This window comes from Pteropus medius, unplaced genomic scaffold (assembly GCF_902729225.1).
Source record: "Pteropus medius unplaced genomic scaffold, Ma_sr-lr_union100, whole genome shotgun sequence".
Lineage (NCBI taxonomy): Eukaryota > Metazoa > Chordata > Mammalia > Chiroptera > Pteropodidae > Pteropus > Pteropus medius.
In genome coordinates, this window is record NW_024356249.1 from 20139024 (window position 1) to 20211112 (window position 72089).

At 33.4% G+C, this 72089-nt stretch overlaps 1 pseudogene; it reads left to right on the forward strand.

The window, feature by feature from the left end:
- Nucleotides 1-37424: 37424 nt before the first annotated feature.
- On the forward strand, nt 37425-39056 carry LOC120601069 (T-complex protein 1 subunit theta-like; annotated as a pseudogene).
- Nucleotides 39057-72089: the final 33033 nt, after the last annotated feature.

Consider the following 72089-nt stretch of genomic DNA (forward strand, 5'->3'; position numbering starts at 1 on the left):
CAGACCAGGACCAGAGAAGAAGCATTGGCTATTTCTGGTGAAAGATTCACCAGTACCAGAAACATATACATATATTTATTGTTTTCTATACATCATTTATAAACACATTGACTATTAGTAACAATATATAATTTATTTTACAGTGAAAACTAAATTCTTCTCAGTTCACTGTCTTTATAAAATGTAAATTCAAAGAACCTCTTCAGATACTGAAAAGGAAAGTTTTTATAATATTTTCTTCCTAAGGAATAGAGTTAGTCTATTGGTATCTCAGTTGGGTAGGTTCGTGGAGTCATTGCCACAGATTACTGCCTGGAAAAGGACTAGTCCTATTTAGATTAATCAGTTTTTACAATAATCTTCTGAATACGCCTACAGAAATCTGTTGTTAGAAAAAAATTTCTGACTTGAAAATACAAAATTACCCAAACTAAAAGCTATAGCTTTTAGTAACTATATGCCTAATTATATTATAACTGTACATTATATGGCATTTCTTAAAATGCAATTAGGCATATAGTTACCAAGTGTAAATATATCCCCCAGAAGAAACCAGATTGTGATGAAAATCGAAAGCTCACAGGAGAGCAGTGAATTTTTAGAAAAATTTTGAGTTACTATACCTTTTTTTAACAATACACCTTTCTGACATGCAGGAATTCTCAGTTTAATGCAGAACATAAACACCTGCTCATTAGATAGGTTCTGTTTTGTTTTTTGTTTATTTCCCACATAGAAAAGCCTCACAGGCTCTTTCTAGGCACAGCTTCTGGTCTCAATGATGGCAGAGATCCCTTTTCTGTCTTGTGAGGGATAGTGATAGCCGAGATACCAGTAAATCAATGAATAATCCATCATAATGTTTATATTATGGTTTAATTATCATCCCTTATATATATACAAAATGATTTACATTTTCTAAAGTTAAATATAAAGAGAATTCTGACTGTCATATCAATTTTACTGATTGTCAAATTCATATATTTGAACTGATTCCAACTGATGAATTGATGAAACTTGATTTCCCTTCCATCGGCATCTCTTTCAGAGCGATTGCTTAAAGATATTTCCAGACAGAAAAGGACCATGCTTTGGTCAAGAATATTTCAGTAGACAACATACAGTATGGAATAGCTGAAGCTTTGGATAAGCTTCTAGGTTTTCTAAGAGTTTTTTATCATCTCCAAATAAGAACAATCAGAGTTCACTAAATGAGATTGTTTACTGACATTTATGCAACTGAGGTCCCAATATTCAAACTGAAATTCTAAAGTCAAGTCTCTTCCTTTAAAGTACAGTTATATATTATGACAAGATCCAGAGAATTCTTTAAGTAACTCAGAAATCTGGGGAGAGACAATATAGTAGATAAGATTGACTAGACCCTACAATGAAATCTGTGTACATTTATTATACAATAAATTATATATGTTATATAATTTATATATATTTTATACACATACACACTATATACATATATACATATGTATGTATATATGTATATAGTGTGTATGTGTTTAAAATATACATATACACATATACATATGCAGAAAAATGAGAAATGTTTTATTTTTGATATGATTTTCTTTCAAATTCACTGATTCTCACCACCACAATTATGTTCTTTTTCCTTATGTATCGAGGATTATTTTTTTTATTCAGTTCTTGACATTTATTATCTCAATCCCTTTTGTTGTCATTGTCCACAGTTTACTTCCAGCACACATTCTTTTTTAAGTTGATTTCTATGGCAGTTTATTCCTTCCCATCTATACTGGATTATGTCTGCTGTATTAATTTAATGCTTCAGGCGCGGTGTTTCTTTTTTGCTCCAGTCGGGAGAAAAGGTGCTCTGTGTTATGTCTGTATTCCATCTCTTATCCACTGTGTTCTCTCTACCACACTGAAGCATGAGGAGGACTTTTTTTGTACTCTCTTGGACTAAAAAGTAACTTTCCTTTTGAAGTTTAAATTGAAAACCGATTCCTCTTTATGTAGCACTGTGACACTCCTGTGCGATGCTGTTAAACACTATCCCTGGTTGCGGTAGCTCAGAGGACAGCCTTTTGACCATTCCATGCCTACTTTTGGGTGGAATAGACAATCATAGACATTACCCCATTTTATCCCCACAAGAGGTATGAACAGCAAGAAACACATTCAGCTAGATTAAATCAATCACCTGAGGTCACATACCTAGTAAATTTCAGATCAGGGATTCAAGCAAAGGTCTTTTGACTTTAAATCCCTTGGTACTTCCATTATACCACATTGCTGTCTATTGACTTAGCATCATCATGATACATAAATTGTAGTAGAAATAAAATTGAACAGAATTATTGTTTACATGTCTGTTTTTGAAAGAGAAGATAGCCTACATTGATGCTGATTTAAAAAGCCAGTCCCTTCTGATCAATTCTTTAGTGTAGCAGAGTGGAATAATTTTTATATTTAAATATTCCCATCTTGTACAAACAGAATTAGACTTCATGGCAAAGTAATAGTGTGAGGGGTGTGGTAGAATTGAATCTGTTAATATTTAAAAAATTCTTTTATTTTTGATTTAAAAATTACTTTCACCATAAAAATAACATTACAATTTTATAATTTATAGTTCAGTAAACTTTAAAAATTTATTTCACAAACTGAAACACCTTCCTGCCTGCTATTGTAAATAAAGTATATAAAGTCATCTGAATAAAATGTTACTTATGAGAAGAATCAGTTATTCTTTAAGCCAATGATTGTTTTTCTGCTTAATAGAAAACTTCATTGCTGCTGAAAAGAAAATGGACCTTGACCCTTCAAATTAATTTTTGTATTTTTGTTACAATTAGTATTTGTATTGAAACAATATAAGTGATCAAATAGGAGACTCCTGAGAGATTGATTATTTTGGCTCTTTTTTTTGTTCTTTTGGCCCTTTTAATGATTGACTATCAGCCTACAAAAGCAGAATTCCTACCTCTTCCTATATAAGGCTATTATTTTCTTCTCTTTTCTTCTCTCTCATTTCTTCTGTCTCACCCCACCCTTCCTACCTTCCCTCCCTCCTTCCTTTCTTTCACTCATTATAAAAATAGTATTCACTAGAATCTATTAGAATCAAAACAATCTTATTTTGTGCACTCCCTGCATCCATCACACGCACTATTGAGAACTTGGATTTCTAGAGAGCAGAAATAATACATTACCTCAGTGGACCATCTAAGCAATTTATGACTCTAGCATTCTGGTAAGAAAATATTTAATACTCAAGCTGTTACTGAGTTAGATGTCGATACTTCTCATACAATGTGCAGCCAAAGGCTTCTTGCTAAGTGCCCATCTAGGAAAGCCAACAAGATATATTGTGGGAAACAGGCTTTCACAGAGAATTTTCATTTGGGAATAATGTGATAAAGCCTCTTTCTCTCTTTGTGTTATTTCCAACTGGAAACACCATGAGAAAATATGTTTCTTATTATATTTCCTATCTGTTCAATTGTGTATATGGGCCAAGAGACCAGTTGAATGTAAAGAAAAGACTCAAAGTTAAGAGTTACCAGCAAAACAATGAGAGAAAATCCTTTTACTTCTCCAGGTTGATCAGATATTTCGAAATATTTGAATCCAATTTCAAGTAAAGACAAACACTACGTCTTAGAAATATCATATTGGCATTCCTGGTAAAGCCATTTTAAGTTACCAGGAAATTCTATGTTGTATTCTTTATTTACATTACATTCAGGATTTTAAATCTGAATGAGGATTAAGGAGAACTATGATTATTTTTTTTTTCCTTTTGCTTGGTTCACTTTCTGTTTTGATATTCTTCACATTTCCATTTTGTGAAGAAAGATAATCTTTTTCAAATCCCAGTGGCTCTATTCCTTCTGCTGTGTGTAAATGCCTATTCATACCAATATTGCTTATAAAAGTCTTCTATTTGAAAGCTCAACCAACAGTCTAAATTTTAGTCCCCATCCACCCAACCCTTTTCCAACTGCCCCGCCTCCCCGGCCCCTGGTAACATTGTTCCTGTTTTTGTTTCTCTGAGGGGTGATTTTAACAAGCAAATTCTGTGAATTGTCTCTCCCTTCTCCGCATCCCGACTTTATCACATTGGGCAGTGTCTATATGGAAACAGCCTTTGCCTCTTAAGCTCAAGTATTTTATGTTGGCACTAATAGAAAAGTATAAAAAATTACAGATAGACCTGTGGTTCAAATTTGGCATCGCTGTCCCAAACTTAGAACATCCTGCCAATAAGATTGAACTGATAACCACCTGCTGGCTGACCAGTTATGTGTGCTTTCCTTGGCAATTGGCTGCCAATAAGTTATGTACTGATGGAAAATAAGATATAATGAAATATTTGCCCTACCTATCTACATTAGAACATAAAAATGGCCACCCTGAGCTTTGGGACAGATTTATATATTAGTCATTATGGTCATCACCAGCATTAAAAAAAAAAAAAGACAGAAAGATGTTTTTGTTTTTCTTACATTGCAGTGAAAGATCCCCTTCATCTGAGACCACAGAGCATTATTTAAACATTATTTGATTCATTCCTATAATATTCTCACAAGGACAAAGACAAACATTGCCAATTTTATTTTACAAGTGAGGGGTTCTTGGCAAGGAGGAAGTTTGGTAAATAGAGAGAAGATTATGCCAGGTTCTATTAGAAATATAGTTGGGTATGTCTCAATGCAGAAAATGCTACTCTATCACTAAAACTTTTACCAGAAATGTATGCAGATTTTAATAACTGATTTGGATGGAGCTACAATTTTACATCAAATAAACAAATACATACTCTTTGCCTATTATGTACAAGGTTCTATAATAAGTGGTTGAAAGATTTAATTTCCAAGCATAGAGAGGCTAGCACTTTTCTGGTTTGCACTTCGCAGTTAAGTATTTTTTCTATATGGTTCTTATTGGGCAATACTTTTAGAGCTTGTGTTTTTTGTCCCTTTGGAATCATTGACAATATTCCATTTAAATTTCTTAAACAAAAATATTTTAAAGGAAGTATTGTACATATATATGTATATTAATGAATCTATTCACGTCTTATTTTCAATTTCCTTCCAAATGAAAATAAGTAATGACTCTTGTGACAATAAAAATATAAATAATGAGACTATGTTCCGCTACACACTTTCTAACAAAAAATTTTATTTTGTATCACTTTTAGATTAAAAGGTGTAAACAGAGAAAGAAAAATATTATATATATATATATATATATGAATATATGAATCAGGAATCTAAAAAAAGCAAAACAAATAAACAAAAAAAACAAAGACAGACTCACAGAAACAGAGATCAAATTGATGGTTGCCAGAGGGAAGTGGGGTGGGAGGATGAATAAAAAAGACGAAGAGGAATATAGACAATTATATTGTGATAAGTTGCATGGTAACAGATTACTAAACCCTGGTGATCACGTTGAATGTAAATATCGAATCACTATATTGTACATCTGAAATTAATATAATATTGTATACTAACTATAATTAAATTTTAAAAAGTTGTAAACATAGTATACAGACAGTTCCCATATACCCATCACCCAGCTTCCTTCAATGTTAACATCTTATATAACCATGGCGCCTAAATTGACAAATGCACAAGCACTATTAACTCAATTATAGACTATTTGGATTTTACCAGTTTTCTATTTCAGAATCAAATCCAAGATACCACATTACATTTGTCATGTCTCCTCTTCTACAAACTTTGACATTCTATCATTCTTTCCTTATTTTTCATGACTTTGATATTTTTTGAAGCATATACAGTCTTTGATGAATCTAGTAAATAGCATGGTTTATATCTATGGGCTAAAAGATGAAATGTATGTAAATTACATAAAAACTTTTTTTTTTTTAACTTTATTCCCTCTCATCAATTTGTATAACCCATTTCAACTCTATTTCATTCACTTTTATTATGGTAAGTGCATAAGAAAAATTTTAAGGTAAAAAAAATGTCAGAATTACTCAGTCAAAATTTTTACACTAGAAGGGACTTTAGCTTCCAACTTCCACCCCGCCACAGCCCCGCAAAAAAAATAAAAAAAGAAATAATAGAACCAAGACTTGCCCAAGGAGCTATAGTTATTCAGTGACAGAGCAGGGACAGAGCAAAACTAATATGATACCATCTACATTAATACATTACTTCCCAGCTGACAAGTTGCCCACATAGACATGATTTCCTTTGGTTTTCACAAAATTCTTTGTTCCTGGAACATATTAGGCAAGTTTCTACTAGAGATTTTGTTTCACTTGTTTCCACTATCTAGAATACTATTCCAACAGATACACAATTGATTAATTCTATCTTTTTAAAATATTTGGTTCAATCTCAGTTTCCCCTTGATACTTACCTTGATGACCTACTTAGTGTTCAGTTTGTGGAGCTCCTACCCATAGTTCTCCCATCCAGTCTTTCCCTAATTGAATTTTTATAAGAATATTTTATGTTCTAACATACTATATGCTTTATTAAATTTATTAAATTTATTTTATATTGTCTGGTCATTGCTCTAAATAAGATCCAAGAAGGCAGGGCTCTTTGTGCACTTATGAGTTCAAGCTAATTAGTACAAAGCCAGACATGTAGTAGATACTCAATAAATATTTGCTATATAAATAAGTGATGGTATGATGCAATAATAATTTTCATATTACAAATGAGGTCTAGAGAATGTAGAGCTTTGTCCACTCTCATACAGCCAGTATCTTGTGTGTTTTGAAACAGAACAATTCTTATCACTTTAAAATACAGAATGCAGATTGGTCAGTCTTCCTGTAGAGCCTAAAAGCAATCAGCAGGGGTTAGCATAGGTACTCTCTGTGGAAACAAACTAGGACATAAGGAAGCTTATTATTTTTTCTAAAATTCATAAATAATGTACTTAACTTTCTGATGTGTTGCTAATATGTTAGTAACTACAGTCAGCTTCCTTCTATGTATTTATACATCCTCTTTAAAGAAAAAAATGCATAAATACACACTTCGTATGCAAACACACACATAAGCACAATTGGATACTTGTAAAAGGCCATTTGAGTGAACATATTCCATGAACGTTTCTATGAAGTGAAAAAAGCTTGGAAGAAATAATAATAGTAGCAATCATTTCTTGAATATCTAGAATTAATAAGATCATATTAGGCATTTTAAATATATTATCTAATTTAATGTGTCTGACAGTCGATAAATATTATCAATTGAATAACCTGCTGCTTACAGAGGGTAAATAGTTCATCTAAGTTTATCCAGGAATCTACAGAGCCAAGATCTAACCATTAATCTAACAGGGAGAGGAAGCCTAATATTAGGTACTTTGAATCTACATTTTTATGGCCTTCGCTTCCCCTTTATTTATGCTTGTTTATTCTTCAAAGGAATCAAACTAATTCTAATGATAATCTCTGTACAACATTTGGATGTTTTCAACGTGTTTCTCACATATACTATTCAATCTAATTGTTTCAATGATCCTAGATAGCACATATATTATCACAGTTTGTAGGTCAAAAAATAATCAGCAAAGAGGTTTTAGGATAATAATGCAGCAAGGAACAAAAGATAAAATCCCCACTATCATAGAGTAAATGCAGAGAAAGACAATAAACAAATAAACAGACCAAAAAGTTAATTTTATATATTGATAAGTGCTAATAAAACAATAAAACAGGTTAATGAGATAGAGAATGGCTAAGATATATTGGCCAAGGGTAGCCTCTCCCAATGTGATTTTTAAATCAAGACTTATGGTTCAAGTGTTCTCAGGCTTAATTCAGCATGAATAATTGCCTGATGGGATTTGTCTTCTCTCACTACAACTTTAGTTTACATTTTACTTTTTCTTCACTTCTTGTACATATCATATTAAGGGAGTAAATTTCATTCTAACTCAAGTAATTGGATATCTTATACACTGGGGAAAAAATTGTTTCCTAAACTACCACATCATTTCCTATGAGACACATTTTGATTCTTTGCTTGGATTCAGAATAGACAGAGATTTCCAGGGATTTCTTGATGATTCATACCCTCCTAGAAAAGGAAGGTGTCTGGACAGATCTTAGTAGGCTACTCTAGGCTTATACGAATTGATTTAGTTCTTGCCTAGACTCTCTCAGTAAAATGTTATTGTAGCATTCCACATTTGTTTTCTAAACCTTATTGAGTTAAAAAGGTAAAGACCCTAAACGACAATGAGGACTAGAGAGAAAGGGAAGGCAATGATATTAGACTAAGTTATGGCATTTAGGCTATTTTGCGTAAGGCTGAACTCATAACCAACCTCCGAAGGACTGAAGTACTTACCTAAGACACTTGCCTATAATCTAATATTGCTTTCGAAGGAAATATGAGAAATGTCAGAATAAATGTGTTTTTAATCATGTTTGAAGAAGTTAGGTGATGATCGAATAGGAATAAACACAAAGTAATATAACATTTGAGTTATATACTTTTAATAATATATGTGCATAAAATAATTCATAACTAAAGTGACCTTCTATTAATAGAGAAATAGCATAAGTAAATAACCAATATACTTTTGGCTACTTTATGTCATATAAATATGCCGACAATCCCTATATCAATTTCAAATTCTACTGAACATTTATTTAGCACATAATATGTGATAGGCACTGTGGTAAGTGTTGAAGATACAAAGATAAATAAGACATGATAACAGAACAATACAGTCTAGTAGTAGAAATATGTATAAATACATAATATCACTACAATGTGGTAAGAAGTATAATTAATGTACATAGGGAGCTTTAGAAGCAAATAACCTGGGAGTTTATAGAAGATTTTCTGAGTGTAATGATGTCCGATTTAATTATTTCAGACACCATATCATTTCCCCTGCCTCTGTCTTTTCCAGTATCTCATAACTAGATCCACTGATGCCCTTCTCTATTTCAACTATCTCTGAGTTATTGATAATGTATTAACTATATTCAGGAACACCTAAGTTGTTCCAGTTTATTCCATGACATGCATTTTAAGGCTAAAGTCAACACCATGGAGTTTAACATGATGTCTTCTTCCAGGTAGACTACACAAGCAATGAGCCTGCGGCTCTCTTTTTGTATTGGGATAAAGTGTTTACATTCTAAATCCTGAATTCTTGTACTGAAATGGCTCCATTTGGATAACTGGAAGTCAGAACCCATTTCTTGTCTCTATGAGCCCTTGGTGTGTAGCCTGGTTTACAGAGGCATACATTAAAAGAGAAAGATAATCAGATTTAGAATAGACAAATATGAATGCGAATTGTCTTTGCCATATGTTAACTGACATTTTTTCATCCAGTGATAGTTTTTTTGAGATCTCAGTAAATTCCAGTCACTTTGCCAGGCACTGGAAATAAGGAGTCCTGAGATTTAATTTTCTAGAAGTGGGGTTATAGAAAATAAATCAATGACAATGATAATGTGTTAGTTTGCTCAGGCTACCATAAAAAAGTACAACAGATTGGGTGGCTTAAACAACAGAAGTCTATTTCCTCATAGATTTGGAGTCTAGAAGTCCAAGATCAAGGCGTCAGCAGAGTTGGTTCTTCTGAGAGCCTCCTTCTTGTCTTATAGACGGTTGTCCTCTTCTGGGGTCTTCTTGTGGTCTCACTTCAGTGTATATTTGTGTTCTAATCATCTATTTTTATAAGGGCATTAGTCATATTGGATTAGAGCCTACTCATATGACCTAATTTTACATTAATTGCTTCTTTAAAAGCCTCATTTAACAATGGAATATTACTCAGCCATAAGAAGAGATGAAATACTGCCATTTACAACAACATGGATGGACCTCGAGATAATCATCCTAAGCAAAATAAGCCAGACAGAAAAAGTCGAAAACACATGATATCACTTATATGTGGGATATAAACCTAAAAGCAGCAAACGAACAGGACAAACAAGCAGAGACTCATGGGCATAGACAATAGACTAGTGGTTACCAGAGGGTAGGGGGGCGGAGGTAAGAGGGAGGTAAATAGAATAAAAGGGGTCAAATATGTGGTGACAGAAAGAAATCTAACTATGGGAGAGGAATACACACACACACACACATATATATATATATGTATGTGTATATATAAATATATATATATGTATGTGTATATATGTATGTATGCTATATTTAACTGTAAGGAGCATATATGTGTGTGTGTGTGTGTATGTGTGTGTGTGTATGTACTATGTGTGTATATATATATATATATATATATATATATATATGCACCTTACTGTTAAATTGTACACTTGAAACTTACTGGATTTTGTTAACCAATGCCACCAAAAAATAAATAAATTAAAAAAAAACTTAAAAAGTTGCATTTAAAACATAATCACATTCTGAGGTACTGGGAATTAGGACTTCAATATATAGATTCTGGGAGTGGGGGACACAATTCAGTCTATAACAGAGTAAGAGCTGTCTCTAAAGGCAGTATTCAGAGTGATATTATAAGAAAATGGAGTGGGCTTGTGGGCTGATTCAAGGTCAAAGGAGGCCTCTCTGAGAAGATGAGAGCTGAGATAAGACCTTAAAGCTAAGAATGAACCTATTGTATTGTTATCCAAGGGAAGGGTAAGCCAAGCAGAGGAAACTATAAAGCCCATGAAAGAACACTTTAAGTATTTGGAGAACTGAATGTCAGGGTGTTAAGAACTTGGTGAACCAGGGAAAATGATCCTAGAAAATGAGGTCTGTAATTTGGGTAAATTTCTAAATTTTTTGTTTGAGTTTGCATAGCTATAAAACTCATGCTATTATAACCAACTACAACAAATTGTTGAAAGAATTACACCATGTAATAATGAACAGTACTAGTATCTAATTGATGCTCCATTATTTCTTTAAAAGGCTTAAAAAGAGAAAAAGAAACATTTTCTTTTTTTTTACATATAATTCATTACATTTGAAATTATACTGTAGAACATTCAATAATATAACTAATTCTGACCTAACACTAGCAAAATGGAGGTGGTATAGTCACACATTTTCTATCACGTGACCAGCCTCAATCACTTTACAGCTGCCATCAAAATCTGACAAGTCCATGATCACTGTTCTTAAATACTTACATTAAAAATATCCTTATCAAATATACTGTCAAAAAACCAGGATTTGATTTTGCTATGTAGTTAACCTCCAATTAGTTTTGGAAAAGAAGATACATTATAATCACTTTTCAACTAGTAAAACAATTTCAAATTTGGTAAATTTCTACACGTAATTATATAAAACAATGGCAAGTGTCTTTTTAGATAATTATATCTAATCAATTATAATATAACCTATTTTAAATCCTCTAAGAGATATTTCAAAATACCAAATATACCATTCACTCACTTATATCACATGTATTAGGAAGTAAAATGAAGATGTAACATTCTCTGCAAATTGAAACTTTATTAATAAGGTGATAAATTAATGATGTTTAAGAAGATGTAATTTTTGTTTCAAAAGAGAGGGTAGACAGGTTAAACTGGATTCAGATATTTTTTATTTATTTCAAATTGAGATACCTCAAATTGCCCTTATTTCATTCAATTATGATGCTTTTTTATTCTAGTTGTGTTTTACCTTTCCGAAGATGTCTTCAAGGGAACGTTCTTATACCATACTCAATTGTCAGCATTGTTCCTTGGGTTGTTCAGATAAAAGCAAGATGCTGAAATACGCAAACATAAAATATCTTCAGTCTTGTTCATATTGATACTGAGTCAGCATTTCTGAAGCCATATTTCTTCTTTCTTTTTTTTCTGCAAAATGATATCCAGAATTCCGAGAGTTACTTCCATGAAGTATATTGAAAATTTTCTTTTTAAAACCACAATGCCTTGTACAAAATAGATGTTCAATAAGTTTTTCTTTTGATCAATAAATATGCTCCAGAATGTTGTATAGTTTGATTTGCAGTGTTATTTTAAGAATGGTTTTGCAACTAATTCTTAATTATCTAGTGACAAAAGAATGCTAGAGATTCAATAATAAAGCAGGACAGTCAATTATAGTAACTATGGCTGACTTAAATTTAACTTTTAAATTTATTTTGCGAGCTTTTTCTTCCGTATATGCACATTCTTCATCCAGATTTTTTTTTAATCCTCTAGGCTAATAATAGACCTGGACCAGAGATGGCAAATTAGATTTTGTCTTAAGTGCTGTATGAATCAATGGGTAGTGCCTATCTGAATATCCAGATTAAGAGGATTCTGAAGTTATGCTGAAGCTCATTAAGGCTATGATAATTAGTAATGTCCACCATGGAGGCTGGAAGAAAGTGTTTACATGGCATTTACTATCCTTGATTTAGGAAATATCTTGTAGCAGATTAAATTTTTCACATTTTACAATTGCTTTGTTCTTTGAGAGCACCTTTTCTCTATCATCTAGCACTCATATATATACTCCCTATTTTCTTTTCAAACTCTGCTTTCAGGAAGGAGTAAAAAATTCAATAGTAAAATCAATAATAACAATTTTCATTTTGAATCTACATTTTATGTCATATGCTGTGCTAGATGCTCTACATATGTTTATGTAATACCCAGTAAAATGACTATGGAGTAGGATTTTTTTTTTTTTAAATTTATAGGAAAGGCTTAGATAGTTATATACTCAGAGCTACCAAGTACCAAGTTCAAATTTCAAGCCCAAAATTTTTGACTCCAATGCCTGTGGTCATAGTCATATTTACCAAGACAGTTTAAATGACATTGAACCTCAGGCACATTAGCATTAATGTGGATCAAGGCTATCAGTAGAGAGGACAATGCTAATGATGAGATCTCATTTATTTTCTAGTAAATGAATAGTTATGTTTTCTACAGTTTTTGACATTTTTCCAAATCAAAGCTAACCAATACAAAACAGCAGTACTTGGGTTAATAGAATCCAATGGAGATTTAGCACATGGAGAGATGTTAGGGATCATTCTTTCCAACATCTTCATTTTTGAATGAGGCAATAGGACTTGGAAAGTGATACAATGATTTCTCTGGTTCATGAGAACAATTAATGAAAGAAATAGACTAGTACCCAAGCAATCTGACTCTAGATCCTGGATTCTTTCTATCACTTCAGTCTACTTTTCCTTAGTATATATCAAATAATGCCAGAAAGAAATCCCATGATGAGGGCAGGACAACAAACCCAGTATTAAAATTATGTCATGGGTTAAAAAAAGTTAAGAAAGGAAAGTAAAGGAAAAAAAAGGAAACAAAAAAATAGAATGAAATAAAAGAAGACAAGACTAAGTAGTAGCTTAAAAAACTATAGTCTGACTATAGTCTTAGCAAATGAAAAAAAAATTCTTACGGTACTCACCATCTAAAACTACAACTATCTTCAAAATATAGGATTTTATTATTCACTGCCAAATACTTAACATTTTAAAGAAAGAAACAATATAAATTATAACCATTCTCCTTCAAGAATAGACCTATTATAATTTGCTTCAGTTGTCTCTTCACTCTGATAGCAAACATCCTAAAAGTTTATTGCAATGCAACTTGAGATCACTGAATGTGCTTGCAGAAATAGTGTGTGTGTGTGTGTGTGTGTGTGTGTGTTGGGGAGGTGTGTTTTGACTGTCTAAAGGTAACAGGCACTTGTAAAATTTAATTGTCATCAGTTAGGAGGGGCTGAACCAATAATAGAGCCTCAGTCTTCAGATTTCTTTTTCAGTCAGAAACTGTAAACGAGAAAATCTTCACTTCTCACACAACCATAGAATAAAGATTTTTCTCTTAGAGTTAAAACAACTACTTCCAGTTTTAGTCAAAAGCTATAAATCTCAAGAAGTAAAGTGCCAAGTTAGAAAAAGCATCTCCTCAGGTGAAAAATTCTCTATATTAAGTTAATATTCAGTGATGTTTATGTAACCATTTTGGTAAAACTGCTTCTCAACTGAGAAATTAAGAGTTAAGTGAATAGAAGAAAGCATTTATAAATACAATTGAGATTTTTTTCAGAAGATGAAACAATTAACATGTTTAGCAATTTTTATAACATGGTAATGTTAAAGCATATTATATTGTGATTTCTCAATTAGTCAGTATTTAAAAATTTATTATAGTATGCAAATAAACTTATAAATAAATGAACTTTCAAAAGAAGGTAAAAGATCAATTTGGAAATCAGAAAAATTATGTTTTTTATGGGGTCTCATCAATCTCACCTTCTGGAAAGCAAACTAGCTTACCCTACCTTTCAAGTAATTTGACATTTTCCTATGAATCTCAATATTGTGGTAAATTTTTAGAAAATTAAAGTACAAATTGATTATGGTTTTACAAATTAAACATTACCTTGGCATGAGATCATTATTTGATGGCTGAAATAACAAGAGAATTCATGTACTTTCTACATAAGTTTGACTACAATGGAACCATTTTCAGTTCACGTATTTTAACATGTAAAATATTTCATAAACAGTATATAAGTAGTGAATTGAAAAATAAGAGACAGGAAAGATTTTATAGCTTATAAAAAGTATTCCTGGATCTGACCAGTTAGCTCCATCTACAAGGAACACAGCAGGAAGTATTCCTGGATCTGACCAGTTAGCTCCAGCCTGACATAAGGCTGTCTCTTATGTCAGGAAAAGTTTACAGATGAATTCAGTTATAAGTAGGTTAGACTTGATTTTATCTTTTTTTCTTGACCACTGTTAATGAAGAAAGTCTTACCTCAATGACTGCTATTCATTGACATATTTAAAAAACACAAATAGATCTTTTAGGCTCTTCCTTCCTTAAAATAAAAATGAAGCTCTTCCTTTATTAAATTCTGTATTTATCAAATGCTTTGACTACATAATGGTATAATTTCATTGAATCTTTCTGAAGACAAATAGATTCTCCCATCTTTGCCATAATTAATATAGATTTTCTCTCTCAACCTTATGCCCAATTGATGTTCATTTATCACAATGGGACTTGTACACATATATAATAACTAAGCTTCTAAATGTTACAAAGAATTTAATTCAAGTTTAAAAGTCTAACAGCAAATAGCAGAAACTTTCTTAAAGGACTTTGAGACTTAGTTAAAAAGTGAAGAAATGGTATTGGGATTTTGTTAGCTGATAGGAGAATAAGTCTTTTGGTTATCACGAGTGATGTCAGAAATATATTTCTGTGAACAAGGAACACAGCAGGATTTACTTACAGGTTGTCAGGGGCAGGGGTGGTTGAAGCGCTTCCCTGTGGTATCCATTCTCTTCTTGAGTGCTGTTACAATTATTTGCTTCAGCCAACATGATCTGAAATGCATACAAAAATGCATATAAGTATTAGAATTTTCAATGAAAATCTCAATCTTAATTAACTATAAATTAGTAAAGCCTAGTAGCCTGAGGTAGGTTAAAATGAGAACTTTGTACATGAAAGGCTTCATATGCCCCTAAATCTAAAGAATTTCCTAGTTGCAAACCTCCAAATTGCGACATGCAACAACTTTGACTTCAATTATTTCCTAAGTAAAGTGAAAGCAGATTAACCAAGCCAAATAGGAGTCTGTGTCATCAGAGGAGAAGTCTTTTTGTTGTTGTTGTTCATGTAGCAAAAGTCATAAGAAAGATCTCAGTGGGAGTAGACTTCTGGCTGTGTCATCTAAGAATATGGAGTGAAACAAAGTTAGAATTGAAGTACTCCTGATTAACTGAATTATATCCATGGGGCCTTAGACCTAGGAGTGGTGTGCCTTCAGAACTTTTTTTTTTGCCACTCTTAAGAGACTTAGCACGTACTGCTTCATCAAGTTATTAGTATGCTTATGTTATCTTCCTTTGTAAGATTTAACATTCTTTAAGGAGAATACTTCTTGCCATGAATAGCATGACTTAGGCTTTGTATGCATATTTACAATATCTCTAATTACTGGACATTGCAAATAGTATATGCTCAAAAATATACAATTGCTTTTAAAAAAGGAAAGATGTTATGCTACCAATTAAAAGACAGGAGGGAAGAGTTCTCAAACACTTTACCAGGATAGAATATTTCAAACATTCACAAAGATTCCTATATTGCTCTTCATGCCCTAAATGCATTTTCTATTAGATTAATTTCTTTCATTTGTTTTTGTTTTTGCTCATCTCAAGTCAAACGTAAGTTGACATTGGCAAATGAATAATCATACATACGTCCACTGCAAAGTTATATTTACCTCTCTTCAAATTGGGAGATCGTCATCAAGGCCATAATGTAAATAGCAGTTTCCCAAATGAGGACTGTGTGCACATTCAGGAAGACCATGGAACTCAGATGGGGACAGGCCAGACCTCACCTACCAGAACAATTAAAAATTGTTCATTTGCTGGAACAATTAAATTTTTTTTTAATCAAGCTAGATGTTTTATCTGAGCACTTTCCTGTTTTTAATAATTTTATTTAATTCTACATAGAATTTTGAATGTCTCATAATCTATATTATAATGTTTACATAAAATCTGTGGAGTTAAATAATACCACTGTGATTTGGCTCTGGACAATTTTAATATAAAATCTCCTTTTCTCAAAATAGAAAGCTCTTTTGGTATTTGATGAACACCAGACATAATAGTATCCTGTTCATCTGCCCATCTTTGAAAAATAACTCATTAAAAAGATTAACCATTTAGGATCTTTCTTTGTCTTTCTCTCTTTCCTTCTCCAGTGAATTGACTGTGTTGAGTTTGAAACAAAACTGCATACTACACACAAGTAATGAGGAAGTCTGCAAGTCTTAACTTTCTGACATCTTTTTGAGAGGAAAATATGATTTTTTAAAACTTTTTCCTTTTACATTGCAGTGTTACTTGTAGTTTCTGATCATTCAGCTATTAACATTATATTAGTAAAGATATTTATTATAATGTTTACAATATTACCTTCATTTTCCACTTGTTCTGAGAGTGGATTAGGGTATGTGGTTTAGTATCTTTAGTTTATTAAATGATACTTCAAATAAAATATGACTGGGAGAATAGATTATATTTAACTTGGAGTTAATATATTTATGAAGGACAACTTAATCATGTTTCTCAATAGTTTTACTTGTATAGTCTATAAATAAAAACAGCATTTTTTCTGAGCTTGTCTGATACGTTTGGTGATAAGATAACATAGATAAATTGATGGTATATTTGGAAAGAGTTTCCTTAGAATTACTTGTCATAACTATTTTATGCTATTTAATCTCAACTAAAAAAATCATCTGGTTTTCCTGGTTAACCTTTAATTTTTTAAAATTTATAACAAAAATTTTAATAAATTATTTTAATAAATTTGCCTTATAAGTCTTATTCATGAAATGATTTCTGAGGACTATATCAGAATGTTATTTTTGTTGTTGATGATTTATATTAAGTGAAAAAGACCTCAGGATATTTATGGTGTAACCTGCTCAGGCTGCCATAACAAAATACCATAGACTCTGTGATTTAAACAGCAAAAATTTATTTCTCACAGTTCTGGAGCCTGGAGATCCAAGATCAGGGTAACAGCCTGGATAAGAAATTTCTTTCTGGCTTGCAGATGGCCACATTGTCACTATGTGGTCTTTCCTCAGTGCATATGCATAGACAAAGAGAGAGAGCTCTCTTCCCTTCTCTTATAAGGCCACCAATCGTATTGAATTAGAACCTCACCATTATGACCTCATTTAACTTGCATTACCTCCTAAAAGCATTATGTTTAAATACAGTCATATTGGGTATTAGGGCTTCAACCCATCAATTTGTAGAGGGGGACACAATTCAATCTATAGCATTCTGATTTCTATACATTTCTAATTTGTACTCTACTAATGACAAAGCTTTTCATTATTGGTTGTTTAATTAATAGATCAATTAAATAATCTACGCACTCATTAAACACTTGTAGACAACGTCTTACATGTCAGGCAATATAGTAGTGCTGGAGCTGTGGAGATTAAAAGCCATTATTCTTGCTCACTGTGCTTTCAAATGTAGTGGGAAAATAGGTAAAAGAATAATTGTACAGTATGGTTAATTGCTAAAATCAGGAGACTTGATGAGAAGTAGTTAAATTAATTTAGTTAATGAAGAATTGGAAGAAGAAAAACAGGTAGTAAATGTGTAAGAATGTAGAATGCTTGAATAACACTATCAACTAACTTGAGACAATTGACATTTACAGACTATTCCAACCAACAATAGCATAATACACACTTTTTATAAGCTCAAATGTAATATTCACTGAAATATATCATATGCAGGGCTGAAAAGCAAATCAATAAATTTAAAAGAACTGGAAATTCTAAAGAGAATTTGTGTGACAAGACAGAAGTAAATTTTAAGTCTGTGACAGAAAAATACCCCCAAACCTCCAAATACTTGTAAATTAAATTATACATTTCTAACTAATTGATGACCCAAACAAGAAATCGTAATAGGTATTAAAAATATTTTGACCCAAATAAAGTATTTAAAAAATATGTCAAAATTTGTTTCATGCAGCTAAAGCAGTGATTAATTAGCCTCAGTCTCTTTCCTCAAGGGTTTTGTTAGTTAAAATCCTTGGATGATGAAGGGTCAGGAAGGAGCTGAAAGCTCATTCTGGTTTTCAGAAGGCCATTTTAATCAGAAGCATTTTGATCAATATATTGTATTGCAAGCAATTTGGGGGGATAAGAGGTAAAATGTAAGGTAGGTGGGTATCATTATTTTAACTGCTTTGAGAAGTAACTTTCATAACAATAAAAATGGATTCATTTAAACATACAGTTCGATGAGTCTTGGCAAATGACTAGGGTGGTGAAACCATCAGCACATCAGCATATGGAACATTTCCATCATTCTCCAAATTTCTCCTGTCCCTTTGAGGTTGATCTCCTGCTCCCACTGCCAGCCCCAAGCACCCACTGATCTGCATTCTGTTTCTGTAGTTTTGCCTTTTCTAGGCTTTCTTATAAATGCAGTCATATAGTATGTAGTCATGTGTTTGGCTTTTTTCACTTAGCATAATGTTGTAGATTTTCATTCATGTTCTATATATTCATATTTTGCCCTTTTTATTCTTGAATGATATTCATTTTTAAAGATAAACAATTTGTTTAGCTTGTTGGTAGACATTTGAGATGATTCTAGTCTTAGGCTCTTATGAATAAAGCTCCCATATACATTTGTTTACAAGTCTTTGTACCGACGTACATTTTCATGTCTTTTGAGTGGGTTGCTGGGTCGTATGGTAAGTGTAAATTTCTTTCTAGCCCTGAGTTCCAGTCTTGAACACCTCAAGTCAGTAAAGTATCCAGCAGCTGCCTTCAGGAGCCTTGAGTGGTTTGAGGAATGCATCAAAGGTGAGCTTACTCGTAAATCTCACTGAGCTGGTTTCTCTTTTAAAAATAGATCTCTTTTTAGTGTCTATCTGTTTTTGAACAGACTACCTGTGTGTTTCCATGCTCATGTGCAGTTTATAGAAAATCAGGATTTTGAGAAGAATTTTTATTTAGATTTTTAAATCTCAGTCCTTCTGTGGCTATTTTGCTTTCAGGATTGCTCCCTTAAATATTCAGCAGGTCTGCTGCCTTGAATTTTATCATCTGCCACCTTGAGCTGCTAACTCTGTGGTTCTCCACCTGGTTCGAGGATGTGGGATGGCTTAGGAAATAATCAAGGCAAGAAAACCACAAACTCACAGTTCTTACCTGGTACAGCAGCCATGTTTGAAATTGAAATATTCTCAAGGTTTATGTGACTTTTGTAATTACCAAAGCCTTCAAATAGTTATTTTTAATAATTTCGTCCAGGTCTATAATTGTTATCTCTAGGAAGGATTCTCCATTATTATTAGAAAGGTCTTATTTTTTTTGCAGTACTTAACAAAGAAATATCTAGCAAGATATTAACCAAAAGGTAAGTAGTAGTTATTTTACAGTGGAGGAATTTCAGATAATTTTTTCTACTTTTCTATATTTCTTGATTTTTTAATTATGTTATCTTTATAATCAGAAAAAAGAGCATTCCGTTTTATTACTTTCATTTTGTAATAATTTGCAAGAACAAGAACCAGGAAGTTGGAGCTGAGATGTAATTTTAGAGACTGTTAGAGTGTTTTAACAAACAAAAGAGAATTATTTTGTAATTAGTATAGTTTTATGTCGAATGTAAAACCTCCCATTACGGTGGTACTTGAAAAGATTTGTTGGAGTTTCAGTCTTAGTAGCTTAAAATTTTGTCTTATTTATGCTATTAATTTGTATAATACTTTTTTACAATATAAAATAATGTAAGTTCATGTTATATGATTAATTTAAATTATAATTAATATAATTTAGCTGCTTTTTTAAAGGCCACACTATTATTTTTATGGGGAAATCTTCTGATCTGAGTATAGAAACAAAGAGCTAATAGTAGCTGTTACTCATTGAGAACTGTCCAAATGCCAGCCACTTTTCTAAATGCTTTACACATTTTTGAACCTTTTAATCCTCTCAACGCCCCAATCAAGTGGGTTCAAATATGTCTTTCTTTTATAGATTAGGAAACTGAAGTTTAGAAAGATTGAGCAGTTTCTCTAGAGTCACTAAGTTGGTAAACAGAATTTCTTAGATTTGAACCCAGGCAGACTGGCTCTATGCCCATCATCTTTACTGTCACACTACACTATACAACAGAGAAAGGTGGGTTTGCGGGTGGGGAATGTTATCTTATAGCCCTTCTCTTTCAAAATTAAATGGTAGAAAATATTGTTAACACCCCCTCCCTCCAAAAAAAAAACCTAGAGCTCTTCTGGCTAAATTGAGTTAACATTTTCTTGGGGTGCTTTAGATATGGTCCAAATTAAAGGCAAGATGAAGTCTGAACATTTTCTTCCAGAGCTATAATTTAGTGTCTTGCTTCTCAGCTATTCCCGACTAAAGAATAATTAAGAAATAAATACCCTGCACCTCAAAAGCTGCATTTTTTTGTCAGGCTTGGCACTCAATTGTCCCTTAACTTAGGTTTGTAAAAGTCAGATTGTTACTTCTTCAGGTCAGTTTAGTGGAAAGAGCACTGTAGTAGTGTACAGAAGCCTCTTGTTTCTCTCATTAACCATTCTCTTCTTTCTTACTAATAAAGCCTTTTGAGTTTTAATTGCATGAATGACTGCTCGGTCAAACTCATTTTCCTGCCTTCTTTTTTAGTGAGATGTGACAACAAGACTAACTTCTGACCAAAATAATGTAAGCTAAAGTGAAATATTTAATCAAAGTCATATCTTTCAAAAGAAAAGTGCTTATTTTCAACTTCGTTTTTTTTTTCTTTTCTGCTAGCTGGAAAAATGAATATAAGTAGGACAGCTGTCTTGGATCTAGAGATCAAAACCATATATTCAGAATGGCAAGGTCAACCTATGTGCCATGGATTACTTTCTTCTGTGCAGCTAAATGAGAGAAAATTTGTCCATGTTTTTTAAATGATGTATTTTAAATCTATATTACTTAAATAATATATTTTTAAGTCTATATAATTTAAATTGTGTGTTTTAAAGCTATACTATTTAAACCATGTAATTTGCTGTCTCTGTTACAATGTAAACAGTATACTGATGTAAAAACTGGTATCTGAAATGGAGTATTGTCATAATAAAACCCAAAATATGTGGTACTGGCTTTGCAATCAGGTAGTGGGAGGTAAGGGGGCATAAATTATAGTCTTGTAAAGTGGCGATTCTTACTATACTGGGGCAAAACATTTAATAAGCAGTTACTTTTGTTAATTTTAGAGATAGGCCACATCTTTACTGGTACTACAGATCCAGGGTAAATGGCTAAAAAATTTCAAAATGCTGCTGTACTTTAACAGATCCTTTCGACTTTTAGTATGTAACTAAGACAGAATAGATTTAGTCAATTATTAACAAATTTGCAAGCAAAAATCAAAGGGAACAAAGCCTTTCAAATGAATACTATCTGCTCTATTAAATCTAAATAAGTACTGATCTTAAAATATAAAGAGGATATTTTTCCCCACAGGAAGTGGTTTTTGTTTTGCTTTGCTTTGTTTTGTTTTCTTTGTTGTTGTTGCTGTTGTTGTTGTCATTTTGTCATAAAACAAGTGTCAGGAGGCACAAGAGAACTCACATTAATGATCCTTTGAAGTCAAGATTTTATCTGGATTGGAAAAAGAGAGGCCATTTCAGGTCAAGAGTATGGCCTGATTGGAAACTTGATTTTTGTTCACTCTTATCACCTGCCAACTTTTGTGGTTATTTGATTGTTAAAAAGTGAATTTTTGGAAAGAAGAGGAGCAATATCAAAATTGTTAAAAAGAAGATTAATAAATGTTAATATCTATTATATGGTACTAATGTAATCAAAACATATGTCTTACATTACAAAAAGAAAATCAGTCTAAGTTGACTATGAGTTCAGTGATTTAGACCTTAGAAGGTTAGAAACAGTCTAATGTATCTGAACCCCAAACAACATAAGAAAAGATGGTTGCATTTCTGGAAACTGCCATATTAAATGTTCTTTATCTGAAAATTGAGGCGATCCAGCATTCATTAAAAGTCCGTTTAATGATATTGTCCTTTCATCCAAGCTACTGTTTCAGATGGCCTCAAGGTAACTGCCATTAAATTGAGGTAGGTGGGAGAGTAGTCTAAGACCAGAAACTAGTAGATAAATGAAAGTGTGAAGTCATAAAAACTAGAACTAGAGATTATTATACTTTGATTACTTCTAATGGAGCAGACTGGAATCAAAGTGATGAAAAGCAATCACTGTTAACCACAAGCCTGGCTTGTGAGAGCCTGTGGTTGCTGAACCTCTAAAACAATCTCTGTTTCCCAGAGTAGATGCCAGCAGTATAAGGCTACAAGGACATATTTTTCAGCCCTATTTTCACTTGTGGCCACAGAGAAAAAAATTACAGGAAGGCAAAGGAGAGGCTACAGAGGACATTGGACATAGGGGTTATTTTAAAAACTCATGGCAAACAGTGGGCTAATGAAGGAACTTACACAGCATGAAGACTTCAAAATTCACAATAAGCAGGATTCGATTATTTATTTCTCCTTCTTTTTTTGATCTGAGTTTTTATTGTTATGGTGTTTCTATCCCACCATTGTATATTGAAGATATATGCGGAAGGCACGTGTCTTTTAGTTTATAAGTCCCAGGATCACAGATAGCCACTTTCTGTGCTGGAAAGTACTGTGTTTCATCCAGATACATGGACTTTTCTTGGCTGTAACTCTGGATTCTCTTCCTTAGGGAAGGAATAAGAATGTCTTATATACACAATAAAGATGTGTATTGATATATAGGTGGCCAGAGGGTGATGCCATGGAAGTGATTGCTAGCTGTTCTCACTGTCCTTTCTGCTTACCTCTTTTATTAATAGAATCTTTACTGATACAGCCTGAATGATCAGGTAGAGACCACTTTTTATAAACATTGTTGAAAGTAGGTGAGAGCATAGGATTAAGATCTGGCCAATAAAATGTGAGTCATATAATATATGTGACTTCTGGTCACAACTTTTGGATACAAGTTGCTTGCTTTTTTCTTTTCTGTTCTGTCTGCTATATGGGAGACAAAGTCAAGTGGATTTTAAACATGTAGAGCTTGGCATAAGTAAATCTCTCTTATAGCAGCTTATCCTGTACCTTAAACATTAGTAACTTCTTCCCAAGTTTACTCTATTTTAATGGACCATGTGACTTGTGGGCAAGCAAACCTTACTCATTTTTAGTAAATTACCACTCACCACTTTAAAATTATATAAAGACACAAATTAGGGGAACAGGTATTCTACACATTAAACAATTTTTTTTCTTTTTTTTCTGAGAACCAATCATACAATTTTTGGTGTAATTTCTTATGAATTATGCCTAAGGAAAAAAATAATATATACCAAGATGTTTATAAAAGTGCTGCTAATTTATTTTTAACAGGAAAAATATACAAAGTTCTATAATAAAATGGTAATTAAGCAAAAAGATAATCATCTTTATAAAATATTATATAATCAGATGGAACTGAATATATTATATTTGCTTTCCAGATAGTCCTTGCTTTGTCTCACAAGAGGGTAACCTGTTTGGATTTTATCAGCAGGTTTTCCTTTTCTTCGGTCATGCCAATGACAAATACTAACAAGAAATCAGAACAAGAGCAAGGCATGGGTATATATTCTTCAAATTCTCTATTTATAGGACCACTACAAGTTATATGGATCCTTTAGCCCAAAGTGAGGATTCCTGTCACCAAGACCTCTGCACAGAGCACTTTCAATCTCTGGGTTCAGTAATTATTTCCAACCCTGTCTCCTCAGTCTTTGGGTTGGGAGCAACACCTTGATTATTAGTCCTGGGATACTGTACTGCTTCTTTGGTTTCCCTACACCCAGCCCACTTCTTTATAAATTGTCTCTTTATTAAATTATCCTTAAATTATCTAATTTCAGTATGCCATCTATTTTCTCCAGGGAAGGTGGCTGGTACACAGCACCACATAATATTTTGGCCAATGATGGACAATATACAGGACGGTGATCCCGTAAAATTATAATGGAGCTGAAAAATTCCTTTGTATAGTGACATCGTAGCTGTGGCAACCTTACAGAGCAAAGGTTACAAAAATTAACAAGGCTGTGGTTGAGAGAGCTAACAACTTTAACTGAGGTACAGATGAGGATGACATTGAAGAACTACTAGAGGTGGTTCTTGAGGAACTGACTAATGAAGAGTTGTTGGAACTGGAACAGGAAATCGTATCTGAAGAAGAGGCAAGAGAAAAAAAAACTGCAAAAGAAAAAGAACTGTCCAGAAAATTCACAGTGAAGGGATTAGCAGAAGTTTTTGTAGATCTCGACAAGCTCCTTAAAAAGTTTGAAAATATGGACTTTAATACTGAGAGGTTTTCGTCAATAGAGAGGAATATTCATGGTACATTATCCGCTTACGAGCAAATCTGTGATGAAAGAAAGAAAGAAAGAAAGAGAGAGAGAGAGAAAGCAAGGAAGGAGGAAGAAGGAAGGAAAGAAGGAAGGAAGGAAAGAAGGAAGGAAGGAAGGAAATAAGGAAGGAAGGAAGGAAGGAAGAAGGAAGGAAGGAAAGAAGGAAGGAAGGAAAGAAGGAAAGAAGAAACCAAGCAAATCACCAGAACCGTACTTCTGAAAAGAGTGACACCTCTTCAAGAAGAGACTCAGGTAGGTCCTTCAGGAAGTTTCCCAGAAGAAGGCATTATTATCATAGAGATGACAGCTTCTTGAGTGATTTGCACCTGAAGACCTTCCAATGAAACAAGATGTGGAGATAGTAGATGGTGATATTGATAATCCTGACCTTTATGGTTTAGGCTAATGTATATGTTTGTGTTTTAGTTTTTAACAGTAAAGTATAAAAGTTAAAATAATAAAATAAAAATAAGAAAAAAGCTTACAGAATGAGGATATAGAGAAACAAAATATTTTGTACAATCGTACAATGTCTTTGTGTTTTAAGCTATATGTTATTACAAGAGTCGAAAAGTTTAAAAATTTTATTAAGTTTATAAAGTAAAAAAGTTGCAATCAACTGAGATTAATGTAATATTGAAGAAATAAAAATATTTTTGTACAAATTTAAAGTAGCTTAAGTGTACAGTGTTTATAAAGTTTACAGCAGGGCACAGTAATATCCTAGGCCCATTCGCATTCTCTCAACACTCACTCACTGACACACAGAGCAACTTCCAGTCCTGCAAGCTCTATTCAGTCCTTTTCAAAAAATATAGTACATTTATGCCCTATATAAATGTACTATATTTTTTTACCTTTTATACCATATTTTGATTATATTCTTTTTATGTTTAAATGTGTTTAGATATATAAATACTTACCATTGTGTTATAATTACCTATGAAATAGAGCAAGAATGTAGCCTTGGAGCAATAGGCCATATCGTATAGCCTAGGTGTGTAGAAGGCTATACCATCTATGTTTGTGTAAGTGCACTCTATAATGTTTGCAAGATGAATCATCTAACAATGCACTTTTCAGAATGTAACTCCCATCATTATGTGACCCATGACTACAGTATAAAATGTAATTTATAAGGTAAAAGATTGAAAAGAAAGACAGAAACCAATAAAATATTACGTTATGATAGTAAGATTAAAGGTGAATATATTTTCTTCCATAGTTACATATATTGTTACATTAGAATAATTTTATTAGTTAAAAATATGTAAAATTGTTGCTAAGATATTTTGTCAGGTGGATTTTCTTAGCTTTGCTTTACTACTTAGATAAGAATGAATCATTAACATATTGAATTTATGTAAATCACCCTAATCATCTGCTTTCTCTTCTTGTGCTCCTAGGCCACAGAGAATTGATAGAGAAAGTTTTGGAAGAAGCCTGACTTGATTTTGTCAGAGTTCTTCATTTCAAGCAAAAGAAGCAGTTTCTGGCTGATTTACCAGAGACGTTTATTAAGTAGAAATCAGGAACTTACCGATTTGTTGGGGAAAAAAAACAAACTCAAGACTAAGCTTCCAGGAGAATGCTTAAAACTACAGAACTGTCCTAATAAGAAGCCTTTTATCATTACTGTCACTGACCTCTAGATTTTACAGCTTGCCTTGCTGATGTCCATATACCTGACTTTGCTACAAATTTACCTATTGCCTGAATCTTGCTGAGTCTGACTTCCCTGACACCCACATCTGCCTGGTAAAGCTGAATGGCTCTGTCATCATTTTTCACTGAAAAATGGACTTGAAGTACACTCCACACTCATGTGGCTCCCTCTTAAACCAAGATCTCAGACTTGCTCATATAATTAGTGAAGCTTTGTGATGCACTTTCATTTTAGACACAGTGGACAATGGGAAATTGAATTTTAACTTTTCTTTTAAGAAAATAGTACATAAGTACTTCTTTAAAATACAAAATATAATAGTTTGCTACAGCTGTCAGTACCTCAGACTGGGTAGGTTAAACAATAAAAATATATTTTATTACAATTCTTGGGGCTAGAGGTTCTAGGTCAAGGTGTTGGCTGGGTTGGTTTCTTCTGAGGACTTTTCTCCTTGGTTTATAGATGGCCATCTCTGTGTCTTGTCTTTGTGTGTTCTTTTGGCTCTATGTGTCTGTGTCCTAGTCAACTCTTTTTATAAGGACACCAGTCATTTTAGATTAGGGCCCAATGACCTCATTTTAACTTAATTGCCTCTTTACAGACCTTATCTTCAAAATAGCCATATGCTGAGGTCCTGAGGGTAAGGACTTAACATAGTGAATTTCAGGGTGACAAAATTCAGCCCATAACAGAAGTGTATTTGAGAAGCATGGTAACTAAATGCAATGTATGATCTTAGATTAGACTCTGAACAAGAAAAATAGTGCCCAAAGGACAGAATTGGGACTAAGAAATTTGAATATGGACTATATATTAGATTGCTATGTTTTATCAATTTTAAATTTATTAAATCTCATCATTGTACTGTGATTGTATAAAAGAAGGTTTTTGCTTTTAGGAGATGTGCACTAAAGTTTTTAGAAGGACATGGTCACAATGCTTCAAATGTATTCTCAAATGGTTCAGAGAATGAGAAAATACATTAAGTAAAATTCTGTACTATTCTTGTAACTTAACTGAAGGCTAACATATTTTCAAAACAAATGTGTTTTTAAAAAGTATTAGGAAGTTGCAAAAACATAGGATAATACAATAATCCAAACTCAACTGCCCATAACCAATATATACTATTCTACTATGCTTAAAATTTCAAAATAAATACCTCCTGCTAAATACAATGTAACTATCACTCTTCTGAATAAACACTGAAAGAGACAGAGGTTTATTTAAGAATGAGAAATTCCAGGGGAAGACAAGTTTCACAGAGATAGAAGATAGAAATGGAGTGAAGGTGCAGGTCGTTATTGTTGAAAAAGTCAAGAAAATGTGAGGCTGGGGTATTAAAAATATTTTCTACATGGATGCAAGATATTCTTCACAGGATTATAGGATGGATTTTGGTGGTTGAAAAACAATAAGACAGACTTCAAAAACCTGGATGAATGTGAACAAATGACCTGGAAGTTAGTAGAATTGAGTGGTGGAAAATGTATAGAAGAGTGAGCTAGTTATGTCACGTACTTCAAAAGAAGGATGTGAAAATGAAAGAGAAATGCCAACAATACCCTGTGTTTGCAATATGTTGGACATGAGAAAAAGAGGAGCCACCATTTTGAGAGCACTATAGAGAAGCAATGATCTTGAGGAAAGATCAGATTTCATTTAGAGCAAAAAAGTGAGGGGTAGATAGGTTATTTCAAGAACTTGTAGATTGTAGGAGAGTTTGTTATTGATGAGTCAGAGATTATAAGAAAACAAAACTAACAAGCCAAAAACAAAACAAAACAAACAAAAAACACTGAATAATGTTAAATGAAAATATGTATGCAAAGTGTCCTTATCATTAATTTTTTCTTTAATTGTCCAATGAGATATTTCAGCTATTTTTAAATATTTGAAGCTAATATTTGATACAGTGTTATTATGCAATGTCTAAAGTTACTCTCCAAAGCAATCAGAGAAATATTAGAATTTCTCTTTTCATTGTCGTTAGAGAGTATGTCTCAAAATTGTAGCATTCAAGGGTTTTCTTTATAAAAAGTACAACTTCATTTTTTTAATTTATTAAAGTTAATTTATTAAATTTATTAAAATTTTACAGAAAAAGAACAAAACACAACACAATATAAATTTAAAATATATGTAAGTTCATTGGCTGAAGATTATTTTTGCATCAGCAAAGAGATCAGAGAAGAAGATTTTAAGCAAAAGATAATGTGACCTTAAAGAATTTGCACTTTTTGTTCTTCTCACATGTTCAGTTATGAGAGTTCCCTACTAGTGTTTATTCACATCTGTCAGTTAAATCATAGATTCAAGTGTAAAACATAACCCAGGAACATTATGTGGATTCGTGACACTCTCTGGAGGACTTTGGATCCATAAAGCAATGAATGGATTATAAGAGGACATAAATATGGTATTTTCATCTATAATAGATGTACTCTTGCTCCAATGTTATTTATATTATATAAAAGAAAACACGACTTATTTTTCTCAGTCCAACTGAAAGAAGCCCCACTTAGAGATGAATATATAAATAGTTCTCTATTAATTTCCAATTCTTATGAATTTATCTTTGAAATTGTCAAGTTTTAGAGAATTTTTAAATGACCTGTGTTTATTTATTTATTTTACACATATGTATGTGTGTAAAAATGGAACCAAAAGGAAAAATGCAGGATGGAATTGTGATAACAGAATAGATTTTTAATTATTTGCCATTATCTTGAACCATGCAAAACTTACTTCTCTTTGGATTTTAATGACCAATTAGATACCCAAACTAGGTTTCTATAAAACCTGCTTTGAGCCTGTTAATATTTTTGCATCATCATTCCTAGCTACAGTTAAGGAAGTTTAATGTGGTGTTCTGGAAAAAGCAGTAATCTAGTGTTAATGCCACCTCACCTCTATTTTTATAAGTTTGAAGATTTGGGATTGAAATAAGAGATGCCTTAAAGTTCTCCAACTCCAAAATTTTGTACTTTGACCCAATCAAAAAATCTCATGTCTTTTTGTGTTCATGTTAGCCCTAAAATTTTGGAAAATAATCATCAGTGAAACAGCAGAAATTTACTCATTAAATAAATGCTATTTCACAACGTATAAAACTTGGGCCAGACATTGAAAAATATGCTTGAGTTAGTTTCCTGTATCAAAACTGTTTTCTTGTGCAAAATAGAAAAGAAAGAATAAATACTCTAATTCATAACTGTGAGTCAATAACTATAGCTCAGATTAAAATGATAGCTTTATATCTAACCAAGAGATTTATAAGAATATTCTCTTTCAATATTATGGTTATAAATGGCTAAATATTGATTAGATGGCATTAAGAACAATTTAATATTTTTATTTCAAAAATCAAAATCAATTAGGAAAATGATGTTTTCTGATGTGAAATTATTTAGTCTCAGATAATTCTCTGAGGATAGGAGGAAGCCATATTATGAACCCTGAAACATTAGTAAAATTGTTCAAAGGTGCTTAATTAAGCAAATACTAAAAAACTAAAGATACTAATTACTGATAGTAATTCCTTTAATCTCCAATCTCTACCCTCCACACTTAAAAGCACTGTTCTGAATAAAACTATTAAGAAAAAAGAGTCCTTAAATTAAATTTGATTCAACAAAATTACTGTATCTTTTCCAGACTATTCCAGTAATATCTTTAAATAATTTCTTCGTTGCTGTTGAGAAAGTAAAACATAGCACATATAAATAGCAGGGGTTTTCAAAATAAATTTAGTATAACTAATATAAATTTTATTTTAAAAATTGCCTAATCATTCTACTGTACATCTAAAGCAAACCAAAACCAAAAACAAAACAAAAAAAATGAAAAACAAACAAACAAAAAACTATCGAATGCCAAAGATTAAAAAAAAAATCAATTTTCAAAAGTTAGGTTCTCATGGTTAACTTTTGACTGGTGGTTTTAGCCATGAAATGGCCAGTGAGAAACATTTTATTGTTATCGCAAAATGTTATCAGAAACACCATTGGGCTGTTAAAACTTTTCAAATGCTGATATTCACATTTTTTCATGAATTGTTTATTGTGTTTATCTCTAGGTTTTATCTAATAGACACAAAGTAATTTTACATGGAAAATAAATGACTGACTTTAACCTTATTCCAGGTTTTTATTTTATTTTTAGTTTAAAAATTAAGCTGTTATTTTGTAAATCTTTAAAGTGATTTTAAGCTTTCATACCAATATTGATACCAATTTTCATTTTTATTAACAAAGAAAAGTTTAAGTTGTATATATTTAGTGAGCTAATTGTTCATTTATTGTCATATAAAGTTCAATGTCTCAAATAATATTGAATGTCAAACTAATTAAAAATTAAAATTAAAAAAATAAAGTATTTAGCCCCCTCCCCCCCAAAAAATTCAGTGTCTTTCCAATGATATATCAACTTAAAATAAAAATTTTGAACTTAATAAAAGTTTTAAGGGAAAAAGTGTAGCCCAAGACTGATTAATGTTTTAATTTATTATCTAGAACTGATTAAGATACAGTGAATTTATTTACTTTTAAATTGAGAGTTAATTGACATATAACACAGTTTCAAGTGTACAGCATAGTGCTTCAACATATATATATTTCCAGAACAGTGTGGCATAATAGGAAATACATTATTAGGAGACTTCCAGACAAGATGGCAGGACAGTAAACCCTGTGCTTGCCTCCTCCCATGACCACATTAAAAATACAACTAAATTATAGAACAATAAACCTGGAGAATTATCTAAAGATTAGGTGAACAGAATTCATTTAACTAAAATATAAAGAATTGGCCATATTGAGACTAGTAGGAGAAGCAGAGATTTGAAAGGCCTGGCCCTGCACCCACATCTGGTGGTTGAGCGTTGGGAAGGATGTCTCAGCAGGAGAGGTCCTTCTGGAGGAGCAGGGGTCCCCAGATCCACACCAGGACTCCCCAGCCCAGGATTTCAGTGCTAGGAAGAGAAGTCCCCCAAATACCTGGCTATGAAAATCAATAAGGATTCTGACCATGCAAGTGAGATAGAAAGCTGTTGGAAACCCAGACATCCCCTTAAAGTGCTCGTGTGCAGACTCACATCCTCACAGGTACTCACCCTGGCAGAAGGATGACAGCTTGGGAGGCTCCAGGGAAATATAGAAAAAGACTGAGTTGTGTGGCTTTGAGGCAGGGACTAGAGGGACAGCCACCATTGTTCCTGTGTTCAGTCCTCCTCTTGTACAGCATAGAGGTGGAAGCCATCTTCCCTATGTTGAGCCTTCCCCCAAACAGCAAAATCTGAATCTGCATTGACTTAGTGAACTCCACTCTCTCTACTCTGATGATTCCCTGGGATGCTGGCCCACCCAACTTGAGAATTGCTGGAGGCACATTCCTGGCTGGGAAGCCATCCCCACCTTGCCTTCTCAGCAGAAGACTCCTTTGGCAGCAATTGGCAAGCCTAGGTTCACACAATTCCAGGGATGTTTTGGTAGTGGATAACCAGGCCTGGAAAGAGCTGTAGTGTTTCTTAAACAAATCTTGGTGGTCTGCAGGCTGCAGATAGGTGGTGGCTTGCTTTGGTGTGATATGAGACTTTTGCAAATGGCCAAAGGATCATCACTGGCACCAAATCTGGGCCTGCACTAACCTTGGGAGCACTGGCCACCATATCCTGGTGACTTTCTGAGACCTTGCCTCACCCAACTCGTGTACCACCTAGGACTCCTGTAGCTACTAAGCTTTGTAGGCAGCCAGCAGATGGCCTCAGAATTTGGGATTCCTTGGACCCTTTGCTGAACTGCCTCGGGCCTGGTGCTGGTGGTAGCTGGCCTCAGTTCGCTACATGGCCTCTCACACTTGCCTCCAGGTTCAGCACAAGAAGTGACCAACCATGGATCATCTGTAACTCCTAGCAGGTAGCCCCCAATGATTACAGGCAATGGCTTACCTTCACCTGCACAGGAGCCACTTCCTTCCAAAGGGTCCCAAAACCAGCACTCTTGGAGGCTGACATCAGACCACAATAGAGCAATAGCTAATTAGCCCCATAAGTGGCACACTAAAAGGGTGGTCTCAACAGGCACAGGATCCATCTTGGGCAGATCCCACTCCATGAGGTCAGCCCCCACACAGCAGCTCATATGCTGTGGGCATGACCAATCTTCACAGTCAGTCATCCAAAGAGTCAATCACACTCACTGATGTGTCAACAGCAACCAAAGCTTAACTACAATAGGAGAGCACACACAATCCACACAAGGGACATTCCTGGGGCATCCGGCACAGATAACCAGGGAGACTGAGTTGCTGGGCCACACAAGACACCTACTACAGCAGCCAAGACTAGGAGATATAGCACATCTATCTAATACATAGAAACAAGCACAGAGAGGTAGCCACAATAAGAAAACAAAGAAACATGTCTCAAATGAAAGAATAGGAGAAAACTCCAGAAAAAGAACCAAATGAAATGGAGGCAAGCAACCTATGAGACACAGTTCAAAACACTGGTTATAAGGATACTCAATGAACTTAGGGAAAGAATACATGATCTCGATGAGAACTAGAACAAAAAGATAGAAAGCATGAAACAGGACATAGAAATCATAAAAAAGATCAGTCAGAAATGAAGAACACACTACTAGAATCAACAGTAGATTAGATGAAGCAGAGGATCGAATCAGTAATTTGTAAGACAAGGTAGCAGAAAACACCCAATTCAAACAGAAAAAAAGAAATTAAAAAGAGTAGAAAATTTAATAAATCTCTGAGACAACATCAAACACAACAGCATTCACATCATAGGGGTACCAGAAGAAGAAGAGAGAGAGCAAGGGATTAAGAACCTATTTGAAGAAATAATGACAAAAAACTTTCCTAACCTGACCAAAAAAATAGAGAGACAAGTCCAAGAAGCACAGAGAGTCCCAAACATGGTGAATCCAAACTGGTCTATACTAAGACACATCATAATTAAAATGCCAAAAATCAAAGACAAAGAGAAAATTCTAATAGCAGTAAGAGAAAAGTGGTTAGATACTTACAAAAGAGCTCCTGTAAGACTGTGAGCTGATTTCTCAACAGAAACATTGAAGGCCAGAAGGAATTGGCAAGAAATATTTAAAGTGATGAAAAACAAGGATCTACAACCAAGATTACTCTACCTAGCAAAGCTATCAATTAAAATTGAAGGTGAGATAAAGAGCTTCCCATACAAGAGAAAGCTACTAGAATTCATCACCAGCAAATCAGTGTTACAAGAAATGTTAAAGAGACTTCTTTAAGAAAAAGAAGGTGGAAAAACACATAAATAGGAATAACAAAATGGCAATAATTATGTACATATCAATAATCACTTTAACTGTAAATGAATTAAATGCTGTAATCAAAAGATGTAAGGTAGCTGAATGGAGATGAAAACTAGGTCCATACATATGCTGCCTAAAAGAGATCAACTTCAGATCAAAAGATGCACACAAACTGAAAAGAAGGGGATGGAAAAAGGTATTTCGTGCAAAAGGAAATAAAAAATCTTGGATGGCAATACTTATATCAGACAAAATAGACCTTAAAAGGGGGCTATCATAAGAGAAAAAGAAAGACATTACATAATAATAAAAAGAATCAGTCCAACAAGAGGATAAAATCTTAATAAATATTTATGTACCCAATATAAGGCACCTAAATATATAAAGCAAATATTAACCAACATAAAAGGAGAGATCAATAATAATATAGTTATAGTAGGGGACTTTGACATCCTATTGATAACAATGGACAGATCTTCCAGACAGAAAATCAACAAAGAAACAGCAGCTTTAAATGACACACTACAACAGATAAATTTATTTGATTTTTTTAGAGCATTTCACTCCAAAGAATCAGAATATATATTCTCTTCGAGGGCACATGGAACGTTTCCCAAGATAGACCCCATGTTAGGCTGCAAAACAAGTCTCAATAAATTTAAGAAGACTGAAATCATATCAAATGTCTTCTTAGACCGCAATGTTATGAAACTAGATATCAATTACAAGTATAAAACTGAAAAACACACAAACACATGGAGGCCAAATAACATGCTGCTAAACAATGAATAGGTTAACAATGAGATGAAGGAAAAAATCAAAAGATACCATGAGACTAATGAAAATGAAAACACAAAAACTCAAAATCTATGGGACGCAGTAAATGCAGTTCTGAGAGTGAAAGTCATAACAATATAAGCCTACTCAAGAAACAAGAAAAATCTCAAATAAAGTCTAACTTCACACATAAAGGAACTAGAAAAAGAACAGCAAACAAAGCCCAAAGTGATTAGAAAGAAGAAAATAGTAAAGATCAGAGAAAAAATAAATAAAATAGAGTCTAATAAAATACAAAAGATTAGTAAAATCAAGAGCTGGTTCTTTGAAAAGATAAACAAAATTGATAAAACTTTAACCAGTCTTATCAAGAAAAAAAGAGAGGACTGAAATTAATAAAATCAGAAATGAAAAAGGAAGAATGACAAATGACTCCACAGAAATACAAAGGAACATGAGAAAATAGTACAAACAATTGTTTGCCAATAATCTGGACAATCTAGAAGAAATGGATACATTTCTAGGAATGTACAATCTCCCAAAATTGAGTCAAGAAGAAATAAAAAAATCTGAACTGACCGATTACTACAAACAATATCAGATGAGTTACTAAAAAACTCCCAACAAACAAAATCCTGGACCAGATGGCTTCACAGATGAATTTTGCCAAACATTTAAAGAATAATTAACACTTATTGTTCTCAAACTATTCAAAACTTCAAGAGGAAGGAAGTCTCCCTAGTTCTTTTTTATGAGGCCATCATTACCCTGATTCCAAAGTCAGACAAAGACATTACAAACAAACAAAATAAGTCGATATCCTGTATAAATATAGATGCAAAAATCCTCAACAAAATACTAACAAACCAAATTCAGCAATACAATAGAAAGATCATACATAAAGTAAGATTAATTTCTAGGATGCAAGTTTGTTTCAATGTCCACAAATTAATTAATGTGATATACCACATTAACAAATTAAAAGGTAAAAATCATATGATTATATCAATAGATGTGGAAAAAACATTTGACAAAATCCAGCATCCATTTAAGATAAAAACCCTCAGGAAAGTAGAAATAGAGGGAACATACCTCAACATAATAAAGGCAATATATGACAGATCCACAGCTAAAATCATACTCCATGCGAAAAAGCCCACTTTTACCACCTTCATTCAACAATATTGGAAGTTTCAGCCATATTAATCAGACAAGAAAGAGAAATATAAGGCATTTAAATTGGAAAGGAAAAAGTAAAACTATCATTATTTGCAGGTGACATGATATTACATTTAGAGAACCCTAAAGATTTCACCAAAAGACTGTTAAAACTGATAAATAAATTTAGTAGTGGGGTACAAAATTAATATTCAGAAATTGGTTTTATTTTTATATACCAACAACAAACTATCAGGAAGAGAAATTTAAAAAAACAATCTCATTTACAATTTCATCAAAAAAAAAAACAAACAAACCTAGAAATAAATTTAATCAAAGGGGTAAAAGGACTGTACTCAAAAAAATCACAAGTCATTAAAAAATAAATTGAAGAAGATACAGGTAGATAAAAGCATGTATCGTGTCCATGGATAGGAAGAACTAACATTGTTAGAATGTCCATACTACCCCAAAACAATCTACAGATTTAATGCAATCCTTATCAAGATATCAATGGCATTTTTCAGAGAACTAGAATAAGTAATCAAAAAAAATTATTTGAAACCATAAAAGACCCCTAATAACCATGGCAATATTGAAAAAACGAAATAAGTTGGAGGTATCATACTACCTGATACCAAACTATACTACAAGACTATAATAATAAAAACTGCATGATACTAGCATAAAAATAGAAACATAGATCAATGGACCAGAGTAGAGATCCCAGAAATAAATCCATGCTTATATGGTCATCAAATCTATGCCAAAGGAGGCAAAAATATACAATGGGGTAAAGATGGTCTATTCAATAAATGGTGCTAGGAAAACCAGACAGATACATACAAAGAGCCATCTTATTACAACATATACAAGAATAAACTCAAAATATTTTAGACTTAAATGTAAGACCTGAAATCATAAAACTAGAAGAAAACATAGGCAGTAAACTCTCTGACACTGCTCTTAATCATATATATATTTTTTCCTACTATATCTCCTCGGGCAAAAGAAATAAAAGAAAAAATAAACAAATGGGAGTACTTCAAACTAAAAATTTTTTTGCAAAGCAAACAAAACCATCAACAAAATAAAAATACTACCTACTGAATGGAAGAAGATATTTACCTATGATACATCTGATAAGAGATTAATATCCACAATTTATAAAGAACTCATACAACTCAACACCAAAAAAAAAAAAATCAAATTGAAAAATGAGCAGAGGACCTAAATAAACATTTCTCCAAAGAGGGCATACAGATGGCCAAAAGACATATGCAAAAATGCTCAATATCATTAATCATCAGAAAAATGCAAATTACAATCATAACGAGATATTATGTCATACCTGTCAGAATGGCTATCAACAAGTGCAGGCAAGAATGCAGAGAAAAGGGAAACTTTGTGCACTTTTGCTGGATTGCAAATTGGTATAACCACTATGGAAAACAGTTTGGAGGTTCCTCAAAGATTAAAAATAGTACTACCTTATGACTTAACAATTATACTTCTAGATATTTATTTAAAGAAAACCAAAACAGTCTTTGGGATCTTACAATCTGCAGTCAAGTCATGGGCTTCATGTCCCCAAAGCCCCAGGCTTTGTCCAGATGCTCAAGGAGGGAGAGAAGCAGTTTTTAACATTAGAAGAAGCAGTGTACAGGAACATACCAGTTTGCAAGGAGCTTGCCCAAGTGACTCATACAGAGTATGGACCAAATGGAATGAACAAAATGGTTATCAAACACCTGGAGAAGTTGTTTGTGATGAATGATGTAGTGACTATTTTAAGAGAGCTAGAAGTACAGCATCCTGCTGCAAAAATAATCGCAATGGTCTCTCACATGCAGGAGTAGAGGTTGGAGATGGCACAAACTTTGTCCTTATGTTTGCTGGAGCTCTTCTGGAATTAGCTGGAGAACTTGTCAGAATTGGTCTGTCAGTTTCAGAGGTCATAGAAGGTTATGAAATAGCCTACAGAAAAGCCCATGAGATTCTTCCTGATTTGGTATGCTGTTCCGCAAAAAATCTTCGAGATGTGGATGAAGTGTCATCTCTACTTCATACCTCCATAATGAGTAAACAGTAGGGTAATACTGGCCAAACTTATTGCTCAAGCATGTGAATCAATTTTTCTTGATTCTAGCATTTCCATGTTGATAATATCAGAGTTTATAAGATTCTGGGCTCTAATATTTATTTCTCTTCAGTATTACATGGCATGGTTTTTAAGAAGGAAACTAAAAGATGATGTAACATCTGTCAAAGATACAAAAACAGCAGTGTACTCTTGTCCTTTTGATGGCATGATAACAAACACTAAGAGGATGATATTGATGAAGACTGCTGAAGAATTGATGAATTTTAGTAAAGGAGAAGAAAATCTTATGGATGCACAAGTCAAAGCTATTGTTGATATCGGTGCAAATGTCATCATTAATAAGTGGCTAAGTGGCAGACATAGCTCTTCATTATGCAAACAAATACAATATTATGTTGGTGAGGTTGAACTCAAAATGAGATCTCAGAAGGCTATGTAAAACAGTTGGTGCTACAGCTCTTCCTAGATTTACTCCTCCTGTGCTTGAAGAAATGGGACATTGCAACAGTGTTTACCTCAGAATTTGGAGAAACACAGGTGATTGTTTTCAAGCATGATAAGGAAGATGAGGCCATTTCCACCATAGTGCTTCGAGGTTCTACAGACAATCTGATGGATGATACAGAAAGGGCAGTAGATGATGGTGTTAATACTTTCAAAGTTCTCACAAGGGATAAACGTCTTATACCTGGAGGTGGAACAACAGAAATTGAGTTGGCCAAACAGGTCACAGCATATGGAGAGACATGTCCTGGACTGGAACTTTATGCCATTAAGAAATTTGCCAAGGCATTTGAAACTATTCTCTGGGCACTGGCAGGGAACTCTGGGGTTAAGGCCAATAAGTAATCTCTAAACTTTATGTAGTACATCAAGAAAGAGATAAAAATGTTGGATTAAATATTGAGATATGGAGGCTAAAGTTCCTGCTGTAAAGGACATGTTAGAGGCTGGTATTCTAGATATTTACCTAGAAAAATATCAGGCTATCAACCTGGCCACTAATGCTGACTTCACTGTACTTAGAGTGGATCAGATCATCATGGCAAAACCAGCCAGTGGACCCAAACTTCCAAGTGGGAAGAAAGACCGGGATGATTACCAAAATGATTGAATGATTTATTTTTTACTGTAGGCAAAGGCTGTAGGTATAGTAGTATTCTAGGAATTGCCTGATTTTTTCCTATTCTTAAATTAAGAAGTGTTTTGTGTTTATAACCTTGAGCGTTTGATACAATAAATGTGTTGTTACAAAAAAACCCCCACCAGAACTAATTTGAAAATATATATGCACCCCTATGCTAACTGCAGTATTGTTTATAATAACCAATATATGAAAACAACATAAGTGCCTATCAATAGACAACTGGATAAAGAAATTGTGATACACACACACACACACACACACACTGGAATATTACTCAGACATGAAAAATGAAACCTTACCATTTGTAAAAATGTGGATGGTATTATGCTAAGTGAAATAAGTCAGACAGAGAAAAACATACTACATGATTATGCTAAGTGAAATAAGTCAGACAGAGAAAAACATTACTACATGATTTCACTTATATATGGACTCTCAAAAACAAAATAAACAAAGAAACAAAAGGAAAACAGAATCATAGATGTAGAGAACAAACTGGTCATTGCCAAAAGAGAGGGGAGTTTGAAGTTGGATAAAAAAGGCGAAGGGATTAAGAAGTACAAATTGGTAGTTAAAAATAGTCATGAGATGTGAAGTACAACATAGAGAATATAATCAATAACATTGTAATTGGTATGTATAGTGCCAGATGGGCATTAGACTAACTGGAGGAATCACTTCGTAAATTATATAAATGTCTAATCTTATTCTATACAACTGAAACTCATATAAAATAATAAGGAACATCAAGTCTAATTGAAAAATTAAAATTGAAAACTAATTAACTAAATAAATAAATGTATACACACACAAAAGAAAATAGCTTATCAGTATATCTGAAATTCAATATTTCCTGTCAAATATGGCCAAAGGTGTCAAATCTTCTGAAGGACAAGAAATAATGCATATTGTGTAGGAAGTTATCAATATTAAAAATATTGAAAAAATTTTTTTAAGTTTTTTTCTGATTTTCTCCTACTAATTCATAATTTTTACATTATCCTAAATTTTATTTGAATATCTAATAGGTTCTTAAATAATTTGATATCTGACTTTGTCATATTATCCTACTCTTATTATCTTTTCTCTTCTTTTTTTAATTTATTTAAAATTCAAGTAAATAAATGGTGAGTTTTTTTACTGTCATATTTTAATGTCATCATCACAAGTTTTAACTATTATTAAATTATAGCATACTTTAATAATTTAGAGACCAACCCCTTCATTGATCTTTCTTTCTGAATATTTCATTAAATTAACATGCATTTCTGAATAATTATAGAATAAAAAATTTAGAGTGGATTATAATTATAAATACATTTTGGGAAAATTGATATGTTTATCATATTTATTTTTTCTACTCAGAAATATGGGAAGAGCTCTTAATTGTTTTGTGGCATTTCTATGCTTTGTAATTGAGTCTCTTGATTTTCTTAAACACATACAGATGTGTACACACTTTATAACCCTCTAAGTGCATCTTTAAATGCTTAGTTTTGTTTATTATTTTTACCATAATCACCTTTCACTTACATTTTAATGGGTGGCATAATGAAATGCTTTTGATTGAAATGTATGTATGAGAGTGTGTGTGTGCAAGTGTGTGTAAAATGCTAATTTATAGAGCATCAGGTTTATTATTCCTTATAGGTGTAGTTGATAATTCACAACCTCACAATTTCTCAAAGACACAGATTCCTCTGGATAAAGCTCAATAGCTTTAGAGAGTTGATATAGCTGTGGCCACTGTTTAAAGTGTTCTGTAAGATCCATGAAAACTGAAAATAGCATAAGATATATTTGGAGGAGACAAGAGAAGAACTCACTGAAAGGAAATGGAAATATCAGAGCAATATGAATTTGCCAGGAACTGGCAAGGACCTTGAAAGTTTGAGATGTTATCACAAGACAGGAGACATCTGAGAGAACGGAGAATGAAAGTGGTTTCTTCGCAATACATCCATGAATTTCTCAGTTATTTCTCATTGATTGTTTCTGTCTTTTCCCATTCCATTCCTTCTATTTGGATGCCTTTCTTCCTCCCTAATTAGAAAGTACGTCTATCTGTCATTCACCTTCTTTTACTGCTTGTGCACTCAGTGTGTCCAGTGGGTTCAAGGACTAATGCTGGTGATACCCTCAGTAAATAAGGAGCCTGTCCCTGCAGCTCTGCGTTCCTCATGGACTATGAGACCTTACTAATAAGTCTGAAGTTTCTTTAAATAGTGTCATGTTTTTCAAATTGCATTGTAGCTGCCTTGATATAGTAACAGAATAGTGTCAACGCTTCACTTGTAGTGATAATGTGCAGTAGTGTATGTGAGATTCAATTCTTAGCGTTTGATCTTTTTTTGAGAGGCATTTCTCCAACATCACAGGTTTAAATGTTTCTATTGATTTTCATGTCTAGATATATTGTGAACATATAACCTCCAGTTAGCCTAAAGCAGCTTTTCTGGTTTCTTAAGCAAAACAACAACCAGTTAGAAAGACTTAACGACAGCACTCTAAATGTACAAGACTGAGCTGTGAAAAATAATTGTATTTATATTGGAAATTGTCAACAGTTCAGTTTTCAGAATATATTATTATAATAAATGGCTTTTGGGAGGTCAGGTAAGCTTATATTAACTTGAAATTCCTTGAAATGATCTGTGAAGACCAATACTACACACACACACACACACACACACACATGTGTATTATACTATTCATATATATATTCATAATTGCACTATCTGTTAAATCCGTTGTTTGCCTCTTTGGGTCCACTCTTCACCTTACCCTATCTAATCCTGTGCAGAGTGTATATTCCTTCAGTGGACTCTCTTACCCTTTAGCTTTTGGCTATGTTCAACCGATACGAAAAATGTGTGGGAGATCGAAGAACAAGAGGAGAGTGAGGTTGGAGTATCTTCCCCTAAATCCCTCCCTGTTGATTGGTGTTGAAGATGGTGCCCTTTCACAAATGTCTTATTCCTGTCAGATAACTTTTTCTATGGGGCAGTTTCTCTAGGCTCTAGGCACTGCTCACTGCTTTTTCTCTAAAGTCCACTAATTCGTGGCTCTCAAGATTACTAGCCCAAAGTAAGAACTATAGCATTTCTTATTTTTCTTAAACATGGACCTCATTATTTAGCTGTTCTCAAATTGCTCATTTTAGTGCCCCATACATTTGTTTTATGCCAGGGTTCTAACTGATAGACAGGTTGATGTTTCCCCGAATTTTTTAAAATTTTAATTTCTGTTAATGGGGACTTTTTTTCAATGCTGATAATATATGTTAAAAAGTGATTTTTAATAATTTGACATCTCTGTACCATTATTATTATAGTTCTTAATTATTTAAGAAATATTTTATGATTTTCTACTCTATGCCAGATATTGTCTTAGACACTTAAAATACAAGATGTCCCATGAAATTGTAACATAATAGTCCCCCCTTTATCTGCGGAGATAAGTTCTAAGACCCCCCCTATTGGATGTCTGAAACAGAAGATAGTATGGAACCCTACACATATTATTTCTTTAAATTCATACATATCTTTTCACTTAAAGGAAGCATGTTAAGCCTTCTATTTGGCATATCCAAATTGCCTATATCACAACTTTTGCACTTTGAGGCCATTATTAAGTAAAACAAGAGTTACTTGAAAACTGTGATACCTTGACAATCGATCTGCTAACCAAGACTGCTACTAAGCGACTAATGTATGGGGGGTGTATATAGCATGGAAACACCAAAGGGATGATTCATATCCTAGGTGGGACAGAGAAAAATGGCATGAGATTTCATCACGAAACTCAAAATGGTGCATAATTTAAAACTTGTAGATTGTTTATTTCTAAAACATTTCATTTAATATTTTTAGATGCAGTTGGCCACAGATAATGGAAACCATGGAAAGTGAAACCACAGATAAGGAAGACTACTGTATATGAAACATTATCAGTGGTGATAAATGCAAATATAAATTATCTTGTTTATGATGTGGCTGTGATTTAAAAAGGTCGTGTCAGTGGGTGTTCCAAACATTCACCAAAGATGAGACATTCATATTCTTTGGAATTATAATAATCTTTTCTTTAATATTGCTAGAAGTTACTGTATAACTTTATATTGGTATGTTATACTGGTATATTTGTTCATAAATCTTAGAAAAAATATTTAAAAATTATAAAAGTTAACAAATTTTCTCATAAAATGTTTACAAAAATATGAAAGCACACTTAAGTCACTAACTTTCCAGAAAAGCATTAGTCTTTTTTTTTTAGAAATGGAGTTTCAAACACCTTTTGAAATTTGAATTCCAGTTGCAAGGAATCATCAAACTGCCTAAAAAGATTTTTTTTTCTGTCATTGACACAGAGGAGCTGTATAAAAATCCTAGCTTTTAAGTGGAAAAAGTAATTTCTTTTGCAATTGCAACAAAAAGAATAAAATATCTAGGAAGAAATTTAACAAAACATGTGAAGGACCTATATGATGAAAAGTATAAGGCCCTAATAAAAGAAATTGAAGAGGATACAAAGAAATGGAAAGATAGTCCATGTTCTTGGATTAGAAGAATCAACACAGTTAAAATGACCTTATTAAAGCATTATACAGATTTAATGCAATCCCCATCAAAATCCCATTGGCATTTTTTAAAGAAATGGAATAACAATTCATCAGACTTGTCTGGAAGCACAAAAGACCCCGAAATGCCAAAGCCACCTTGAGAAAAAAGAATGAGGTTGGAGGCATCACTCTGCCTGACTTCAAATTATACTACAAAGCGATAATAATCAAAACAGCATGGTATTGTCAAAACAAAAAACAAAAAACAGACATACACACCAGTGGAACAAAATTGAGAGCCCAGAAGTAAACCCATGTTTATATGGGCAAATAATTTTTGACAAAAGAGCACAAAACATATAGTGGAGTATGAAAAGCCTCTACAATAAATGGTGCTGGGAAAACTGGAAGGCCACCTGCAAAAGAATGAAACTAGACTGTTGTCTATCACCACACACCAAAATTAACTGAAAATGGATTAAGGACTAGAATATAACACCTGAAACAATAAAATGCATAGAAGAAAACATAGGAACTAAATTGAAGGACCTTGGACTTACCTTGGACTTAAAGAGGATTTTATGAATCTGACCTCAAAGGCAAGGGAAGTAAAATCAAAAATAAGTAAATGTGACTACATCAAACTAAAAAGAAAATGTCAACAGGGTAAAAAGACAACCATCTGAATGGGAGAAGATATTTGCAAGCAACGCCTCCAGTAAGGGCGTAATATCCAAAATATACAAAGAATTCATACAACTCAATAACAACAATGACAACAAAAAACCACAAATAGTCCAATCAAAAACTGGGCAGAGGACCTGAACAGACACTTCCCCCAAGAAGACATAGAAATAACCAACAAACATATGAAAGGATGCTCAACATCGCTAGCTGTTAGGAAAATGCAAATCAAAACTTCAATGAGGTATGATCTCTCACCTGTAAGAATGGCTATTATAAACAAGACAAGTAATAACAAGTGTTTGAGAGGTTGTGGGGGAAAAGGAACCCTCATACACTGCTGGTGGGACTACAAATTGGTACAGCTACTATGGAAAACAGTATGGAGGTTCCTCAAAAAACTAAGAATTGATCTACCATGTGATCCAGCAATGTCTCTACTGAGTATTTACCCCAAAGACTTGAAAACCCATATATGAAAAGATATTTGCACGCTAATGTCATAGTAGCATTATTCACAGTGGCCAGGACGTGGAAGCAACCTAACTGTCCTACAATAGGCTAAAGAAGCTGTGGTATATATATATATATACAATGGAATATTACTCAGCCTTAAAAAGAGATGAAATACTGCCATTTGCAACAACGCGGATGGACTTTGAGATAATCATACTAATCAAAATAAACCAGGCAGAAAAATTTGAAAGCCACAGATATCACTTATATGTGGGATATAAACCTAAAAGCAACAAACAAGCAGGGCAAACAAACAGCAACCCATGGACATGGACAATAGACTAGTAGTTACCAGAGGGTAAGGGAGGAGGGGGACAGGGAGAGGGTAGATAGGCGGGGTAAAGGGGTCAATTATATATATATATATATATAAATATATACACACACACACACGTGTGTGTGTGTGTGTGTGTGTGTGTGTGTGTGTGTGTGTATGCCGTACTGCTAAATTGCACACCCGAAACTTACTGGATTTTAACTTATGTCACCATAATAATACAAAAATTAAAAAATAAAAACATTCTTTGCAAAAAAAAACCCCAAATCCGAGCTTTTGACAGAATTTGCCTTTGTCGGTCATAGGCCTTAATGCATGTGAGTAGATTAGTTCACTATTGTGGGTCAATTTGATTCTGGGGTCAGATTATCACCATTCAAACTCCCACACATAATAGCTTGTGACCTAGTGCAAAATAATAATAGTATCTAACTTGTTAGATTATTTTAAAGCTTAGATGAGATAATATCTGTAAAATGATAAAAACAATATTGGAATATAATAAACATCACTGTATGTTAGTTATTTTTTCCTTAGTGCCACTAAAATTGTGGGAGCAAAGGCATCAAATATTTCTGAACCCATTAACACAATATCAAAACCACCATCCTCTGGGATGAAAGATTGTATTAACAGTGCTGTATATACTAGGAATACAGTATTATAATGCTAACTTTTCTAGCACTTTAGTTTTTCATTTTAGGCTAGCAGTGTTTAGACTTAATAAAATATTTCCTCCCTTCCTTTTTTCCTTCCTTCTTTCTTCAACCAGTTCTTCTGCTTCATAATTGCTACTGGTCCAGTTAGCCTATTATATGGGTATTTCGAATGTGTGTATAAATTTGAAACTGTATAAAAAAAAAATAGATATACTGAAAAGATTAATGAGGTATATCAACACAAACTAGTAATAAGGATGTGTTTTGTTTATGTAGAATGCTATAGCTATATGCTAAGTATATTATAAATTTATATTACCATAATAAGGTATCACCTTAGCTATTAATCTAAGTTACAGAATATCATATGTATATTTATCTTCTTTCAAAGGGATCTAAGCTTATTTACATCTTCTGTACATAAAATAGTTTTAAGGACATTTTAATATTGGCCACTAATTTTATACTGTCAGAATGTCTTAATGTAATTACAAAGGAATGTAGCTATAGTCTAAACTTATTTAATCTACATACTCTCTGTTTGACCTTTCCTGTAGGAGCATATGAAAAAAAAGAAAATATCCATACTATTCTACAAAAGTCCCAGTATAAGGAAAAGGGCAAAAATAACAAAAAATTTTAGCAAGAAAATTTTTTGTGTACCAACAACTTGCCGTCAAAACAAATGGCATGAAAAAAGAGACAATCACAAAGCTAAACAAAAAGCTTTCCTGTTGCTCATGTTCTTAATCTCTTTAATAAAATAAATAAGGCATTTCAATGAAATAAATTATATCCAAGGAGCACAGTACCTTCTGTACGATGACTGTATTTACTTTCAAGTAATACTGCTTAGAGATAGTATGTACAAAAGTCAACATAATTATTTTCTTTATTTGACTGTAGTGTCTGGATCTTAGTCAAAGGACAAAGTGCAATTGGTTTGTTTTTCAAGTTATTTCTTATCTCAGTTGCATGTCAGAAAGATCATAATGTTACTGTTTTAATTTTGATTGTTAACATAAAATTGGAATCCAAAGTAAAGGAAATTGTGAAAATTAACTTGTTACAAGTATCAAAGAACAAAGCATGGGCATTATGATAATGTAATCATTGAGAATCTGAAATAAAATGTATTTTTAAAGACACAAAGTTAATGCTTTCCTTTGAAATCTCCATGTAAAAATTGAAAACACAACTTAAACAGAAGATAGACACAGGTAGCATATGAAAAATTACAACTTGGGAAATTAATAAAAATAGTATCTAAAACAGTATTAGTGAGATATAAGCTCATTCATTAACAGTCTGTACGATAATATATCACTGAAAATGTTGCATGAAGGGAAGTCTTTTCATAGGATTATGTACAGTATAATAGCAAGATACCGGAATTAAAATTCACTGAGAAGATACATCTTGCGAACTGAAGGGTAAGAAGATAATAATGGTAACATTAATAATAGTAAATAACAAGAATAAAGTGATTCACATAAATAGAATTTTCATCAGCAACCATTATTGTAATTATGTGAAAGATAAGCTAGTAGTCTACACTAAATAGCTAATCTTTATTGATTCATTGTTAATTTCTTTTTATTTTAAAGGCTTTAGAGCTGCTGTTAATAATAATGGGTATATGAGAAAAAGTTACACAGAGAAAGAACAGGAAAACAATGTACTGGATTGTGCAATGTACAGAATTTCTAAAGAATCTTTTAAAAATACATTTATATTCTATTGTTAAGGAAAAAGAAAAACATTCAAAAGATTTCTCCCTTTTTAAATGATTGCTGTGTAACTTATTCTAACAGTTTATGGGGGGTTCCATAAACAAAATGAAAAAATGCAGGGATCTCAGCTCTGACTCTTTAATCACACGAATTTGAGGGTTATTCTTCATCAATAACACCTGGAAGAAAAAGGTAGGCTATCAGCAGAATGACCCTACAGCAGCCCTAGGGGCAGTTTCACTGCCATCATCAAAGTTAGCACTAAGGATAAGGGAACCGTATCCAAGGTCCAGAAAATAGCAGGAGCAGGGGAGAAAATAAATTTCATGTTTAGCTCATGATTTCTGGCAACCAAGTCTTCTACATCAATAGCATTGCAAGAAGAAAAGTTGCAAAGAGATGGTCTTTCTTTTACCTGCAACTGATACAAAATTGACAAGAAGAATTTAACTAGGCTCTAAAATTATAAAGTATATCGATTACAGAGGAGAAAAATATTTCATTTCTCTGAGCAATTAGTTTTTTAGCTAAAATCTGGATGGATTATTTAATCAATTAAATGCTTTATTACTGATCCTTAGCTATTTGTTAATTACTATATTTGAAAAGTCTTTAGAAGATTTAAACTATTTTCTTTTATCTCATTCTCCACACATTCCTCCCTGTCACTCTCTTTTCAGAAAAACCTGGGCTCTGTAATAAAAGAACAGTACTCAGTGTTGTAAAGTTTTAGCAGCCAAAATATCAATTTGAACCTGAGAGTTGGTTAGTTCTATGCATTCATTCAGTTATAGAATTTCTGATTTCTATCATTAAATACAAGACCCACAGGACCATTTCTCATCTCCTTTCCCTTTATTCCAGGAATATACCTGCCACATCTCAAGTCAACTATAGAGTTTCACATTCCCACCTTTATCCATTTTCAATTTATCTTTATCTAGAACTTATACGCATCTTACTCCCAGTCCTTCATAAACTTTCTTCTGTCTCTAGTGAACCACATTTTAGAGCTGAAAATTCATGTCATATCATTAAAATTTTCTCTCAAGTTTTCAGTTTATCATCAAAAACATAATTTCTCCAGAAATCAGCATACCATTCATAACTGTCTTCACTGGTAATATATCTTCCTGGTCTTGTAGTCTCATGGGTTAAGAAAGGAGAATCGTCGTTGTCCTTGGCTGACACTGTAGTTTCTAGATAATTGTTCAGTCACCTTGGAGCCAGCTCATTGCTCCTTTAAAGTTCATTAAAACTTCTCCTGTCACCTTTTTCTCTTCCTTGTCACCAACCTTCCAGTTCCTTCCCCAAGACTTTCCTTGGTGACTTCAACATATTCTCTATAACTTTATCTACTTGTTCGTTAAGTATTTCTTTTTTTTTTAATGTTAGTATTTTGTTTATGTTACATTGAAATAACTATTTAAAAAATGTTCTTATTTTCCAGCTTAATTGAGGTATAACTAACAAATAAAATTGTCAGACTTTTAAAGTGTACGTTATGATCTCATATATACATATAGATTATAAAAGCATTTCCCCATCTAGTTAATTAACACATCCATCACCTCACGTAGTTCTTCTTCTTTTTTCTTTTTTTTTTTTCTTGGTGAGAACATTTAAGCTTCACTCTCCCAACAAACCTTAAATATACAATAGTGTTTTCAACTCTAGTCACCATGCTGTATATCAGATCTTCAAACTTCATTCATCTTACAGCTAAAAGTTTGTATCCTCTTTTGAGGCCAGTTTTTCCAAGGCCAATTCTGAAAGAATGTGGGGTTTAAGCTAAAGAAAAGAGAATTCAGAATATAACAAGAGGCCACACTAAAAAATAAGGGTTATACAAGGATTCCAATTTATCATTACTCTACTTCAAACATTCACTCCAGTCATCTGGTCAACCAGTTTTCCTAATGATCCACTATGTAATCTATTAATTTAAAGGGAAATTGAATACATTATGTTTATCTACTTCAATAGACATGTGCACTGGATACAAAAACAGCACAATGAAAAGTAGGACCTACGTCTGCCTGAAGAAATGTCACGGGCATCAAGGAAGATTTAGCAGAGAAGACTTAGCGGAGAATAACAAGGAGAATATCAAACAGTAAAAGGAAGGAAGATATTTCAAAAACAGCAAACAAGTAGTTCAAATTTTATGACCAGATGAATAGACCAACATGAATGAAATATAGGCACATATGAGGAAGTAGCAGGAGGCGAATGACAAGATGTACGCCATTTCCTGCCATATTCTTTCCTTTGACTTGACTATGATCAGATATGATCATCTCATGTTGATTCTAAAATCTTTCAACAGTGGCCAAAGTTAGATCCATATTTTGAAAACATTAGGAGTAGGTGAATTACAACAGAAGAAGGGCAGTCTCCTGAATTTGAAGTTACATTATATTTTTATTTATTTTTTTTTATTTTCTTAATCTCTTTAATCTTTGTTCTCTGGGAACTGGTTCTAACCCTTGTCTTCTCTTTCCTGACCTAACAATAGTCTCTTTTCTGGTTTCCTGACTCTGGTTTTTTCCTTCTCCAAGTTATTATTTCTATTAATTCCTAAAGTTACAAACTTAATCATGTCACTCCTTAAATTTTTTAATGGCTACCTACTATAGGATAAAGTGCAAGCTCTTTAGCTTCACAAAAGGAACTATTGGTGATATGGTCCTGGCATTCAGTCTCAGACTCATCTCTTATCACTTGTAGTTTTATTCCATATGCTTTAAAATACCTGAAGTTTTCCAAATAGAGCATGCTCTTCCATGCTCCTGCACTTTTACAGGTGCTGTTCTTTCCATGTGGTATACCCTCCTCATCTTATGTGGTGATAAGGCAAACTCCTATTCAGTCTTCAAAACCTGGACCAGGTGGTTACATTTTTGTGACATAATCCTCATACTGTATTAATGTATAGAATATGTATATTAACAGAAGATATTTATAGAATCTCAGTTCCATTTCTGTGTTTTATGTATGCAATTACATAACTGATTTTCATACTTTATTATGATTATTTCTTAATGTCTGCTTCTCCTATTAGATCGTTATCTTCTTTTTTTAAAAAAAAATATTTTTTTTATTTTTCAATTAGAGCCGACATTCAGTATTATATTTGTTTCAGGTCTACAACACAGTGATTAGACATTTATATAACTTACAAAATGCTCACCCCAATAAGTCTAGTACCCACCTGACATCATACATAGTTGTTACAATATTATTGACTATATTCTCTGTATTGTACTTTACATCCTCATGACTGTTTCTTTAATATTATATTTTTAGTTTTTTCAATTATAGTTAACATATGGTATTATATTAGTTTCAGGTGTACAATACAGTTTGTATAACTTACATTTGTATAACTTACAAAATGATCACCCTGAAAAATCCAGTACACATCTGACACCATACCTAGTTATTACAATACTACTGACTATATTCCCTATGCTAAATTCTACATTCCCATGACTATTTTGTAATATTAATTCGTAACTCTTCATCCTCTCCCCGTTCTTCCATCCCCCTACCCATTAATGCAGTAACCATCAAAATGCTCTCTGTATCTAAGAGCATGTTTTTGTTTGTTCAATTATCCTTTTCTTTAGATAACACATATAAGTGAAATCATATAATTGTCATTCTCTCTTTGACTTACTTTACTCAACAAAACACCCTTTAGCTCCAATCATGTTGTTGCAAATGGCAAGTGGATTTTATTCTTTTTATGCCTGAGTAATATTCCATTGTATATTTGTACCACCTCTTCTTTAACCATTCTTCCGTTAGTGGAAACACAGGTTGCCTCCATATCTTGGCTATTGTAAATAGTGCTACAATAAACATAAATGCACATGGTCCTTTGAAGTAGTATTTTGAATTTCTTTGGACCAATACTCAAAAGTATGATTACTGAGTCCTCCTTTGTCTCTTCTTATAGTTTTTGTTTTAAAGTCTATTTTGTCTGGGTTTAGCATTGCAACCCCAACTTTCGTTTGTTTCCATTTTCATGAAATGTCTTTTCCCATTTATTTACTTCCAGTTCATGTATATCTTTTGATCTGAAACAAATCTCTTGCAGGCAGCAAATGTAAGACTGTTTTCATTATCTATTCAGCTACCCTACGTCTTTTAATTGGAACAGTTAATCCATTTACATTTAAACTAATTGTTACTATTTTATTATATATATATATATATATATATAATAAATATGTAACATATAATAAATCCATATAATAAAATAGCAACAATTAGTTTACATATTATATATATGTAAATATATACATTTTTTCTTTTTCTTCTTAAAGAAGTCCTTTTAACATTTCTTGTAAAATTGGTTCAGTGATAAAAAACTCCTTAACTTTTTCTTCTCTGGAAAGCTCTTTATGTGTCCTTCTACCCTAAAAGCCTTGCTGAGTAGAGTAATCTTGGTTGTAGGTCCTTGCTTTTTTATCACTTTAGGTATTTTGTGCCAAGGCCTTCTGGCCTGCAAAGTTTCTGTTGAGAAATCAGCTGACAGTTCTATGAGAGCTTCCTTGTAGGTAACTAACTGCTTTTCTCTTCATTTGCTCTTTGTCTTTAAACTTTGGCATTTTAATTATGACGTGTCTTGGTGTGAGCCTCTTTGGATTCATCTTGTTTGGGACTCTGTGTCCTTCCTGGCTTGTATGTCTATTTGCCATGCTAGGGATGTTTTCAGTCATTATTTCTTCAAATAGGTTTTTGATCTTTTGCTCCCTCTTTTGTCCTTTTGGTACCCCTATTATGTTAATGCTGGCATGCTTGATGTTGTCCCAGAGACTCCTTAAATTATACTCACATTTTTGGATTTTAATTTTTTTTTTACTTTTCTAATTGGATGTTTTCTGCTGTCTTATCTTGCAAATCACTAATTCAGTCTTCTGCTTCCTCTAATCTGCTGTTGATTCCATCTAATTTAATATTCATTTCAGTTATTGTATTATTTATTTCTGACTGGTCTTCTTCATGGTTTCTATCTCCTTGTGTTAGTTTTCACTGGGCTCATTTACTCTTTCTCTAAGTTCATTGAGCATTCTTATAACCAGTGTTCTGAACTCTGCATCTGGTAGATTGTTTGTCTCCATTTATTAGTTCTTTTCAGGAGTTTTGTCCTGTTCTTTCATTTGGAACATGCTTCTTTGTCTCCTCATTTTGGCTGCCTCCTTGTATTTGTTTATATGTATTATGTCACACTGCTATGTCTCCTAGGCTTGATAGAGTGGTCTTATGTAGAAGATGTCCTGTGGGGTCCAGTGGCACAGTCTTCCCTGGTCACCTGAGCCAGGTGCTTTTGGTGTGCGTCCTTTGTGTGGGTTGTCTGTGCCCTCCTGTTGTAGTTGAGCCTTGATTACCGTTGGTACGTCTATGAGAGGGATTGACCCATAGGCTGATTGGCTGTGAGGACCTTTCATAACTACCGTGGAGGAGCTGCTGTGCAGGAGCTAACCCCACAGAGTAGGATTTGCTTTAGTGGGGTTCTAGTGCCTGCCAAGTCTACTCTTTGTAAATGTCATTTGTATAGGTAGTTGGGTGGTGCTCCGGTGTGGTCTTAAGTCAACAACCAAGGTCAGCCACTACCTGTGCCCTGCCCACAGCCACTTGGTATAAGCTGCAAAGTGATCTGAAGATGTTTGTCACTTGTCCTGGGCTTAGAGTTGCCTAGTAGAGGCTAAGTTGTGAACCTAGGCTGGCTTCTACTAGTGCCCACTTAATAAGGGGACCACTTAATAAGAGGTACAGGGTACTCTGAGATCAGATGCTTCTTATTTAGGGTTTATAAACCCTTGAGAGAGTTTAGGAAGTTCCACAGCATGAGCTAAGACAGGCTGTTTGTATGGAGTCCCGGAATCATCTTGGGTAGGCCCACAAGTTGAGTGAGGCCAGTTCTCAGGAAATTACCAGGGTGGGATAAAAGGTGTTAACCAGGTTGTTGGAGACTTAGACTTGGTGTCAGCCTATGCCTTCAGGCAAGGTGGGCTCAATAAAAGAAGAAAGGATTCTGCCAGCACTTATGTCTGGGAGAAAGCTGACCCTCCAGCCCTCATCCTTAAGCCAGACAACTCAATTCCTCCCCGTATGTCCCTGGTGCTTTTCATACTGCTGCTTCAGTGCTGAGCACAGAGCAACTGAGTCTGTCAGCCAGTTGGTTCATGTGTGGGCCCTTTAAGAGGAATTTCTGGGACTCCAGCAGCGATCCGTCTCACTCAGCCAACATCCTCTTTGGTTTTCATAGCCAGAAATTATGGGTACTTCTCTTCCTGGCACTAGGACCTTGGGATGAGGAGCCTTGTGTGGGTCAAGGATCTCTCGCACCTCATGGGGTCCTCTGAAGCTGAGATATCCCTCCTGATTCTTAACCATCTCGTGTGGTATGGGACCAGCTTGTTCCTTGTCTCCTCCCCTCCTATCAGTCTCAGTTGGCCTCTTCTGTGTATCCCTAGTTATAGGACTTCTGTTCAGCTAGTCTTCAGGCAATTCTCAGTGTGGTTGTTGTGTAGTTTAGTTGTAATTTTGATGTGGTCATGGGATAAGGTGAGCACAGTCTACCTATTCCTCCATCTTGTACCAAAATCCAGACTTTGAACTTTTGAAAAAAGATGCACATGTGCCTGTATGCATGTTTGTGTGTGTGTATCTTGGTTTAACACTGTGCTGGCATATAAAATACTTCTAAATAAAATATTGAAACAAGTTGAATTGTATTGGATAAAAGAGAGAAAATTGCTCTAAAGAGGCTGGAGAAGGCTTACATTGCAGAAAACTACCTCCTTGGAGAATATAGTCTGTCTCCTTTCATTAATTCCACAATTCCTCCTTATCTGAACTTCTACCATTTTATAATACTAATTAGCATTTTAAAAATAATCCATCAAGACACAGCACAACTCTATTATTTGATTCTTATTTATTTGAATACCAGTTACCACATATGATACAAATTTACTTTGGAACAACCTACTGTTACTGGAGTACTGTGTTTTAGTAGAGTGATTAATAGTGTTTAATGTAACGCAAATATATATATATGTATGTATATATATGTATGTGTGTATATATATATGTATATATATATACTATAAAGTGTATATATAAACTATAAAGTTTGCTATATATATATATATATACATATGTACATATATATAGTACATATGTATATATATATAGTAAACTTTATAGTTGAGAAAATTTATTAAGAATTGAACACATTAAAAATTTTAAGGTCCCTAAAAGGTAGCTATAGGTCCAGAAGTTACACTACATTTTCTTATACAGCTACCAAATCCTATTTCTATTTCTTCATTTAGAAGGAAATAGAGTCTAGATGTGTTGTGTCTCTTTCAGGGGAAGATATAAACTTGTTTAATTTGAAGAGCTAACTTTCATATTCTTCTGATAATTATTTATAACATGACTATGAAGCTAAATATAACCCCTCCCCTGAACACGCAAACATGTGTATTTGACTTGCCCAATATTGTCTTTCATTTCGTTGTTTTCCATTTTTATGCTACTCAGTGGTATTTACTGGAAGGGCCACTAACATTCATCTTAATTTCTTAATGATGTGTATGCTTGTATGTGTGTGTGTGTAAGTGTTTTGTGTATAAACACAAATGTTTTTCTATTTTTCTCTTTCTCAGTAACACATGCCTAAAATGTGTAGAATAAGTGAGAATATTTAAGGGCAGGAAAGGAAGCACACATAAAAAAGGAATTGGTGTATTATAAAAGTACAAATAGAAGAGTTTGAATATGTAGGAAAGAATGATAACTTTAATGGCGCATACAATTTTTGAAAGAATAAAGCTCTAAAATTTGGTTGTTCAGTCTATTGTTAATTAGATAATTTAAATATAAAAAATAATTGCTGAATTTAAATTATTCATTTATTTTATATCTGTTGTTGGTTTCCTATAATAGCAAAATGATCTTAGATAGTTGATTGCTCTACACTTTAGTTTGGGTGCTTTGTATAAAATATAATACAGTACAGGTGTCAATTCAAGAACTAAATAGCACATATTTCTGAAAAACCATAAATATATTAACGTTCTAGAAACAATGGCTCTGTAATTACTTTTTGCTGTGGAGTAAGGTTAGTCATTTATCCTTATAGAGTCCTAATACACAAAGTCAGATCTACCCCTGTGGTCCTTTTCCTTTTGTTGATGAATGCATTGTACAGGTACCTTGTATGGCCCCTATAGTATATAAGGTCATCCTATACTGTTAGCACAAATAGTGTGAACAATAGTTTATATGCCACTTAACTCCATGGGAGAAACAGTTAACCTTGGTGGAGAGGATAGATCAGTCATGTATAGTTATTAAGGTCTAGAAGGTTTTGCTATGCTCTACAATACTTTTGTACAGTCACAGAATACTTCTGTATAGGACTATTTTAGCAGGAAAGCAAAGGAAGGAGAAATCACCTTTGGAATTTTTACAAAATGTATACAATGAAATAGGTGATGGAAGTTTATCAAAGATCCATTTCATTAATGACACCTCCACTGCATAGGTGGCAAACATTTTCCCATTTAGAAATAGACTTCTTAAAAATATGTTAATGAATTAAGAATAAAAGCTGTGCAGATGTAAAATAAAAGTTTTTGAAAATTATCAACTTGCTAAAAAGAATTTGATCTTATCATTTTGTTTAAAGATTTCAGAATCATCTTATTATGTTTTAAGTGACTGCTTTTGCTATGAAATGAAGGGCTCTTATAAAATTTATTCTAGGTCATTATCAGACTTCATTTAAAATTAACTTTCAACCAATGCCCTTAGTTACCATGTATTTTTAATCTTGAGGATCATCTGATGATGATAGTCTCAAAAAAATCAGCTGAGAGTACCTAGAATCTTTAGTTCTCTCCTATTTTTAATGAAACCATAAGGAGATTTTATCTCTTTTTTTCTGGTGAGTAAAGATATGTAGAAAAACTATCATGAATTTATTTTTAATATTTAATGATACCATATTTCATGCTTTTTTGCTGAAATAAGTTAAAATGTTTTTATAACACTTCATAGGTACTGAAGGTGTCTAAAAAATATTATGAGTGGAAAAGCATGAGATAAGCAACATTTTTTTTAAAAAGGTCATTGTACAGAATAGTAGATGATTTAAAAACCTTTGTTTCTTATAGTCTCAATAAAAACAGTTGAGTTATGTTTTTCTTGTATTTCACTGAACTATTAAGAAAAAGTACATTTTATGACTTTTTGAAACAGTAAGGAAAAAATCAGTTTACCACCACTGTTGTTTAAATATCTTCTAACTGGCAAAATTAAACCATGTCTCTTAATTTATTTATTGCACTTGTAAAAAGATTAATGGGAATGTGATTCCTTGAGGCTTTTACATATAACTCCTTCACAAAGAACAAAATTATACAGTTTGGCAAATGAACTAAATTAGCTACATTTATTTAAATAATCACTATAGAGGAAACAATAAATCAACAACATTCTGTACAAAAAAAAGTGTTTACAGAGTGTCTTGTAATTTGTTTTATCAAGGACACAGACTTTTTGCTCTTAGCTAATCTTGCTTCTAACAGTCTATTATCACATCAACCATTAATGAGTATTTGCAATAGAAATTTAGCTGAGGCTTAGAAATAGAAAAGTAAGAATAACTTCCACCTTCATCACCAGCACAGTTACTCTGAAACACATTCTTCTAAAAAACATTTTATCAAAGGTTTCTAATAACTTCAGAAACAATCAAAATTAAATGGCAGAGCTTTGTTAAATCAGGAAAAGAGATGATTTGAATGGTCATAATCATGCAATTATCTCAGCCTCTCTATATTTCAAAGAACTCTGTCCGTATCTCAGTCTATATCAGAAGTAAGTGAGTAGGGGGAGCTCTAATGCTGAACCTGTGATATATTCATAAATCAAGACTTTCAGAGCCTGTCACAGGGACCATAATGAGGGTCATTATTCAGGCAGAGTGTCAAAACTACTATCAAAGGACCTTCTCAGAATTACAATCATTCTGTTTCTTGTTAAATAAGCAATGTGGTACACAAAAATGGCAAACAAGAAGCAGGTCAATTTGATACAGTGTGAGGGCACAGAGATCTCTAGAGTAATTTACCCTCTGGGAATTCTGATGGCTGGTGAGATGAATTATACACACCCTCAAAAAAGATTAATGGTAATAAAACCCCTTGAACAGTTTTACCAAAAAGCCTACAAATTGCTCATAAGCAACTTTAGAAACAAAGCTGAAAAAAATTATTTTTGTTGTTGTTAGATCTAAAACTCTTTGAAAAAATAGAAAATATGTCTTAGAAAATTGTCAGTTTTCATTGTACTAATAAAATACTATAAGTTTGATTAACTTATAGTTTGGGGTCATTAAAAAAAGTAAAATTTTTAAACCAAAAATTTCTATTTATTTTATCTTAACTGAATCACTACATCCGCAAACATTCTTACAGACTTATATATACACAGGCATAAACCCACATCTCTTTCATATGCACATAAAACCCAAAATAGTAAAGAAACAATTTCCTGAAGTTCTTATTTTTCTGGCAAACACAGCAGTATACAAAGTAGGCTTATAAATAATTTCATTCTTTATATATCAAAAAGAAAGAAACCAGTCTTTAGAATTATATGGTTATTATGTATGTAAGTACATCTTTCCTCGATTTTCAGGTGAAATTTGCATGCCCTTTTCTTTATATGCCCTAATTAGTAAATGCTTCAAAATATAGCAGACAAGCATGTCATCAATTAGAGCTAACATAAAAATATAAAAGTCTATGTGGACGAGAGTCTGGAGAAATTTTCATATACTTGTTGAGGATAAAAATTCATACAATTTCGTAAAGGATAATTTGACAATGTGAATACAGTATCATAAATATATTAATTTAAATTTGAATCCAAAGTTCCACTTGTAGAAAATTATCTGAAGGACATAATTATGTACATCAATAACAACCAGAACAGCCTTTATATCTCAAAATAAAAGTTTGACGAAACCAGTTACATTTGATAAAAATAAAGAAATGCTATATATTCATTGAAAAGATGTAGAAAAATGCATACGATTATGAGAAAATGTTCATTAAACATTGCTAAGCAAATAGAGAAATTTGAAAATACGACAAGGCATTGGATGTTAACTTTTATATACAGTTGATCCTCAAATAATGCGAGGGTTAGGGGCACCAACTGGCCCTCCGTCGTAGTTGAATAAAAATATAATTTTTGTTTCTCTCAAAACTTCACTACAGTAGGCCCTTCACATCCACAGAATCAACCACACATGGATGGAAAATAGTTTTTTGATCTGTAGTTGGGAAACCACGAATGAAAATGTGAAAATACTGTTTCAGGTCTGAAGTTGGGTTGAATCTTCAGATATGAAACTTGTGACTTTGAAGGGCCAACTGTATTTAGTGGAAAAAAATCCACGTATAATTGAACCCATGCAGTCCAAACCCATATTGTTCACGAGTCAACTGTATAATTTTTTGTACTTTTTTATATGTTACAAATTTTATGTGATCAATATATATTACTTTTAGAATAAATAAACAAGTATATTACATGAGTAATTATTTATTGTATAGATGCATACTTATTTAAAAAGAAAGTTTTGAAAGCAAAACAGTATAATTTTAAAGGACAGCTATTGTCAGCACCCAGGTGATCGAGAAGGGAAGGTTTCAGTGGTGAGATGCCCAGTTGGAAGAACCTTGAGGGATCGTCATGAGAATGAAATAGCAGGCACCAACTTTATTGCGGGGAGTGTGCTTCTACTGCGGAGGCATGCTTCTGCTTCTGCTTCTGCTCTTCTTCTTCTCCCTAGGCGACCGCAGGGGCTCCACATTTATCAGAATACAGTAGTGGCATTCTGCCACACATGTGTGATACAATAAGCTGAATTATGTTTACATACATTAAGCACAGGTGCCCTACTACACTAATGTAACATTCTAAATCCGGGATCCTATTCCTAACCGTGAGCCTGGATTACAGCCAGACCTGGGACCAACTAGGCCAGGGACCCTCAGCTGTCTAAGTAGAAAACATTTATTAAAAATAAATAGTTTTATTTTACGGCTTTTTCAATGAAATAAACATTTTTTAGGAACATATAGATGCATTTAACACATTTTTCAGTCAGCGTCGTTTACAATCCATGGATCTTCAGTGATTCCAACTTTGGCGCTGGACAATAGTCTCTGCTTGAAATAAACATTTATATGAAGATTTGTATAAATTCTATGTAATTTTTGAAAACAATCTTAAGCGGGATGGAAAGTGAGATTTTTGAAATATGGTACTTGAAAATTATCTTAATTCTTATGTTTATGTCCATATCGTTTTATTAAATTTAAATGCAGTAACTCCTTTTAAAATCAAATGAATAAATGTAAAGACTTATTTTTTTAAAATCCTCCAATTTTTTTAGTTTTGTGCTTATTAACTATAAGATAGAATTAAGCACAATCAGATATAGTTGATTTTTAAAATGGTGACAAACTATAGTCTTAAGGATAGATACAAGCCATTAAAAATAGTAATGTTTAATGCCTTGGGCTAGATGGTTAACCACAAAATAAAAATAAAAATAAATAATTGAAATCTTCATCTGTAAGACAAAGCTACTTCAAGAGACTTTAAGAATCTTTGGGGCAAGAGCTGGCAGCATTGCTTTTGGAAAAGCACAGGCTTCACATTTAGACAAATAGGTTTAAATCCAGACTTCACTTTTGTTAACTCTGCAGCTTTGAACTTACTCTATTTCTTTGTTTTATTTTCTTATTTGTAAAATTGAGATGATGCCATTCTCTTCCCTATATATGTATATGCATATTTTGCTGACTTCCATCCTCTCTGAAATTTCAGTTTTTATTTAGGACATTAAAAAATCAAGATTATATAAAATACTGTAATGTAACCAAGACTTGGAAGTAAAGTTACTTCGTAAAAAAAAGCATAGATTTCACTTATACATGAAATGTAGTGAACAAAAAGAACAAACTAATCAAAAACAGATTCACAAACATAGAGGACAATCTGGTGATGGCCAGAGAGATGGGGATTAGGGAGCTGGGAGAATGGGGTGAAGGGTTAAAGAAGTACAAATTAGTAGTTGATAGATGGTCATGGGGATGGGGAGCATAGCATAGAGAATGCAGTTAGCATTAGTGTAATGGCTAGGTGGAGAGCCAGAGGAGAGAAAGAATAATTAGGGGGATCATTTTATAAACTATATAAATGTCTAACCAATGTACTGTATACTTGAAACTAATAATAAAATTAAATTTTAATAAGTCATCAATGATTTCTTTTTATTTCTTTTAAAATGATGTTCTCCAACTATTCCAAAAATTTGTAGTAGGTTGGTATCTATTGTGAAACCAAGAAATCCTTAAGATCTTAAGTAATGAGAAGATAGACTTCAGTTTTATGACATTTGTAGTGGACAACTCTAAGTGAAAATAAAGCTAAACATTTACTCAAGGTTTTATTTCTACCCAAGATTTCACGTGTGGAGGTTAAAAGAATCTCTTAATTCCTCTCTGTCAAACTGAATATTCTGTGACAATAAATCCTACCTTGTTCAGACTTACTCTTTAAGTAAATTGGTATCAATAAAATAATCAAAAGCAAACCAATTATGTTCTGGCATCTTTTATCCATCTGTTTGGATTTAACTATCTTTTAAATTGTGTTTGCATATGAGGAAATGCTTTTTGTATGCAGAAGTACTCAATTATTTAGATTATACATTTGAATAAACTGTACAGTGGAAGGCTTACCCTTGTAATGTAGGACAATTACATTTTCTTGCATAGTTTACAGATTATTAAACTAATATCAATTCGACCCACACTACCAGTTACTGGATTCTAACCTTTGCCTTTGAGACTTAACTACTATGAGGATCCAGTTTCTACCCCAACAATTAACAATCCATGTCAATCACTTCAAATTATACCAAATTATGCAAATTAGTGGTTTTGGGAAAAGAATTGTATGAGGAGACAACAAAAATTTAATTTCAATAAAGGTCACAGGTGAGGTTTGTAGCTGCCTGCTGCTGTTCGAGAACTTGCAGCTCTCTGTGGTTCATAAGCAACGGGTCTCTTGTTTCAGAGTGGCTTTCCCGACATACGTGGGTCAGGAGAGTCTTGGTGTGAGCCTCCCCACCACACAAGAATGTTAATTCCACCTCGGGCACTAAGAACTACTACAAAGATTTTCTTTGTTAGAAATAACTTTATTTAATTTTCTTGGAAAAAAAGCATTAGATCATTAACACATATGTTCATCATGATGTATAATATTTAAAAGTATAACAAACTATCATGTTTAAACTCTATCTTCACAGAATTTTGTTTTTATAAAGATTACCCAATAAGGTAATGTTTTTCTCTCACTTCTACATTTTAATTGCAAAATTAAATAGTATTTTTTAATTACAAAAATATTTATTTGCTGTAACAAAACAGAGATGCTCCTTTCCCCAACTCCTATCTGCCACTTATTCTGTAATAAGTTTGATGTAGATGTGGATTTTTATCTAAGTTTATAAATGCGGGCATAAATTTAAATATTTATATTTTATAAAATAGGATTAAAGAACATGAGTTATAGATAAACTGGTGATTTGATTCTCCCAATGGGATGTATTGGAAAATTTGTTGAAATACTCTATTTTCATATACTCAATCTGCATCATTTGTTTTATGACGTCTCCCCCTGTCCACAGAAGAAATAAGAGCTGTTGGAGACTCTTAATTGTTAACCTGTTTCATTTTAACAGATTCATTGAGAATCAGAGAGGTTAAGAGAATCCTACAGTCAGTTAATGGCATATAGGAAAGTGAGACTGAGTATTCTTAATTCCTAGTTTAGTGCATTTTTCTATAATCTCTCCTGGTTCTCATGTCATGAATGGGCAAGGTGGATTTTTCATATATTTCTTTTATGTTTCATTGTAACACATAACTTATGCAAATTTAGAAGTTCTTGTATTAATCTAAAATATATTCCAATCCTCACATACATGTAGAAAAGATGTGTTTTTCTAATAAATTCTGAGTCTCCTCATACCATAAATCTTATTTATTCATTTTTATATATCCAGTATGGAGATGGTCAGTTTTATGTGTTAACTTAGCCAGTTATTTAATCAAACAGTAATCTAGATGCTGCTGTGAAGGCTTTTTGCAGATGTGATTAACATCTACAATCAGTTGACTTTGCACAAAGGATATTATCCTGGATAATTTGGGTGGACTAGATTCAATTAGTTGAGAGGACATAATAGCAGACTGAAGAAGTTTCCCCTTGTAGAATATAGCATGAGCTCTGACCCAAGAGTTTTCAGCTTGCCCTTCTTGGTGGCCTACTAGATAGATGTTGGATTTGCCTAGTTACTCCCCACCCCCGCTGCCCCAATCACATAGACAAATTCTTTGAAGTAAATAAATAATTATATATAATAATTGTGTATATAATAATAAAAAATTACACATTTATATATCTCCTCCTGGAACCCTGATACAAGTAAGTACCTGGTACAATATTCAATAAATGTTTTCTCTTCTCTGAATTGATGTATGTATAAATGAATGTTTTAGTTTTTAAAACTATAAATTTGATTGAATTTATTATATTACCTACAAATATTTTGTTATTTTTCTAATACATTTAAATATATTAACATTGATAAAGAAGAATCTCTTATAACATAGGGATTTAATGTCTATTTTATTCCTCTCATTAGGCAATATATCTCATTAGACGATATATCTCATTGTTGAGTAAAGTGGATTATCTTCCTTGGTTACAGAAATATACAGAGAAAGAGAAGGCTCTTTAAAAATAATATTTACTGGAAAGAGTATACATTTAATTTGTTCTCAATTGACGAAGAAGAACCTGGTTAAATCTCCCAAGACCATTATGAATCCCTTATTTTAAATCTTCAGTGCTGTAAATAATGAAATAGCAATGTCTTGCAAGCATTGTGTTGACGACAATAACTCTTTAAAGTGAATTTGGCATATGAGACACTCAGGTCCTGTTCTTCCATAAATGAAAACTCTTATATAATATTTGAGGGGGTAAAGATGTTAAAAACTTTTCCTAGTGACAGTTCATTTACATATCTTTATTATTGATCAACTGCCCTATAGGAGTAATGACAATGAGAGAATCATTACCTCACACACACACATACGCAAAACTTCCTTCGTGGCTAAGATAAAGAAAAATCCACAGCAAGTCTTTTCACACAGTAAATCAAATATAGAGTTTTTTTAAGAATCCCAATGCCAGATTGATTTCAACCTATAGAATATATGACTCCAAAGAAAACCTTTCCTAAATTCATGGGTGAAAGAATATATGACAAATAAAAGCCTAGCTGCATGATCAAGTCTTTTACACTACAATTATTTGCATTTCCAATGAATGTTGACTACATACCACAGTTAGGTAATGTTAAGGTGACAGGTGTGCAGGAGATGATTCTGATTCATAATGAATGTAACTCAAGGTGCACTTGTGTATATCAGACTGTATAACGCTGTTTATCAGAAATGTTCAGGGATAGCAAAACATTTAGGTAAACAAGGTTTTATGTAATCAAGGGAGTTACAAGGTAATTGATTCATGTCAGGAGACATAACCTAAATTTAGACAGGAGATAGTATTGAATCGAAGATTTAGGATCTATGGAGCTTTAAAAACGTAAATGTAAGATTGCCAAATTTTATTAGCAATACTAATGTGTATTTTGGTTTGCATTTTAAATACATAAAAATAAGTTACCTAGAATTCTTTAGGTAATCTCAGAGACAGTAAAAACTTTAAAGTATAAATATTGAAATGTTTGAATAAATATAATTTTCAAACATAATTTTTCTCGAAGCTAAATACTGGCCAAAGTGAAAAAAGAATCTACCAGTACGTGGGAATTTGGGTTCTACAGTTGGTTCCCCACATTCATGTTTTAGTCTTCAAATACTAATAATAGCTCTGTATGCAACATAATTTTTTTACATAATTATTCATTTTGTACTTTAGTTTTTCCTGTTTATTCCTAATCCAGTAATCCAGATGGAACCATGTGAATTCTAAACTGTGGTTCATGTTTGCTTCGCTGATTGATTTCCTGACAAAATTAGGCTTTCTGATCATCACTGTATTGGTAAATAACTGTTTCTTCTATAAGCAATAATAATCTATTCTACATTCCTACTGTAGCTAAATCATTGACAATGAGTTGGTAATTTACTGTTTAGAGTTTACTTAAAAGGATTCCTGTGTCCTTTTGGTGTTTAATAAAGCCTCCATACAATGGTAAAGGAAGGAGTCTTTTATCCAGTCTCATTGCCTTTATATCTGCCTCCGAGAGGCTTATTCATTGAATTCCATGACCTCATCTTAGGCCAGTATTGGGAGGCAGCACAATTTTAGCAGGCAAACCTGTTGTTGGGACAAGTTTATTGGCCTAGGAATTACTTCAGACTGGGAATCACAGTGTGTGTGTGTGTGTGTGTTATTAAATTCACATATGCAATTGTGTTTCTTTTTGGGTTTTACATTTATTACATCTATGTGGTAGTTTAAATAATATGACCAAATTATTTGATACTTTCCCTCCTTCTCAAGAGGTGGAGCTTAAGTCTCCTGCTCTTGGCTGAGGACTAGACTTAGTGACTCACTTTTAAATAATAACAAATGGCAAAAGTGATTATATGTTACTTTGCAGATTAAGGTAATAAAAGACTGGCTTCAATCTTGGGTGTGTTCTCTTTCTCTTTCTCTCTCTTTCCCTCTCATTTTCTCTAATCATTCATTCTGGGAGAAGCCAGCTGCTATGTCATCTGGAGATGTGGCTTACTTCAGATGATATTAAAGCATATGTATTTTACCAAATTAAGAAAGTATCCATCAATTCCAACTTTGTTTTGTGTTTTAAAGAAATGGTGTCAAATGTTTTTCAAATGCTTTTCCATATCCACAAAGATAATCATATGGATTTTCCTCTTCACTCTGTTAATAAGATGCTGGGATTCTACTTGCACATAAATATTTTGTTAAAGATTTTTACTTTGATATTTAAAAGTGAGGTCGATCTTCAGTTTTATTTTTTGGTTAATTTTCTATCGTATTATGAAATTACTATTATACATTTTTTAAAAAATTAAATTGAAAAAAGAGAAAGAAATGCTGATATATTTTGTGATAAAGATTAAAACTTTAAGCAAAAATAATCAGTCAGGAGGGTCTGTGGGAGGAGCTTGGGTTTGTGGAAGTTCTCACACTCTTCATAATCATGAGGACCCTACATGCAAAAACCCTGCAGGAAAAACTCTATATTTATAAAAGTTCTATGATTCTAACTTCCTTTTCCCTTCTATATATACTGCTCCCTCTTGCCACGTAGGTCAGAGTATGCACGTGACTTGCCATGTCTACATGCACTGAGTTACAATCTTGTCTTTTCACGTATAAATTCTTTTTGGTGACAAAACACTTAGTCAATATTATTTTTCAGTTAACATCTTGGGGATTTGTTTGTAATTCCAGAGAAAGACAGCCCTGACAGCTTCAGGACAGGTGAGCAACCACTTTGACTCAGTGCTTGCTCTCAGATTCAGAAGCTTAGGGTAAGTCTTCTGAAATCAAGCTTCTGCTTTCTGCATTTTGAAGCTCTCCAGTTTTTATTCAGGAATTGTTTAGAGGGGTGTGTGTGTGTGTGTGTGTGTGTGTGTGTGTGTGCGCGTGTGCGTGCACGCGCGCACACGTGTACATGTGCATTAAAAAGGTCTTGCTTGTTTGTCCCTCTGTTGTCTGTGAGTACTCAATTTGGCACATTTGGCACTCAATTTGGCTTAATTTCATCAGATACAGATTGTCTTTTGAGACCAAACTGGCTAAAGATCCCTTTGGGGACTGAGATTATTTCTACTGAAATTAGTCAATTTGACCCAGTATTAGACTGTGTAGTCTCATTGAATGGAGTGGCACTCAGCTCGGCCCTTAACTGGACTCTCTGAGGGTCAGTTATTTTCCTTTTAGCCTTCAGCCTGGTCCTGTGTGATCAGACTGTTCTAAAGTGAGGCTGGCTGGTGTTCGAGCTGTTGTAAATTCTTAGGCCCTTTGTTCTAGAGAAAAGTCTCTGAAAAATGGAATCTCAGCTATCTAAATATTTTAAAACTGTCCTTCCTCTTCCCAGGATGCCACCTGAATACATGGTTAAATGCCATGGCAATTTTCATGTGCATATTTAACGAAATAAACAGATCTAACTAAAAGTGATTTAGAAAATCAGTGGTCACTCTGGGGAACTTAGATTCCCAAACTTCATTTTCTTAAAACTGAACTGGACAATAATAGTGCAAAAACTGGTAAAATTGAGCGGAATACTATTTTGGATGGTATTTTGAGGCTTCCAAATGAGACCAAATTCTGAAGTTACCTCTTTGCGAAATAGTTTTAAAATTAACAAAGGCTACTGAAAATTTAAAGAGAGAAAATGGCTTCTGAAGCCACCTGTTCTTCCTCTGCAGTGTTGTCTTGACCTTCCCCCTCTACTCCACTGTCTCAGGATCCATCTTCGGGTACACCCTCTTCTTCTATAGAAACTTTGCCTCAGGCTTTTTCTCTAGCCTGTGCAAGCACTTCTTCCACAACTCCTTTGCCTCAAGCTCCACCTTCGATGCCAGCCATCTTGCCATCTGCTATTGCCTTTCTTACCTTTGGTTCCCCCTTCAGTTCCATTTTCCCTTGAATTCTCTCTTACTTTTCCCTCATCTGAACTTATCAATATTTTCCCATTTAAGATTAAACCCTATAGAGATTCTAACAGACCCCAAAATATATGTCCTCTGGATTAAAGCTGTGTTATAAGCCATTGTAAAGGAATTCCCTACAACAATTGAGGATCTTCACAAGTTTGCTGAGGAACTTGATATTATTATTCGGGCTTATCAGCCTGGATTAGCCTATCAGCTAACTTATTTGTCAGTTGGTGAAGGCCAGGCTTGACAATGGATGAGAATTGCTGGATGGGAACATCCCGAAAGAGATTTAGAAAAGGAAACCTCCAATTTTAAAGAAGAAGCTGGATAACTTTTTTGAAAACTACACCAAGCAATTTCCAGTGCTTTCTCAAAGCCTGTTGATTGGAGCAACATTCAGACTTACTCACAAAAGTCTGACAATATGCTTATGACTATTAGAATAGACTTTGGGTTGTTTTTAAGGAAGTATTTATTTTTCCTTCAGATGTTGACTCCACTCAGGCACGTTTAATTCTTTGTTAATGGATTGAACAGAGATCTTTCTCTCCTAGTTAAGAAAAGCAGGGTGGAATAGGAGACCATGGCCACCTTAGATTTGGTTAAGTTAGTCAGTCGGCTTACCTGTACTCTAGACTTGGCAAATGAGAGACTCCTTGGCAAAACTGAAAGACTCCAAACTTTTGCCATTATTGCAAGAGACAGGACGCTGGAAAAGGAATTGCAATAAATTTAAGCATTTCAGTTGCTCTCAGCCTTCTAATAAGCCTTCTATGAATTCCTTTTGTTAATGGCAATATAACTTTTTAGTATTATAATAACCTTAATCTAGCTACTCTTCTCCCTTCTGAAATTTATGGAGCACCTCATGACTGCTTGACACTGACAAATCACCTCATGACTCCTTATGACGATTTGCAAGAGATTCCTCTAGGTAAAGCTGATTTCTTATGGTTTACAGATGGTTCATATTTAAAAAACAAAAATGATAAGTAACATACTGGTAATGCTATTGTTATCTATTCTGAAGCTGAAGTATCATCTTTGCCTTGGCTATTTCAGCACAGCGGGCTGAATTATAGTCCATCACTTGAGCCTGCATTTTAACGAAGGGTAAAATCTGTCAACATTTATACTGACAGTAGATATGTCTTTGCAGTAGTTCATGACTTTGGAATATTATGGAAACAATGTAGCTTCCTTATTTCCAATGGAGGTGAATTTAAAAATGGTTCATATTATGGGTCCCAGGCCTGGCTGGTCCCAGGTCTGGCTGTGATCTAGGCTCGCGGCTAGGAATAGGAGCCTGGATTTAGAACGTTATGTTAGTGTGAGAGGATGCCTGTACCCAGCTCAGGTAAGCACGATTCAGCTTATTGTATCATGCATGTGTGGCAGAATGCCACTGTTGTACTCTGATATATGTGGAACCATGTGGTCCCCTAACGCAGCAGAAGCACACTCCATGCAATAGAACCACACTCCTCGCAATAAAATTGGTGCCTGCTTTTTCATTCTCGTGTCAACCCCTCGTGCATTCTTCCAACTGGGAGTCTCACCATGGAAACCTCTTCTTGATCGGCTCGGCTCTGACACGTATGTTCAGAAATTATCAGGTGCTTTCCTTTTACCTGATGCTTTAGCTATTAAGATTCCAGGATATTCTAAACTTGACTCCTTAGAAGCTAAAGGAAATCACCTTACTGACATTTCTGCTAAGAATACTGCTCTTAAAATGCATCAGCAGCACTCAAACCTCTGTCATGGTCCAAAAAGATATTTCCCCAGTTGATAACTTAGAAAACCTGCCCAGAGAAACCTAACAATTGGCTTTGGAAAAAGAAAACAAGATTGAAAATCCAACAATTTTGGTTTGATAAGAAGAGAAAGCTCCTCTCTGCATGCACTGATTCGGACCAGATAAAAACCTAGTTGTACCAGAAACTCTAAAATTTCCGTTCCTGACTACTGTACGTGCATTAAGCCATTGGTCCACTAACAAAATTATAGCATTCCTGAACCAATATTGGTGGGGAGACATTAACAAGGTTACAAAACTGCCTACCTTAAGTGCTGCACCTGTCCAAAGTACAAGTCAGGGAAGACTTTTTGCGTTGCCCCTGGGTATTTTAAATTGCCTAACAAACAATTTTAGGTTTGGCAAATGGATTTTATATAGCTTCCCCTGTTTCATGGATATAAATTAGCGTAAGTTTTAGCGTAAGTTTTCTCACTGGACTGAAGCCTTCCCTTGTAGACAAGTGAATGTCTCTGTGGTGGCTGAAACCTCATTACAGAAGGTTATCTCATGTGGAGAGCTCCTCTCTGGCCCCACAGTGATAGGGTAGCCCACTTCCAGGTCAGGCGCTGCAAGTCTGTGCTGTTTGGCACACTCTCCAACATTTTCGCCGTGCCTACTGCCTTTGATCTTCAGGTTTAGTTAAACTACTAGTGGTATTATTAAGATTCAATCAGCAAAATTAGTAAGAAACTCTTCAAGAAATGTGGCCCAAAACATTGCCATTAGTTGTGTAAAACTTCATAAGTTTTTAGGACTCATAAGCTTTCACATTTTGAGATAATTACATGATGCCCCATGCATTTGACTTCTGCTTCTTTTGATCCAAAGTTGGTGAAAGGAGACATACTTCAATATTGTTAGGCTTAATTACTTCTTTTCATGCTTAATTTCTTAATTGTGCTTTGGTAGAGCAGTCTTCCCACAGTACAATCCAGGGAAACAACAAACTCAAAATATATATTGTACAACGTGGAGATTTTGAGGAAAAGACACTTCAAAAAATATTTCCTCTAGCCTCACTGGAAGGGCCCATAACAGGTACTATTGACTAACCCCTGTGCTGCTAAACTCCAAGGAGCAGATTCTTACATACTTGTGTCCTACCTAACGAAGGTACCAAACCCTGAATGGAACTGCACACGGTCTGATGACCTGAAACTAAAGCTGTCAAATATTAAAACAGGTGAATTTTGAAGGAAAATAATTGCTAAAATGAATGAATCAGGCCTGTACTACTATTGGTTCGTATTTCATTTATTTCTTTTCCTTGGAAGGAACATGCTCTTATTTATATTTCTGAAGATATTGTGAAAAGGGGGACCTTTCCTGGTTATTGAATTTATCATCAAGAACTTTGATCTACCTAAGATAATGGCCTTTGTTTCATTATTTACCAGTTTGAGCCCCTGGTTTAAATTCATCTTATAGACTAGGTTGTTATGTTCTAATTCTGTTTTAAATTGTTCTTGTTATTACTTCTTGCACCTGTTGCCTCTTAATCCTGGGCATGAGCTGTTCCCAATCTATGCACTTCCCCTCTGATGAGAGACGACACCCAGAAAAAGTTCCCTCCTGACATCGAGGGGCAGAAAGGCTGCTGAAGTTGGAAGACCTGCTGATCAGTGATGCTTTTAGAGCAAGGTCTCGACCACAAGGGAGGAATGATAAAAACTAATGAACTGTAGGCAAATATAATCACTCGGAGTGGGTTTATGGGAGGAGCTGGGGCTTTTGAAAGTTCTTGCACCCCACGTAATCCTGAGAACCCTACATGCAAGAACCCTACAGGAAGAACTCTATGTTTATAACAAAGTTCTATGGTTCTAACTTCCTTTTTTCATCCATAAATACCCCTCCATCTTGGCATGTAGGCTATAGTATGCATGTGACTTGCCATGTCTGCATGCACTGGATTGCAACCCTTTCTTTTTCCTGAATAAATCCTTTTTGGTGACAAAACACCTAATCGATATTATTTTTCAGTTGACAGCTGCAACATGAATGAACCTGAAAAAATGGTATGCTAAGTATAAGAAGTTAGACAAAAAAGACAACATATTATATGAATTAATTTATGTAAAATGTCTAATAAAGTCAAATCTCTAGAATCAGAAAACAAATTAGTGGTTGCCTCAAGCTAGAGGTGAGAATGAATATTAGCTACAAATGGACAAGGGGATGTTATTGGAGTGATGGAAATGTTCTAAAAGTAGACTGTGATGATGATAGTATAACGTGGCAATTTACTAAAAATTGTTAACTTGTACATTTAAAATAAAGGTAGATTGAATTTTATGGTATGAAAATTATATATTAATAAAATTGCTAAAGACATACATTTTTAAATACTAAAATATAGTCCTACCTAAACAATTAGTTGAGTTTAGTAAGGAAAAGTGAAGTTGAAGTTTCCTTCCTTTCCTATGCTCTAGAATAGTTTAAGTAGCATAAAAATTATCTGATATATAAATGTTTGGTAGAATGCCAGTGGAAAAATTAGGTCTGGTGATTTATTGTATGTATTGGGGGTGGGGTGAGCTCTTTTAAATTTTCTCTATTTCTTCTATGTGATTTGCCTATTTAGACTTTCTGTGTCTATTGAAGTCAATTTGGTAAGTAGTATATTTCTTTAAAAATGCATTTCATTTAGGTTTTAAAGTATATTTTCAGAGGGATACACAAGTATCGTCTAATAATTTAAAAAATTTTTCTGATAGTTATTTTCTATTTGTCTTTTCAATTTTTGTATTTTCTTCTTTTGGTCCTTGATCAAGTCTATTAATAGATTGCCTATTTTGTTAACCTTAATTCAAACAATGATATTTGAATTTGGAAAATGTGTCTTGGTATTGGTTGTTTTGAGTGAATTCTCCATGATATGTGTTGGGCTCTTTCCGTATGTGATTTCTATATATATAT